Source organism: Cryptomeria japonica, chromosome 10 (assembly GCF_030272615.1).
Source record: "Cryptomeria japonica chromosome 10, Sugi_1.0, whole genome shotgun sequence".
NCBI lineage: Eukaryota > Viridiplantae > Streptophyta > Pinopsida > Cupressales > Cupressaceae > Cryptomeria > Cryptomeria japonica.
The window spans coordinates 608,614,006-608,674,953 of NC_081414.1; the positions used below are offsets into that span (position 1 = coordinate 608,614,006).

A 60,948-nucleotide genomic window follows, 5' to 3' on the forward strand; every position below is an offset into this window, starting at 1 on the left:
TTCAAGACTTGATTGATAATAATACTATATTTGTAGTAGGTGTGAATGATAAAGGGAATAAATCAGTAGCTCCTCCTAATCAAAATCTCAAGATTTTCATTGATCCCTTGCCATCTCATACCTCTAACGTTATTGAGATTGTGCCTAGTTCTCTCTCTTCTAAAGAATTCACCTCTATGGCTCCAAACTTAGTTAATATGGTAGAAACACAAGATACGCCTAAGGATCCTTGTATTACATTTGACCCTAGCGAGACCATTAGAGCACCCAATGGCCCTTTATACATAGTTGCAAAGGTTAACAATATCCCTTTCCGTGGTGCCCTTATTGATCCCTCTTGCATGGTTAATATCACAAATGAAGAGTATCTTTTCACTTTACGATTGCATAAACCACTATATTGTGCTTCTAATGTGGTTGTGAAGTTATTTTATGGCTTCTCTTGTCCTACCATTGGCTCTATCACTCTTCCTATTGAATTTCATACTAAATCCATGGATGTTGATTTTGTTATCATACCCTCTTTTGAGCAATTCCATGTGAAGTTGGGCTATCCTCGGCTATCTTCCATGAAGGCTATTGCTTCTCCAATCCACAAGTGTCTGAAATTTCCTCACTACGGAGAAATAATAATTGTGAACCATAGCTTATTTCGTCCATCCAAAAGAAGCCCCGGTGTTCCTATTGATTTCTTTTATCCTAAACAATTTCAATCTCTTCCATTAAGGAGTGATGCTCTTTTTCAATCTTATCAAAATGGAAGAATTATATGATGTTATCCTTAAGTCAATCTAGATCTCCAACACTTGGCATTCCTATTATTCTTCAAGATGAGGTTCTTCCCCTCATGGATAGAACTAATCTCCCTTTTAAGGAAGATCATTAACCTATACATATGGATGTGACTTTACCTTCTCTTAAGGAGAACAACAATATTCTTCCTATGGTTATACCTATACCTCCTCCTCATTATGGACCCGGTCTCCTTCCTACACCTAATATTCCTCCTTTCTATGGTGTAGTTCCACCTCCTTCCTCTTATCAAGAGAAGAGGTTTGCTTCTCCTCTTGTTCAACCAAAAAGACCTCAGCCTAAACCTTCCACTATCAAGGAGATAAACATTCCTACTTTTTCAAGTGTTCTTCCTCCTTCTCAGCCTTTCACTAAGACTCGACAGAATTGTTGTGTGAGAGAATGTCAACAAAGATGTCGTGTTTGATCTCGTGAAGCTATCCCTCAAAATATTCAATCTCCTCAGACTCCAACAGTTGACATTCTCTTTTCTCCTAAGAAATATGTTCAACCTACATCTCCAAATCATAAGTTGCATAAAACATGTGATGGTCTTACTCTTATTCGTGTTCTTTCTCCTCTTTCTCTAAACTTTGATGAATAAATGGGTGAATATGTTATTTGTAGTGGCAATACAACTCCTAATTCTTTTGATAGTGAGCATGAATATATTTATGTGGACAAGAATTTATCATATGAGTTTTCACAAACCCTAATCCTAGCTCCTAGAATCGAACAAAGTGACTTACAACATGAGCATAGTCCTTGTTTGGATCTTGTGATAGCTCCATCTACAATGCTTGATGTCACTCCTCTGGCATGTTTCTCATCTTCTCGAAATAGTCATCAGCAAGATCAGGAGGTGGATGTCATTCTAGATTAGCAATATTAGCATTACAGATCTTTCTCCCTCTCCTTTCTTTCTCTTTTGTGACTATTCTTCTATATGTATCCCTGTTCTTCTATTTTTCCCTTAATGTCTACTTGGGGATGATGCAAAGCATTGAGATCTTTTTCTCTTTCATGTTGACTCAAAATACATCCTCTCTTCCCTTTATTTTAAGGTAGTATCCTTCTTTGGGGAATGACGATTATTATATGCATATACATACATGATATACATGAGTTATCATACAACATAGTGACCCTGAGGAAAGTGACAGTACCTCGTGTTTTGTGTTCATTATCCTTGGGTTTATTCTTTGATTGGGGGCTAAATCCTTGCGATAACATGCCCCCTCCCTTCTCTCTCTCTTGAGTGTATCCTACCTTAAAGCAATCACTCCCGATAAGGCGTGTGTGATCACTTTAACGTGGGGGCATACACTCCACTCATATTTTCCTTCTTTAATACTTAGTGTAGACACCCAAAATTGTCCAGTCTAATTAAATAAATATTTTATTTATTTAATTATCTAAGCTTAATTCTTCTATTAATTAAATAAATCTTTATTTATTTAATTCATTCATTTATCCTCTTCTAGCCTTATTTCTCATTTAAATAAATACATTTATTTATTTAAATTATCCTTTTCCTAAATTAAATAAATATCTTATTTATTTAATTGATCCCACTCCTTCTATTAATTAAATGAATCTTTATTTATTTAATTAATTCATTAACCTTTTCTACCCATGACACATGTCATTCATCTCTTAATTCCTACACTACCTACCCCTTTCATTATTTTATTATTTCTTTTACCTACCCTCTAATCATAGCCGACCTCCTTTTACACCTCTCAATCTTATCCCTCCATTTCATATAGTGTCTTCTATATAAGGAGATGCTTCCTTCATTATCAAACCCTAATCAATCATCCTAATGACCTAACTACTTGATCAATTGACTACTTGGCATATGCGATCCTACTTGCAACCACATTCCGTTCTTTGTTGAGCTCTTGTGCACATAAAATCTGAGAGCAAATACATCAAACAAGATCAATGGAGATAAGAAGAATGAAGATCCAAACCCTATTGGACATGTGATGGTATAATCTTTGAGATTTCATTTGATTTGCATTGTCTTAGGTAATCTTCATATGTTATGGTGGATCTTTGTTGTTGTTAGGCTAGGGTTTTGTGGTTGAATTCATTTAGCCTTTCAATATCGTTATTGTTGTTAATCCATTTTCACCATATACATTTTGGCATGCCCCGTGGGACATGGATTTTTGTTAGATCTGTGTTTTTTTTGCAGATTTTTCTAACCCTATATTGTTGTTTTGTAAAACAATTTGGAGAATAATCTTGTGATGCTAGGGTTTTGGACACAAAATCAAGATCTTGGAGAGATTCAATCATATCTCACAAACAGCTAGGAAATTTTGCATCAAATTTTTCTGCAGGTTGAAGAAAGTATCAAGAGCTCTCAATCCAAAATTCAGAATTTTTGGAGCACATTTTCATTTTCTATGAATTTTTTATGATTTTTCATAAAAAATTAATTTTGAGAGAAAATGAGAGAATTTTTAATATTTTCTTACATTTTTGGAAATCTCTCATAATTATACATAGGATCTATTCTTTGTGATTTTAATTTTGACACAAAATATTTCCCTAAAAATCGGATCTTTAAAAATTAGGGTTTTTCCTTATTTTGATCAGATCTCACAAACGGATTTGAATTTTGACATCAAATTTTTTTTACAAGTTAGGAAAAGTATTAGAAGGATTCAGTAAAAATTTCAGATTTTTTGGATCACTTTTTCAATTTATATTAATTTTTTCTTATTTTTCATAAAAAATTAATTTTGAGAGAAAATTAGTGAATTTTTTGGATTTTCTTACATTTTTGGAAATATCTCAGAATTATACATAGGATTTGTTCTTTGTGATTTTAAATTTGATGCAAAATTATTCCTCAAAAATTAGATATTTGAAAATTAGGGTTTTGCATTATTTTACTCATATCTCACAAACGGCTTGGATTTGTTGTGGAGATTTTTTTATGTAGGTCTGGAAGACCATCAAAACTCTCTAGTAAAAATTTTAGATTTTTTGGATCAATTTTGCATTTTATATGAATTTTTTATGATTTTTCATAAAAAATTATTTTTTAGAGCAAATTAGCAAATGTTTTGGATTTTCTTACATTTCTGGAAATCTCTTGAAATTTTACAGGTGGTCTTTTTTTATGATGAATCAAATCTTTGAATTGGTCAACAAAATGCATTGTTGAAGGCCCCTATTTCACAAAGTCTTTTGGATCTAAAATTTACCTAACTTGTGTGCTTGCAGGAAGGGGTGATTATTTTAAACAATCCAAACTACTAATAAATCTTTGTTGCAGGTCCTTGGCAAGGGTTTTTGGATTTTTATTGTGTGCCTTGTTTTCATAGACTAGCAAACACTTCAATTGGTGCACTAAAATTGAATCATTGTCTTTTGTGTCTTGAGCAATAGGCTCTTTTTGTTTAATCTTTAGAGGACCTGTCTTCCCGTGTGGTCAATAGGACTACTAGTGAGAAGAGAATGACCCAAGTGGTAGCGAGGAAAATCCACCTCTTCCAAACCACTATAAATAACTGTATTCATGGTGAAAACTATGAATAACGTGTGCTGATTAGTTCATACCGACACTATGTCTCCCCATAAACCCGTTTGATCAAATTTATTTGATCAATTGTAGGGCATAACCCCTATCGGCTGGGAGCCTTCTGTATTTATAGAGCTGAAAGTGCCGCATGTATGGCCACATGAGCAGATGCCCTTACTAGCACTTTTTTGTTTTAGAAGCCAAAATCCTTCTAGTTGTTGAGGCAGGAGGTCGGACCTCTGGTAGCGGCCCACACACATACGATTCTTAGTAGAGATACAAAGTTTGCCACGGGGAGTTTTTGTGGGGACTGATGCTTGGCTGACCCGAGAAGTGAGTGCCGAGGGTGGAGCCAGTGAGGTCAAGCATCTAAGTATCAGCTCTGAATAGCGTAGCCTCGGGGGTAAAACCTCATGTGGGATCAACAACTATTGTCTTGGCCAGCCATAAGAATTGTGCTTGACTTATTTTCAACATTCAAAACATTCAAGACCAAACAACGAAACATTGTCTCTTTTGTGTCTTCAAGTGTATGCAAAACAATTTTACATCAAACAACACACTTTTCTTGGAGTCATTTTGAGTCTAAACACTTGCAAACATTGAGTCCTCATTAACATTGTGTCCTCTTGTCACAAAAAACAGTCAAACATTCAGATTTGGTCACAACCAACAACTTCACAAATTGGAAAAATTTTACAGTCCAACAAACAAGAGCAATCAGTTTCGGAATTCTTGAGCTTCCTAGGTTGTTTCTCCAGGTTTTCATCTAGCATTCAACTTGTCTTTGGGTCTCACAAAGTCCATCATTGCTTTACTTCTTGCATTAAATTTACATTTGTCTAAACTTGAGTCAAAAGGTCACTTGCTTGTCCTCATCATACTTTGTCAACACACTACATACAACAACATTTTGCTAAGTGGTCCCTCATCAAGGTCTATCACCTTTGGGTCTCATTTGGTCTTACTTAGAGTCAAGGTCAACTTACCTCATCAAGAGAAACTATCCTCTCTTTGGAAGTCACACCTACTCTACTACATACATACTTGGTCTTACACTTTGGACATTGCAAGTACACCTCAGATTCATTTACATTCCATCCAACTCTTGGTCTTCCATACTTTTCCTATTTTCATCTAGTCTCACACATCTCAGTCAATACCTAGTTCATGGTTGAAACCCGTTCCCAAAAATCTAGGAGAGAAACTAAAGAGGCTCAAGAGTCTGCAAACATGAGTTCTTATGAGTATGACAATAATATCTTTTTCAATTTTGATCATACTACATTACCTGACATGGATGCCTATAGAAACATTCCAAATGTTGAGAACATGGACACTACAAACAACAATGATACACACAATGATGATATGGACAACTTTTCAGTACATTCAGCAGATGTGGAAGAATCCATTATGGATCCCCGTTTCAATCGATTGGTTGAGGAAATAATGAGGAGGGATAGACAATACTTCTTACAAATGATGGCAGAAAGTGGAGCCAAGATACGTCATGATTTTGACATGTCTCAAATAATGAAAAATCGACCTTTGCAACAACCTCACTCCAACATGGATCAAAGGAGGCCTAATAGTGGAGGCAATAGAAGACCACATCTTGTGCCTGAATCACCATCATCTTTGTTTCAAAAACCAGAGGTCCCAAATACACATGGTCAAGCATATGATACTCACCTTCACAAACCATTATGGAAGTCTTATGCAGAGAAATATGCTCAATCACATATCAATGCTAAGGATCAACCACCAAAGCAATTGGATATTCAAAGGCATGCTCAAAATTTGGACACAAGGAAACCCCGTGTCAAATTTGGGGGCAACACATTAGAACATGACATGCCTGTAGAGTATGGTATACATGGACAAAATAGATATTTTGTTCCTCAACATGAATCTATACAAAGTGGTCCATATATGCAGCATCACTATAGACCTCCTCCATATGAACATGTGTATGATCAATATCATCCATATATGCAACATGCTTCTCCTCCAATTGGTGCCTCAAGCATGGGGTATGGTCCAAGAAGTCGATCTCCACCTAAGAGCAATTTGGAGCAACAAATCAGGGACTTACAAAAGAAAATGGAGGACATAAATACACCGAAGCCAACATACACAATGAGAGACATATGTCCTTATCCATTTGACAAGAGCATTCCAATGCCTCCTTTTCCTACACACTTTGTGATGCCTAAATTTGATAAGTATAGAGGAAAAGGGGATCCTAAGGCACACATAAGACAGTTTTTTAGAGCTTGCATTGAGGTAGTAGCAGAAGAGACATATTTGATGAGATTATTCCCACAAAGCTTAGGTGATCAAGCTATGGAATGGTTCTCCCAACTTCCACCTAGTATTAAGTCATGGGGTGACTTAGCAGAGGCATTTATTCAACATTTCTCCTACAACATAGAGACAGACATATCAGTCACTACTTTGTGCAACACCAAGCAAAAGGATGGAGAGTCTTTTGCATCATTTTTACAAAGATGGAGAAATCTAGCCAGCAGATACTCTTGTGAAATTCCACAAAAACAAATTGTAGAGATGTTCACCCAAAATGTTAACAAAGACATTGGCTATGATCTAAGGAAAGCTTGTTTGTCCACCTTCAAGGATGTCATTGAAAAAGGATTAGCGACAGAAAAGGTCCTAATTGAACGAGGAGTCATTAAGATATTCAAGGAAAACAAAGATGACTTTAAAGGAAAAGACAAGCCAAGAATTTGGAATAAAAACAAGAACACAGTCAATGATGGTGTTGTTGATGCCAATACAATGCAACCCAAATTCATTTTTTCGAGATCAAGTTCTACAAACAATCAAGTGAATACTCAAACAACTTCCAAATCACGAAGGAAGTACACCCCATTGGGAGAACCACTTGAGTCAGTTTTCAAAAAGCTAGTGGCAAACAAAGTAATCACAGTTCCAGATTTTCCTCCATATGAGCCAAAGGTCAAACCAAATTGGTGGAATGATGATGAATATTGTGAATTTCATAAGAGCAAGGGTCATAAAATAGGAAATTGCCATCGACTGAAAAACATCATACAAGATCTTATTGATAGAGGTGACATTGAGATTGAAGGGCACTCATCCAATCAAGAACATGAGATTTTTAAGGAACCATTCCCAAAACATGACAAGGGAAAAGCTAAAGCCACAGATGATCAAACCAACTATACCAGAGCATCCTATAAGTATGATTCAACTATCAATCACATCTCGATGGACAATTATGTCTCTACCATTATCATCAAGGACAAAAACCCTGAGAATTCTACCCAAAGACCTAAGATTGTCCTGAAAGGAATTGGATCCTCTTCCGAACCTACCTCTAAATGTAATGTCACTACTCGTCGAGGTAAATTCACCTTGCCAGGTGCTCTAGCTAAAAATACCACTTCCTCATCAACCAAACCTGAGTATGACCTTGTAGAACAGTTAGGGAAGACACCCACACTCATCTCCATCCTTGAGCTCTTGCGCATATCCCCTGCACATAAAGCCATTCTTGAAAAAATATTGAGAGAAACTGTCGTTCCTACTGATCTGAACGTGGACCAGTTTCAAGCCATGGTGGGATACCTTTCTGTTCCACACTCACTTACATTCACAAAAGCTGATGATGCCTCCATAAGTCAGCCGCATAATGCACCTTTACACATCGAAGCCTTCCTACACAAACATCAAATAAAACGAGTCTTGATAGATGGAGGAGTTGGTCTAAACATTTGTACATTGAGCACTATTAAACAATTGGGATATTCTGATAAAGCTATAAATTCTACAAACAAAATTACCATCAAGGCATATGATGATGAAGAGCGTTCATCCAAAGGTACAGTCACCTTGCCTCTCAGAGTTGGGCCAGTTACTAAGGATGTGGTTTGTCAAGTCCTAGACCTTGATCTCACATACAACATACTTTTGGGACGTCCTTGGATTCATGAGATGAGCGTAGTCCCATCTACATATCATCGATGTATCAAGTTCCCACACAATGGAATTGAAGTGACCGTCAATGTTGACCCAAATCCATTCATATATTGCAACAATCTGCAACCTAGATCAGAAATAACAATTCCAGCCAATCGAGAAGCTATTCCTTCATTAGCATATATGGATCCAAAATCATTGAAAGTTTCTACATCAAAACAAGCAGAGATCAAAGAAAAGTTCAAGATTAAAGACCCGGGATGCGGTGAGTATATCTTTCATGTTGATCAACTCCCACTATCTCCTAAGACATTCAGTCGACAAGAATAATCTATAAACAATTTACAAGGAATTGGGTGTGAACCACCTAGTGTTGTGGCTATTGAGTCTGAATGCAAATCTCCTCCAGTGGTGCAAGCAACTCTTGATATTAATAGTCCTAAGAATGGTTCCAACAAAGAATCTATTGAGCATATCACCAACCCTCTTGAGAACTCACATAGCCTTACCATTTAATCCACTCATTCCATTTCCACTCCACTTCCAGACTTGGATCAACAATAATCACAAAAGCCCTTACTCATTGGGGATAAAACATCAAGCTTTGAAAAGAAAAATCTAAAAGTCAAAAATAAAGAAAAGTCCTTTAGTCCAAATCAAAATCAAAAGCTACTGGAATCCACAAAAATCAAGGTCAAGGATAAAAATCCTATGAAAGAAAAAGAGCAAGAGTTGATCTCCCCTAATATCAAAATAACTGGGGGCAAAAGCTCTAAAATTTCAAGTCAAAAAGCATACTTGTTGATCCTAAGTCTCCATCATGTCATCCTACTTTCACTTCTTTTCGCAATCATAAGCCTTCATCACTCATCCACTTGTTCCGCACATCATTTCCCTTCTGGTGATACATCATGGACCTTTAATGGAGCTTCCTCAAAGGACTTTGTTATCAAGGATGCCCAAACTTCTTTAGGTGGCACACATACGGGCCTACGTAGTCCACACACTAGTAATTCTATCTCAATTCCTTTATCAAGCAAGATAGTCACTCGAGCTACACATCATTCAGTCAAGGAACATTGCAGTTACAATCATAAGGTTAAGCCTCATACACTTGAGGTGGGTGACTTAGTTCTAAGGAAAAATCCTAAAAATCAGCAAGATAGAGAGAAGAAGGGCAAGTTCGAACCAAATTGGCTTGGTCCTTACATCATTACAATAGCATATGGATCTGGGGCATATCAGCTCTCAACTACAGAAGGTGAACCTTTGGAGGATCCTATCAACAACACGCACCTTCATAGGTTCTACACATAGCTCTTTGGAATATCCTAATTCAAAAATACAAAAAAATCAAAAATTTCAAAAATACAAAAAAATCAAAAACTTCAAAAATACAAAAAAATCAAAAAATTCAAAAATACAAAAAAAATTATAAAACAAAAAAAATTGTTACTTGGTGAAAACCTAGCAAACAGGAGCCTTGTGACACAAAAAACATTGAAAAATTGAAAAAAGTAAAGAAAAACATTTCGTCCAACCGTGAAAACCACTTCGGTGGCGCCCTGGGCAAGTACCATGGTGAAAACTGGGTCACCAGTGCCATGTGTAGAGACATTGCTCCTCCCTCCTTCAGGATTCACTTTCATCCTTTCACTTTGCACACACTCACAACCTATTCGTTCATAATAAACTTACCCATTCCCATCATGACTTGTTATTGATCTACCCAAGATTGGTTCGCCATTCATAATAAACCTCCCTTTTCACTCCCTTTCCATCCATAATAAATCAGATCCTATCTGTGGCTAAGGAAAATCCTACGTCTAGTGATGGGTGTGGAACTGAGAACATCACATGTTTCGAGGAGTACAGTTTCTTCCAGCTTCCTTCAGTCTATCCGTGCACAATCCGCAATAAAGCAACATTTGCATCACAGATCCGCAATAAAGTTTCATCTTGTCCACAATAAGGCATTAGTTTCATGGATTCAGTCAATTTCAGATGAGACACAGTAGCAACAATGGGCTTCAACAAATCAAATCTTTCAACAGACTCAGACAACATATGGTTCAGTGCTATCTATCCTTTCTATGAAAGTAAACATTGTGACCACAATCAAATAAGACTTATACAAGTGACAAGAGACACTAAATTTGAGGACTACAATGGATGTGGGTGTCGAGTCTTGGTTTTCTTTTGATTTTATCTTTTGGTGACATGTCTTTTAGCTTTTCCAGGATGTCTTTGACTAGAGATTCTATCTCCAAGATGTCTTTGACTAGAAAGGCGAGGATGGGGTATCGTCACCTATTTGTTTTCTTTGTTGTATGTGGATTGTCTTTTAGTAATGCTTGTGTGTGTATATGTATATGCATGTGTTTTTATGTGTGCATGTGTGTATGTATGTATGTAGGTATATGTGCATGTGTATGTATGCATGTGTGTATGTGTGTGTATGTGTGTATGAGTGTATGTATGTATGTATATATGTATGTCGATGTATGTATGTATGTATATATGTGGGTATGCATGTATGTATGTGTGTGTGTATATGTGTATGTATTCTTATGTGTGTATGTGTGTATGTGTGTATGTGTGTATATATGTGTGTGTATGTGTATGTATGTGTCTTTGTATACACACATACATACATATACACATACATACATACATACATACATACATGTACACACACATACACCCACATACACACATACACCTATACACACATACACACACATGCATGCATACATACATACACACACATATACACACACATACATATACATGTACATACATACATACACATGTACATACACGCATACATACATGCACATACACATGCACACACATGTACATCTATGTATGCATGTGTATGTGTATTTGTATGTATGTGCATGTGAGTCCGAGTGTGGGTGTGGGTGTAGGTGTATGTGTTTGTGTCTTTGTATGAGTACGAGGATTTATTTTTTATGTGTAGTGTATTGATTATATTTTTTTATGGTTTATATGTAAGGGTAATGAGAAAATGAATTTTTTAAAATTATTTAATAGGTATATGTGCATATTTTCTTAATAGTTCATAGTGTCAGTTTTTAAATTTTGCTAGGTTTAATTTTTTTTAACATTTTTCTAATGTTTTCATTCTAATTTTTTTTTTTAAATTGATAAACTATAGAATAAAAATAATTATAATAATTAATATATCATTTTTTTAAATTACAAATACAAAACAAAACAAAAAAAGGAAAAAAATGAACCTACCTAGAAAAACGGGGGCAGGAAATAAGCTCTTTATGTGTCCGGACGAACTCCCAAAGCTCCTTAGGGTGCAAATGAGGGTCAGTGGGAAAAATATCGATTTATATAACCGATAGTCCGGCCAGACTCCCGACACCACGTAGCCCGAGGGTAGTCCCGTCAGACTACCCTTAGTTGGCCCAAAGTGTGACACAGGTCAATGCTTTGGCCCCTCACATCCCTGTACAATGAAACTTAACTCTCAGCTTGCATTAAACTTCAAAAAAGATAGTAGGATTATCTACATTTGATATCACTTGCCAACTAGTAAATTTTAGACTTATAAATGCTTTCTCTAATAGATATCAATTATTGAGGGTCAAACATCTAATTATATGGATGATTATATTTTGAAATATACATAGTTCTTTCTTAGGTTTTTTTCACTAGCATGTTCATTTCATCCAATAGGGGGAGAATACAAGATAAAGTTAAGAGTGCCTTCACATCACTTAACTTATATAAAATGTCAAGAGCTCTATCTACTAAGTCATGATATTCACATAATTTTTGGCATTGGCATCTGATTCAATTAACTCATTCAAATCCTCCCCTAGCATATGCCCTTCATTAATATTTGGTACAACTCTAGATGTTGTGGATCCATTTGATGGATTGTCAATATTGCCAAAGTATGATATTATATATGGTTCTACAATTTAGTGGACTCCCTTCACCACTTTTAGGAGGCTTGTTGCTCAACATCTCTCATGAAATAGAAGGTACAAAAAATTCCTTTCCATTTAAGAAGGCTTCATATAATATAGATCCCTAATTGCCTACGAAATGTGATGCAAAGGTTAGCAGGGGAAGCAAAATTAATCCCTAACTCCAACCTTCTGCAGATGATCAAACCTTTTGTTCACTCTGAACCAGTGAACAATGTCACCTTACTTAGCATGCTAAGGCTAATGGTTGACTAGCCAAATTAACAAAACGTGGAAATACTTGAACCCTTGGGTTTAGGGAGTGGACAAGGTTCCCCTATCTTGTTTCAGACTTGTTTTGATCAACCAAGTTGATCCCCAACAACTCCTAGACCCACAACACCAAGTGCTACTATACTGTCATACCGGACTGAATTCAACTTGTAGCCCTCCAAACACTATTTTCTGCAAAACAGCCTTAGCCCTTCCAAAGGATGAAAAAAAAAAACTTCAGATTTGAGTACCCTTTATTGAGTACTTTTAGATTCCAAAATGGCAGGCTCCAACTCCTCTTGTACACCTCTGAATTCCTCTAGGCCAGACATGCCTAATATAGGTAACTAGGCCTAGTTCTGAAGCAAAAAACTGCAAATGAATTCACAGGGATAAACAAACAATTGGTTCAAGTCTAAGGATGCTCGTGCACACACAATCCAACTATGGATTGGTTCAGTCCACTCCCGGAGTCCTTCTGAACTCCAACTTTCTCAATTGTGAGACCAAGCACATGGGCATGCTTGGCATAGAGTATGGTATGGAACCTAAGTGTTGAGACTTTCCAGGCTGCAACTACCAAAGTCCCAAATGCCTGTTGTGGTCCAATGCAGGAATCTCAAGTTAGAGCCATTGTTGGATGAAACCCTGATTGCACTTTACCTTGGCTGTCAGACTAGAGCAGAAGAACTTATGACTCAGATGTGTCCACCCAGTCCCTAAGCCAATTGAAAACAAATGGAATTACACAATTCTAAACCTTCATGCCATGCCAAGTCCTATCAATGCAACTTACTGATTTTTTCAACACCAAAAGATGTTCTGTGAAACCTGCACCTGTATTTCTATTCGCACCAAAAGATCAATTACATTCATTGAATCAATCTACTATCCCTTGGAAGTGATTCAAACTTGTTCAAATAGGTCTCCATCAATGTCCTCAACTGAAATCCAAATTGGCCTAGCCATTGGGAGGAGTTGGGAGACCGAATTCATGTTTGGTTACATTTTCTGGTAGTTGGCAACTTCCATTGGGTCATCGGCATAGGTCGAAAACATGACCTTCGATGCCTGATGGCCAGTTTTACAATCAAGTTGTTCCATCGGGTCATCAAGTTAACTCAAAAACAAGACTCCCGATGTCCGATCACAAACTCTGCTAGTGGTGCATTTCTATTGGGTTTTCGGAGTAGCTCAAAAACTCTCCATCCAATGTCCGATGAAACATTCCCAAGGTGGTGCTCTTTTCCATCGGCTCTTCAGGATAACTTAAACACCGCTTTGTTCATTCCCGATAACTAGTGGACACAAGTCTACTTTTCCATCAGGTCATTGGGATAACTTCAAAATAGCTTCTCTGATTGTCGACACTAAAACTCCAAGTGTGTTGACTTATCGGGTCATCGAGGTAAGTTAGGATCCTCGACTTTCAATCCCCGATGCCAACTCCTTCAGTTTTCTACTCTATTTGGTCATCGCGAGTGGAGCAAAATAGCTACACCGATACCCGATGAAAACTCCTTCGGAATGTCGCCCCTCCATCAGGTTATTAGGTGGTACTAAAATGGGTTACATTGATACCTGATGACAATTCTTCAAGAAGGCGACTCTATCAGGATAAGTTATGTCGATAGTGCAACTTTTACAACTTTTTGCAACATTTGGTCTATCAACCATTTATGCATTTTCCTGCACTCCAAAGGTTTCCAAATGAACCCTAAGCACACAAGACACACAAAATTGACTTTTCCTAGTCTACCATAGATCCATTGACCAAGTTTAACCAAGTGGTTTATAGGTGTACCAACTTGACAATTGGTCTTACAAAAAATGGAACTTTATTACAACAAACATGAAAAATGGAAAAGGGGCTTCATTGCTGGGGTGCTCCTGCACCATACTCCCCCCGTTGCTTTGAACTCAAGTTCCTACTTGAGAGTAGCTCTTGCAATGTGGTGCCATGCTTGAGGATTGTCTTCTCATCCATCCAAGTGGCATCCAAGTCTGGTAAACCTCTCCACTTGACCAGATATTCCTTGTAGGTGTTCTTCCTGGTTTGTTTTACCACTTTAGTGTCCAGGACTTTCTCCAACTGGAGTGGTTGGCTAGGTGGAAGGTCCTTCAGCCATTCAACCTGTTCATCATCAGCTTCCTGCAAAGTATTGTTATTACCTGCAATACTTCTGAATGGAGTGAGATCACAAATATTAAGAATAGGAGAAATAGCAAGATTAGGTGGTAGAGAGATTTCATATGCATTATCTCCAAACTTATGGATGATTTGGCAAGGACCAATCTTCCTCATCTACAACTTGGTGTACTTGCCTTTAGGCAACTTGGCTTTGTTCAAATAAACCCACACTTGATCTCCTATTTTGAAACTGACATATCTTTTTCTATGATTTGCATGTACCTTATACTTCTCTGTTGTAGATTTCAAAGTCTCCTTCACCTATTCATGCACTTGTTTGATAAACTCTACCAAATCTTCTCCTTGGGCACTTGCTTTGAAATCATTTGGTAGCTCTCTTAACTCCATCACCCCTCTAGGATGAATAACATAGTTGATCTGAAAAGGAGTTTTTCCAGTGCTCCTGTTAATAGTATCATCAAATGCAAATTTTGTCTTGGAAGAATTGAATCCCAAGCTTGTGCATACTGCTTGGTTAGACATCTAAGTAGGTTTCCAAGAGACCTATTTACGACTTCAGTTTGCCTAGCTGTCTGAGGATGGTAGGCAGAACTAAAAGACAAATTTGTGCCTAACTTCTTCCAAAGAGTTCGCCAAAAATGACCTTGAAACTTTACATCTTTGACTGATATGATTGAGAAAGGCAATCAATGGATTCTGACTACTTCCTTAAATAATAAATTTTCAATGTGAGATGCATCATTTGTGGACTTGCAGGGTACAAAATGTGCCATTTTACTGAATCTGTCTACAATGACAAAAATGTTGTTAAACCCTTGTCTTGTCCTAAGCAAACCCATAACAAAGTCCATAGTCATAGTATCCCACGGTTTTGTAGGTATTGGTAATGGTTGGTAAAGGCCTTGATTTGTGCTAACTCCCTTAGCTCTTTGACAGATTGTGCAAGACTGTACAAACTTCCTAATGTCTATCTACATTTTAGGTCAAAAGTCGTGCCTCCTAACCAACTCTAGTGTTTTATCAATACCAAAATGACCTCCCATAGGACCACAATGTTTCTCCTTAATGAGATTTCCTCTCATTGAACACTTTGGAATAAACAACTATCCCCCTTTGAACAATAAGCCATTCTGAATCATGTAATTAGAATACAAAGTGTGATATGCTTCAGAAAAAGTAATGCAAACCTCATATATCTCACCAAAATCTGCAGCGCCTTTGTATAGGTCTTTGAGGGCATCAATCCCAATACTTTGGATCTGAACCTCCTGCACTAAATGGACTCTCCTACTAAGCGCATCTGCCACTTTGTTTTGTGTTCCCTTCTTGTGTTTTATAGTGAATGTATAGGCCTGCAGCTGCTCAACCCACTTCATATTCCTGCAACTTAGTTTCTCTTGTCCATTCAAGAAGCTTAATGCATGGTTGTCAATGAAAACAATAAATTCTTTGCGCAAAATATAATGCCTCCACTTTCTAAGTGCTTGAAACATTGCATACAGTTCCAAGTCATGTGTACTATACTTTTGTTTAGCTTCGTTCAATTTTTCAAAAAAGAATGCAACTGGCCTACCTTCTTGGCTAAGGACTGCTCCAATGGCCAAATTACTTGCATCTGTTTCTACTGTGAACAGTTTATTGAAATCAGGAAGGGTAAGAATAGAAAATTGTGTCACTCTACCTTTCATGTATTCAAATGTGTCCTCTGCTTTGGTTGTCCATTCAAACTTTACATTTTTTCAGATTTATCAACAATTTTTGTTCATGAAGTCTTTTTAAGACTTGGCTGAGATGTTCCAAGTGCTCTGCCTTGGTCTTACTGAAAAAAAATATATCATCAAGATACACAACCACAAACTTTCCATTGAAGTCCTGAAAAACTTCATTCATCAATCTCATGAATGTGTTGGGTGCATTACTAAGGCCAAATGGCATGAGAAGCCATTCATATAATCCCTCAGTGGTTTTAAATGCAATTTTCCACTCATCTCCTGGCCTTATCCAGATCTGGTGATAGCTTGATTTAAGGTCTATCTTTGAAAAGTAACATGCACCTCCTAACTGATCCATTAGATCTTCAATCCTTGTAATTGGGAATCTGTATCTGATTGTGATTTTGTTCACTGCCCTAGAATTGATGCATAGCCTTCATTTTCCATCCTTTTTAGGGGCTAATACACTAGGGACTGCACATGGGCTCTTACTCTTTTGAATCAACCCTTTATCCAGTAGATCCTAGACTTGTCTTAAGACTTCTGCAGTTTGATCAAGGGTAAGCTTATAAGCTACTTTGTTAGGTAGTCAAGCACCATGTATGAAGTCAATGTGATGACATACATCTCTTAAGAGTGGTAGGGCATCTGACATGTCTCCTGCAACTACACCTTTGTTAATGTCGAGAAGTTCTTGCACTTCTTTGGGTACCTCCTTAGGTTTTTCCTGCTCCTTGAGCTTCAAGATTAAGGCATAGACTCCTTTGGCTTCTTTTATGGTTTCTACCATTTCCCTTTCTCCTACCAATAATACCATTAGTTCCTTTTGCTTTTCATTCCTCGAGTCAGGCAGTGGTTTCATGGTGTATACATTTCCATCCTTGTTAATGGTATAAGTGTTTTTCATCCCATCATGTTGTGCCTTGAGGTCATACTACCAAGGGTGACCTAATAGCCAATGACACACATCCATGTCTACAACATCACATAGTACTCTATCCTTATAATCTCCTATAGTGAAATTGACCCAAGCCTATTCATTTATGAGGGTTTGTTGGCCTTTGCTAAGCCAAGATACATGGGATGGGTTGGGATGGGGCATCTTTACAAGTTTGAGTTTGTCTACCATTTCTTTAGACACTAAATTCTCAATTGAACTAGAATAAACAACAAGTTTACAGACCTTACCGTGCCTCTTGCAATGGATCCTGAACAATGTCTTCCTTTGTGGTGGTTCTTGTGGTGCTGGTGTCTTCAACAATGTCCTCTTCATCATTAGGCATACTCCTTCTTCTGGATCCAAATCCTTTGAGGGTGAGTGGGAACTTTGTGCATCCTCCTGAATCAGGTTTGTTCTCCTATCTCCTTGCGTGCTTGATCCCATCTTCTCTAGACATCTATTGGCATGGTGGCATGTTTGGTTGCAATTAAAGCACCTCATAGGACCTCCATTTCTTCCACCAGATCTGCCTCTTCTATTGGATCTCCTTCCTCTGATACCACCTCTAGAACTGCTCTCTCCTTGTGAGTTCTCTTGGTTTGACTCTCCTTGGGGTCTGAAGTTCTATCCCTTTCCACTAGGCATTCCTTTTCCTCTATTATTGAAGTCCTTTTTTCCTCTACCCCTGTTGTTCTGGTCTTGCCTCCTCTTGAGCTTTTTTTCGACCTTAAGTGCCAATTGATAGCACTTTTGCACCGTCTCTAGGTTGCAAAGGTTCAGTTCATCCTGAATGTTTATTCTCAGGTCATTGAGGTATCTAGCTACCTTCTCAGTTTCACCTTCCACTGTCTTGGATTTCAGACATAGCCTTTGGAATTCCTCAATATAGCTACTGACATCCATCTCCTTCTATCTCAAGTTCTGTCTCTTTTTATGAAGTTGTAATTCATAATCTTCAGGTACATAAGCTTCTTTGATCTTGGCAACCATCACCTTCCATGAAGTGATCATGTTCTTTCCTGCCTTCACCCTTTCTCCTTGAGTGAAGTTATACCAAGTCAATGTTGCACCTTTCAATTTTGTCTTTGCTATTTTGACCCTCTGGTTCTCAGGGATCTCACCACATTCAAAGAAACTTTCCAATCCATCTACCCATTCCATGACTAGGTCCGGGTCCAACTTTCCACTGAACATGGGCAAGTCTGACTTAGTGTCTGAAGTCCTTCTAGCCATAGACTTGAGGGCATTCACAAGGTGTCTTTGGTCTGCAGGAATTTCCTCTTCCTCTTCCTCCTGCTCTGGGGTCTCCTCTTCTTCTCCCCTTTCTTCTACTAAACCTTCTTCCCTCCTAGCAAGCTTGCCTTTCAAACTTCGCAGTTCAGTGCTCAATCCTTGCACTATCTTTGCAAGTTCGGCATTGGTCACCTTTGAAGGGATCCTAAGGATCTCCTCTTCTCCTTCTTGGTTTTGGTCAGACATTTTCAACTACTTCTTCCCTTAGGCTTCGCCTAAACTCTAATACCACTTGATGCAGAGGTCAGCAGGGGAAGCACAATGAAGCCCTAACTCCAACCTTCTACAAATGATCAAACCTTTTGTTCACTCTGACCCAGTGAACAATGTCACCTTACTTAGCATGCTAAGGCTAATGGCTGACTAGCCAAATTAGCAAAATGTGGAAATACTCAAACCCTTTGGTTTAGGGAGTGGACAAGGTTCCCCTATCTTGTTTCAGACTTGTTTTGATCAACCAAGTTGATCCCCAACAACTCCTAGACCCACAACACCAAGTGCTACTATACTGTCATACCAGACTGAATTCAGCTTGTAGCCCTCCAAACACTATTTTCTACAGAATAGTCTCAGCCCTCCAAACACTATTTTCTACAGAATAGTCTCAGCCCTTCCAAAGGATGAAGAAAACAAACTTCAGATCTAAGTACCCTTTATTGAGTACTTTCAGATTCCAAAATGGCAAGCTCCAACTCCTCTTGTACACCTCTGAATTCGTCTAGTCCAGAAAAGCCTAATAGAGTTGACTAGGTCTGGTTCTGAAGCAACAAACTGCAAATGAATTCACAGGGCTAAACAAACATTTGTTTTAGGTCTAAGGATGCTCCTGCACACACAATCCAATCTAGGATTGGTTCTGTCCACTCTCAGAGTCCTTTCGCACTCCTACTTTCTCAATTCTGAGACCAAGCACATGGGCATGCTTGGCCTAGGGTATGGTGTGGAACCTAAGTGCTGACACTTCCCAGGATGCAACTATGAGAGTCATAACGTGCATTTCTCTAACTTGAACTCCCCAAATGGTCATTGTGGTCCAATGCAGGAATCTCAAGTTAGAGCCATCGCTAGATGAAACCCTGATTGCACTTTACCTTGGCTGCAGACTAGAGCAGAAGAACTTCTGACTCAGATGTGTCCACCTAGTCCCTAAGCCAATTGAAAACAAATGGAATTACACAATTCTAAACCTTCATGCCATGCCAAGTCCTATCAACGCAACTTATTGATTTTTCAACACCAAAAGATGTTTTGTGAAACCTGCAACTGTATTTTTGTTTGCACCAAAAGATCAATTACATTCGTTGAATCAATCTTCTCTCCCTTGGAAGTGATTCAAACTTGTTCAAATAGGTCTCCACCAATGCCCTCAATCGAAATCCAAACTGGCCTAGCCATTGGGAGGAGTTGGGAGACCAAATTCCAGTTCAGTTATATTTTCTGGTAGTTGGCAACTTCCATCAGGTCATCGACATAGGTCGAAAACATGACCTTTGATGCCTGATGGCCAGTTTTACAATCAAGCGGTTCCATCGGGTCATCGAGTTAACTCAAAAACAGGGCTCCCAATGTCTGATCACAAACTCTGTCAGTGGTGCATTCCTATCGGGTCTTTGGAGTAGCTCAAAAACTCTCCATCTGATGTTCGATGAAACATTCCCAAGGTGGTGCGCTTTTCCATCAGCTCTTCAGGATAACTTAAACACCGCTTTGCTGATGCCCGATAACTAGTGGACACAACCTGCTTTTTCATTGGGTCATCGGGATGACTTCAAAACAGCTTCTCTGATTGCCGATGCCGAAACTCCAAGTGTGCTGACTTATCGGGTCATCGAGGTAAGTTAGGATCCTCGACTTCCGATCCCCGATGCCGACTCCTTCAATTTGCTACTCTATCGGGTCATCGCGAGTGGAGCAAAACAACTACACTGATACCCGATGAAAACTCCTTCAGAATGTTGCCCCTCCATTGGGTTATCGGGTGGTACTCAAACGGGTTACACCGATACCCGATGACAATTCTTCAAGAAGGCGACTCTATCGGGATAAGTTACGCCAATAGTGCAACTTTTACAACTGTTTGCAATATTTGGTCTATCGACCACTTATGCATTTTCCTGCACTCCAAACGTTTCCAAATGAACCCTAAGCACACAAGACACATAGATTTTACTCTTCCTAGTCTACCATAGATCCATTGACCAAGTTTGACCAAGTGGTTTATAGGCGTACCAACTTGACAATTGGTCTTACAAAAAATGGATCTTTATTACAACAAACATGAAAAATGGGAAAGGGGCTTCATTGTTGGGGTACTCTTGCACCACAATGGATGTCTTCATACTAAATCTACAACTATGAACTAAAAATGGCATTTAAGAGATAAATAATCTTATAGCACTATAAAATAAATTGTCATTTATCTTTAGGTTTTTACCAATTCTTTTATTTAACAATGCCTCCAGTTATAACTTGCCTATGATCTATATTGGGAACTCAGAACAATGAATGTGTCAAAAAAATAAACTTTCAATTATATTTATATCAATCCATACTTTGTAAATTCTATGGGATTTCAAAATGGGATATTAAAAAATTAACGAATTTGGTGGCAATTTTTAAGTGGTTTAATGAAAATGTGGTGACTCCCACAAGATATTAAAATGATACATGAAAATGTTCGGTGAATCAAATCTTGACAAAACATGAACATTTTAATATCCAAGGTGATTAGGGACTTATGAAATTAGTATGGACTTATACTTGGATTGATGAAATAGGTCCTCAAGCTATAAAATTATATTGTAATGTCATTAGTGAAATGAGTCCTCCAAGTTATTGAACAATTAATTTTTTCAACAAAATGGGTCATCATACGTATAACATTTTTTATGATATGAATATGTGGGTGAATTAATACATGCATCTAATATTTTAGGCAAAAATATTAATAACAACATTGAAATCACATAATTACTATTGGAAAAAATATTAATTGCATATGATTGATAAAATGAATTAATAGAAAATTTAGATGCACTAAACTAATAATTCATAAAAAATTACTATGATATGGTCAACCCATAGTGACAATAAAATTTACCAAATTTGAATTGCTCAATTCAAATTATTCACCTAATTTGCCACTAAAAAACTATTGGTTGAAAGGAATTATTTTCCTTAGATGGGTTTGATACTATTACTATCCTCAAAAGTTTTATTTAGTTTTTCATGGGTATTACATCGTAGAACATGAAAATATTTAGTGCAAAGTTTTTCTTTGGTGAAAAAACATTTCTAGTAAATTTTATTAAACCTAAATGTAATTCCTCTCTACCGTTTCTTTTCCGAAACTAATTTCTTACCTTAGAGTAGGTAAATGGGTTAGTTTTGGCTTTGTTAACTTATTTTTCTTTATATTATTGCAATGATGGGTATTAAGAACTATATAGAATCTTAGGCACTCCTTACAACTTTAAACAATATATTTAACTTTTTTCATATTTATGAATATTAGTGGATTTTCAAAGTCTTCTTAGAGGTTGACTTCTTATATTAATCTAATTCCTTTCATTTGTGAAATTTTCAATACATTTTCTTTGTTCATATCCCTAAAGAATGGAATGTTATTGTTGATTATTTGGCCAAATAGCTCTTTGATGTAATCATACTAGGAAATCAAAAATTGGATGTTCCATTTTTCTCCTCAATCTTTGTAGTTTATATTGCTTCTTCATAATGATTTAATTTGACATGACTAATATTTTTTATATAAAATTATTTTATTTTATTGATATTCTACTTTTTTTTTCTAATTTATAGAGATGGAAGGTTTATGGTAAACCTCCTTATAAATTTAAATCTTTAGACTTTAGTGATGACTAATTATTTTGAGAAATATTTATAAAATTCTCTAAGATTCCATAATTAATAATAATTAGCTTTTTACAAAAGTAAGAAAATAAGTAGCGCATAAACAAAATTTACAAATATGAAGAGCCATCAGTAAATATTATTTCAAATGATTGTTAGCTTCAACAAATGTATCTTTACAAATAAAATTTCTAAATAATATCCATTTACATTGATCTTATAAACAATTTTGTACTGATAAGTCATATTATAATCTAGCATATTAAACTTATGGATTTTGTTTATTATTTATCTTTTCAACTAGACCAATAAGTAAAAAGATTTAATAGTTATTAATCTTATTGTTCACAAATATATTGCATGAAGAACAATGATTGTATTAGTCTTGTAAGGCACAAGATCATCTAGAATTAAATGGATTAGTGCTCCTTTAAAAAAGGAATTCAAGAGGAGGTCTAATTATTTGATCTATAAATCATTTTTAGCCTAAAGAAATTTAACATGTAAACCTCCTTCTTACTGTTCTTGAGTGTTATATAGCTGAAATCCTACATATATGGCTACCTAACATGGCTTAACTTAGACAAAGTACATGCTTGCATCATCTACACATATTTGCATTCTTGCATTTTCCTATTCGTCCCTCAATTGAAATTAAGAACATGTGTTAGTGTGATTAGGGAATTAACTAACTAGTTTACCTCTAGATCCTATTAACACTTTCTAGTTAAGTTTACTTAGGGTTCACTTAGGATCTTTATCACTTTTTGTGACACATATCATATGATTTTGACATGTTGCATAATTTTGTGTTCACTTATCCTCTCATCTTTCTTAGATAAGAAATGTCTCATATGTATATTATATAGAATCATTGATCTTGACCATCATTGTATCATTGTTACATCTAGAATTAAAAAATCTATTATTTTTATACTCTCTTATGAAAGCCTATTTTTTATTTTGTGGGTGATATTAGGAGTTTGATTCTTTGGGTGATTGTTTTGATGTATAGCTATTGATGAGGTTATGACAATGATTTGAATTGGGAAATGCTATATGATTTGGACTACTTTCAAGAAAGATCTATTACTTTTTAAGAATAACCTTTTTTGGATTGTAAATTCTATTAATAAAGAATTTTTCTAGTTTGATTCATGGGATTCCTATCCCTTAATTCTTACTTCTAATATATGTCTACTCCCTTTCAGTAAAATCATTTTGGATACCAATTGTTCTAGATTATCCCATTTTGAAACTTTTTGTTTAATAGGAAATCTTGCATTTAGTTTTGGAAGGATCCTATTTGTTTGCCTTAAACTACAATCCTAGTTGTTTGACTCAAGGAGAAGATCCAAAAACTTGAGAAATCATAGTTTCTTTTTTTTTCTGGAAATCAATGTTGTTCCTTAGATGTGTTTGAATACTCTTGCTTAGGGATATGATCCTCAAATATTTTATTCAAGTTTTCAAGGGTATTAGATCTTAGACCATGAAAAAAATTAGTATAGATATTGTTTTGAGTGGAAACGAGACTTAGAATAAATATTTTTGGCCTAAATTTAAATTCCTTATTTAGTTTTCCAAATAAATATCTTACTTAAGACAACATAAGAAAAAGGGGAATTTAAGGTTCTTCCAAAAATATTCTTTCAAGCGTTATTGAAGGCCATATAATTAATATTCAATTTTGATGTTCTTTCATTCAGGGTCTTTAGATTTGATGGTGGCATATATATGGAGTCATCCTCTTATTCATTCTACTTCTCTATCTATGTTTTGACTAGTTTGGACATCCTCATACTTTTAGTTTTGTTCTTTAGATGATAGGGGATATTGGTATTATTTTTATTTTTTGGTAAATCTAGTTGGAAAGAAATTTTTGGAGCTTCCAAGGTTAATAGAGTATTATTTAATTATTTTGGTAGAAGATTTTTGACTTATTAAAGAAAAATGTGTTTCCTTAGTGTTTTATGGATGAAGTCTTTGATCCTTCTAAATAAATTTTGAGGCAACCTGATTTGGCTCATTTGATTGGATTTGTTCTGATTGGCTCTACACTAAAATCTTATAATAAGGTAAACAAAGTAAGTAAATTGTCTCCTCCTTTGGGTGTTTTTAAAATTAATACTAGAGAAACTATTTTTGTGGTAACTTGAGTATGTAGGGATAAGTAGAGTTGTATGGCATAGTTTCAATTTCATTCACTTCATTTTTATTTCTATGACAAGTGGTATCAATAATCAAATGAAGGATTTGAAACTCCTTGTAGTTCTAGAGAAAGCTTATGAGATAGGTGGTGCAGGAGCACCTAGCACAAAGTGGCCACCATAAGGCCAAAATTGGTGATAAGTTCATGTTTTTGAGTTTTGTCATGAATAAGGTCTTGAAAGACCACATTTGATGTAATAAAGGTCATTGAGTCCATTAAGAGTTATGTTGAGTCTTATTAGGGTCATATTGTCAAAATTGTCAAAAATTGTCATTATGTGGGAAATGTGTACCAATGGGTCAAATATGATGTTAAATGATGTATAAAGGTATTTTAAAACTATTTGGAACTATTCATATATTTTATTGAGTCATAAAGGTCTTAGGTTGAGTCTAGGGTGCAGTTTTTATAAAATTGTCAAAAGTTGTCAAAGCAACTTTTTAAATTTTGAGGGTAATTAGGTGTTGTTTGTCAAAACAAGTTTAAAAAGTGGTTGTAACCATTGAGGAGGCTTGGTAAACCTTTAAATAATTCCATTTTCAAGTCATGAAGGGTTTAATGCAAGTGGGTATATGAGAAAAAGAAAAATCAATAAAATATCTTTATGTTCCCTGCATTTTCTGGTTTTGTTTTTTCAAAAAAAAAAATAGTCTTCTATTTCGTGTTCTCCATTGCTTTAATCTATTCTTTTGAGGAAAAAATAAATTGTACATGGTAGAGGGGTGAATCCTCTGCACTTTCCTTTTTGTCTCATTGAGTTTCATTTTGATTTGAAAAAGTTATAGCAATTTTACTAAAAATTGCCATAACCTAGTCTAGGGTAACCCGTGGCTGCAATAAATGTCTTTGGGGTCACTTCCACATTGAAGAATCCATGCCAACACATGGAAGGACCCTAGACAACATGTAATTTGATTGTAATTTGTTTTCAGGGTTCCATGAAGTGGTTTGCATGTGTTAGAATGGACAGAAAGTCTGATTTTGTGTCTCTAATCGTGGACAACATCATGTTGATGAAGTTTTGAAAGTGGTTAAAGTGCAAAGAGGGATTGGGAAGGTTGGTGGAGGAATGGAAGGATGTGTGAGAGTGTCCTAGACAAGAACCAAGTGTTGGCAACCAAAAAGACAATCAAATTATCAAATGTTTATGATTGTCCTACAACTTGTACAATGACTATCATAGTTTGACAGTGAAAAGATTCATTGCATTTTGAAAAGTGGAAAGGGTGAGTTGTTGATTGAGTGTAAAGGAAAATGAGAGAGTAAATGAGTCTCCCTACATCCTTATTGGTGATTGAGGTGTCATGAATTAGGAATGAGTCTTGAATCTATGACTATCCCTGCACTTATTGTGACTGTCCAAAAAATAATGAAACTACAATAAACATTGTGATGTCTACTTGGGTGGTTGGGAGGGTAGAGAACCTTGAGGGAATGTGTTGAGAATCCCCCATAGGAGTTTCAAAGGGTAGATTTGTTTGTGAGTAATAATCAAGTTGTTGGTCATGGACATTGAAGTCCTAATAGGAGATTGGTGTTGGGTGAGTGATTGAAAAAAAGGGTGTTGGTAGTGATTAAGTGTTGGAAAGTTGGGATTGGGGTCTAATCATGTTGTATTGCCCTAGTTGAGTGTATGTCAAGGGTTGGAGGTGTGTTGAGAAGCATGAGTGTGTTGTTGGGGTATGGAATCCTTGTGAATGCTCAATAACCTTGTGAGGGGTTTTGTGAGTGAGTGAAGAGTTAGCACCTAATTGGATAGGTGAGTTGGGAGAAAGATCTCCCTTAATTGGTTGAGTGTGTGGATGCTCTACATCAATGGGTTGTAAAAAGATAATTTATTAGATGAATTCTATACTATTACCTATATTTTTAAATAATAGAGGATTTCCTTAGTGGCTAGCTTCTTATTTTGATCAAATTATTTGCCTTCTATGAAATTTTGAATATGTGGCCTTTGCTCACATTTCTAGAGAGTAGAATGTTATCATGGTTTGTTTGACCAAATGAATCTTTGAAGTTAATCACACTTTAAATATAACAATTGAATATCCTTGTCTTTTGCTCAATCTTTATAGTTTCTTTAGCTTCTTTATAATGATTTGGTTTGATTCAGCTAATCTTTTCCACATTAATTTTTTATTTATTTTATTAATTACATAAAAAAAATTATATTAATAACAACTATTGATATTTGGAAATATTAATGTAATTCTCAAAGATTCCTTAATTAACATTAACAATTATTAATAAGAAACTAAAACTCAAGGCACACATAAAATATACAATATGAAGAGCTGGAGTAAAGACTGTTTGACTGTTAGTTTAGCAAATTTGTATGGTCAATTTACATTCATCTTATATTCCATGATCGCCCGATTAGTGGTACTATAGTAATTTTTTAGTTAATTCCCTTTTCAAATAGACTGATAGGCACGAAGATTTTAAAGTGATTAATCTTGTTTCATGTCTTGCACCCTCATCGCTGGCTGTCATTTTCTGGGGTTACTGCACCTCTGTCGCCAACTGTCAGATGCTTCTAGAGAAGGGATATATTCCAATAAATTGTGAGTGTAGGTAGCCTTTTCTTTCATACTAATGGATGGTTTTGGAGGAAACCTTGTCTTCTGGGTAAGATTCACCCTTTACGGCCAACAGACATTCCAAATGTCTTCTGAGTTCAAGACAAGGTCGATTCCACGTTTTAAATGATGATGTACGAAGCTGAGATTTAGAACAAAGCAGATTATGTGCTCGTCAATGTGTTTGAAGAGTAGGAAGGTCCCCCAGGCGTGTGCAGGGGCTCTCGAAAGGCTACCTGCTCTGCCCGTCAGCCCTGTCTCCCGTTCCAACTAAATCCTCTAAAGGTGTTGATACTAGCCTCTGGCAAGAGGACCTGGAATGCCTTAAATGGCTTCAGACTAAAGCACTATCCTTCGTTATGTACTTCTCTTTTGGGAGCATTGTTGTGATGTCGATGGAGCAATTGCAAGAACTTGCTCTAGGGCTGGAGTGGAGGTAAGGGATGCGGCTAAATTGGTTCCAAAATCATGATGTTGTACGATGCAAAAATTTTCGTATTATGTAGACAAAAAAAGTGTTGAATAGGTTCAAAATGGCTGCAGGGTTCGGCAGAAGCGTTGTGGGCGCTGTCCTCCCCTGTGCATAACATGAAGGTTATTTTTTGTGTATGGCAATGTAGTTCGGGTGTTTTTGGAGCCAAAATAGCCAATCTGGTTCTGCCACGTCAGCAGTACCGTACGGACGCATAGTCAGGGGAGTGAAATTTTCTGCGACGACCATCAAATTTAATCGCACAGTTTGCTGACATCATCATTTTTTCAAAAATTTATACAAACTCCTTTTCAGGCGGTGTTTTTTTTGAAAGTGCAGAATTTTTTGTCTACTCTCATAATATGCTATCAATTTGCTAAGATTTTGGGTAGAAATTGTACTTTCAGCATATGGTCTTTTTTTGCCAATTTGGCACTTGTATTGCATAGATCTATCTTGTCAGTCTTTTGCATTGTAGTTCTCAGACTATTGGGGCAATTGTAAAAAAAATCAGAAGTCCACTTTGTCATTTTTTGCAAGTGGCCTATTGTACACACACTACATATAAAGTGCCAAAATCATCATTTTTGGGGGGTACTTTGATTGATTGAATTTAGAGGGGTGTCTCTTGTGCTTTTGTGCTCTTGTGTTCTTTCCTTTTTTTCTGCCATGGGTTCTCCTAATTTTCCTCTCTTAACTCCTCATAATTATGCTACTTGGAAAATTGATGCATGGAGTAAACTTATGAAAAAATAACTAACTCATTATATTGATGGAACTATTGTTGCTCCCGCTGATCCTAAGGCTGATCTTATTGGTCACTTAGATTGGCTCACTAAAAATATCATGGCAATTGGTACCTTAAGAAAGTATGTATCAAAGGATCTCATTTTTCATATTGAGAAATGTACTATAATCAAGGATGTTTGGCAAAAATTTCAAGACTTGTATGGTCAAGTTGATGAGATTAGTGGATATCATATTGATAGTGATCTCACCATGTTAGATCCCAAGAACTTTGATACTATACAATATTGTGTCACTAAGGCAAAAGAGTTGAGGGCACAACTCAAGGATTGTGGCATTGATAAGAAGGATACTCAATTGATCTTCAATTTGATGGGCAAACTTCAACAAGAATGTGCAGTATTTGTTTCTAGTTTCCAAACCCATAGGATGACAATGGGTTCAAGCTACACAATGCCTACATTTGACACTTTCGTCGAAATGTTGATGATGGAACAAACTAAGTTGATAAGCATGGGCATTCTTAAGGATTCTAAGTCTCAAGCATTAGTGGACAATCAAGGGAACAAATGAAATCAAGGAAATGACAACTCAAACAAGAAGAAATGGCAATCAAAGCCTAAGGACAAAGCATCACCTTCTCCACAACAAGGAGATTCATCCTCTTCCAAGAGGGACAATTCACCAAAGAGAGAGAGACCTACTGTGCCTATTGTAAAAAGTTTGGTCATGAGGAGCGTCGTTGCCATTCTAAGAAGATTGATGATCTCACACATATCCTCAAAAAGCACAACATTGATTTGCCTAATGCTTACAAGAAGGATGATTCATCAACTTCTACTTCCTCACAATCAAAAGGGAAAGGGCAAGCATTCATGGCTTCAACAAGTGGGAAGACTCACTCTTTTGGGACAAGAAAAGGAAAAGTTTTTTGTGCTACTACAAGTCATTATTCAAGGAGATGGATTCTAGATTCAAGGGCTTCTCATCATATGGCATCTTCACAGTCTATGTTTTCTGCATTTGAGCCTTGCACCATGCCACAAATTTTGATGGGAAATCATACATACATGAATGTGATTGGGAAAGGATCTATTGCTATTGGGGATAACTCATTCAATGGTGTGTTGTGTGTACCCAATTTGACAAACAATCTCCTTTCCATCTATCAAATCACACATGGCACAACTAAGAGAATTGTGGAGTTTACACCTAAGTTGGTTTTCATTAGAGACTTGGAGACTAGAGCTATCATTGCAACCGAGGTGGTTGATCATGCATCTCGGTTATATTCCTTTTTCACATTTTGTTGATGATGATGATTTCACATATGATGATTCTACACATGATGATCACACTTCTTGTGATGATTCATATTTTGAGGAGAACTTTGGGTACTTGAACTTGGGGATTCTCAAATGTGACCCCGTTCTTGAGCCTTGTGTTTCATCTCCTCCTATTGATATCACATCACCTATTGCACCTGATGATGTGGATAGTGCGACAATTTTGCCTTCATGTGATTCAGTACAGCAAGATTTTTCATGTCTTCCACCTTTAGTTTCTTGGGATGCCTACTTGATAGACATTGCAGATTTGGGAGACATCATTGACAGATTAGCAGTTAATATTAATGTCGGTTGACAGATTAGGAGGGATGGATTGGTATGTAGAGAGAGGGACAAAGAGAGGTATAAAAGGAGAGAGGGTAGAGAGACGTGAGATAGAGATAAATGGCAATGGAAAGAGGGAAGGTACAAAAGAGATGGAGAGGGGAGATACAGATAAGTAGAGAAAGAGAGAGGGAGGTGGGAAGTTCCAGAGGTATACAGAGAGAGGGAGGGGAGATAAGTAGCTAGGGAAGTAGAGTGGGATAGAGGCAGAGATATTTAAAGGGAGGGGGAAAGAAATAGGAGATAGAGAGGAGTATGGAGGGAAGGAAGTAGATAGAGACGAGATATGTAAGTAGATAAATAAAGCGAGAGAAAGGTAAGTAGATAGAGGGAGAGGGGAGATAATGAGAGAGTGAGAGGGGAAATAATGAGAGAGTGGGAGGGAAGATATATGGATAGATACAAGAAAGAGAGAAGGAAGGGGAGAGATAGAGGGGGTATATAGAGAAATAGAGGTAGGGAAGGAGTGATAGGGAGGTATGGAGAGAGAGGGAGAGAGAAGATAAAGATAAATAGAGAGAGAGAGAGAGAGAGAGAGGAGAGTGTGTGTGGTACCAATAAAACAAGGGAGAGGGTAAATAGAGAACGAAGAATGAAGGGTGTGAGAGAGGTATATATATAGGTCTAGATATTTGGGGAGAGAGGATGGAGGAGATAATGTGATAGAGAGAGGGAGAGTGATAAGGAGAGAGATACATTTAGAGCTTCAAAGAGAGAGAGAGGAGCCTTCTAATTACTAAATTTTGATTGTCTAAAAAGTATAAAATTTAGACCTTGGGTGAGAGAGGAGAGTGTGAGATAGAGAGAGGAAGAAAAAGGAAGGGAGAGGGAGAGTTCAATAAGGGGAGATAGGTTAGATCTTAGAGGAGAAAAATGGAGTGAGATAGAGAGAGGGGAGAATGTTGATAGGATCCTACTAATTAGTGAAATTTGACCAAGTCAAAAAATTTATAAGATCTTCTAGAACCTAGAATCTACATTGTAACTCCTAGAAATCTGGAAGGTCACTCTCAAATATTTTTGCCAATGTATTTATGAAATATAACTTAAAGTATAAGAAAGAAAAATATACAAATTTTATATTTCATGTATATATACTAATAAATATATTGAGTATGAGATCATATGGTTGAGGAAAATATGGGAAGTTAGACAAAATTTCTCATTCTTTAAAATGTGCTTGCATTTTAGCCACTTTAGTCCATAATGCTAGTGTGTTATAATGTTCTCACAATTGTCCATTGTTAGGCTCATTAATTACCAATAGATAACATGGGTGTGTTATAACGTGCTCACATTATGGCACAATAATCACTAAGCCATAACATACTCACATTATGGGTGGAATGGGACCAAAAAGTGAATTGGCCACTATTTAGTACCCCATCTTCATTCATATACTTATAAAGCCTTTTTAGATGCTATTTGGTCTAAAATATCCAACTTTTAATCTTCTTTTATTGGTGGGAGACTATCACATTTACTCTTGTAATGTTTCTAGTTTTTTGGCTTAGGAAGGATTCCACTTGTTAGGTAAATGGACTAGCTCTAAAACTTATGCAAACCTATTTTCTATTTTAGTTAAAAGGACATGTTGTTCCTTAGATTTATCTAATACTCTTGCTAAAGGATATGATCCTCAAAGAGTTTGTTTGATTTCTCATGAATGGGTAAGTGCACCAAGTTGTGGTACCAAAAAGGTGTCGCTTTTTATCTTTTCATAAAAATGTGTCATTGGCATGAAAAGGTCATCCAAACCTAGGGGTTGGATGCCCAAGGCAAATCCAACTCAAAGGGTTGGTATTCTCCCAAGCAAACCATTTGGGGAGCACCAAATATGGCACTCACCAAATGCAAAATTTTGAATTTCACATTTGGTGCTCGCCAAATGTGAAAAGTCAATTTGTTGCATTTGGCGAGCGCCAAATTTGGCACGCACCAAATGTTTTGCATTGTCTAATATGAAGGTTTTGTGAGTGTGTAGATTTTCCAATTTGGGCACAAGTTATATCCACCCCCAAAGGAGAATATATACATTAAATATAACATTTAAGTATAGATCTATAGGACTTATAATGTAGATTCTAGTTTTTAGAGGATCATATAAAATTTCAGACAGTCAAATTTTAGTAATCAACATGCTCCTATTAGCATTCTTAAGCTATGTATCTCACTCTCTTTATCTTCCCCAAACTCTAGACCTATCTCTCTCCCTCTCTTGTCTCTCTCACTTCTCTATCCTTGACTCTCTCCCTCTCTCATCTCTCTCACTCTCTTATTGTTTCTCTCCCCTCCCACTCCTTTCTCTTGGTCACTACCTATCCCTTTTATCCTCTCTCTCCCCATATCTAGGGTTGTCCCTCCCTCCCTATATTATTACCCACCTTTCTCTCTCCCTCTAGGTTTCTCAATTATCTAATTTTCCACCCTCTAGTTCTCTCCCTCCTTCTCCACTTTTCTCTCCCTTCTCTTTACCTCTATCTATTTATGCACTCTCTCTCTCTCTCTCTCTCTCTCTCTCTCTCTCTCTCTCTCTCTCTCTCTCTCTCTCTCTCTCTCTCTCTCTCTCTCTCTCCAAACCTATCTATCTCCTCATTCTCTAGGTCTCTCACTTCCTCCATGTCTACCTCTATATCCATCTCCTCTTACACATCTCTTTGTTCTTCTATCTCTTCTATTCTCCCTCTCTCCCCTCTCTAGGTCTCTACCTTCCTTTCTTCCTCTCTCCCTCTCTATGTCCCTCTCCCACTCTCTCGTCTTCTCTATTCCTCTCTTATTCTCTATCTTCATTTTCTAGGTCATTACCTCTCCATCCCACCCTCTCTCTAGTTTTCTCCCTCCCTTCCTCTCCACCTTTCTACCTCTACATAAAGGTCTCGTTACCCACCTCTCTTTATCCCCCTCTATCTATCTCACTCATCTCTATCCATCTAGGTCTCTCACCTATTTATATGCCCCCTCTATAGTTCTCTCTATCCCTCTCCACCTCTCTCTCCCTCCTCCTTAACCCTATCCCTTTATGAACTCCCTCCTTTTCTCTTCCTCCCCTTACCTCTTTATCTCCTCCTTCCATAGGTGTCTCACTCCCTCCATGTCTACCTCTCCATCCATCCCCTCTTACTCCTCTCTTTGTTCTTCTATCTCTTCTCTTCTCCCTCCCTCCCCTTTCTATCTCTCTCCCTTCATTTTTTCCCCTCTCCATCTCTACCTCCCCATCCATACATACCCTCATATATATCTCACTCCCCCACTTTTTTATTCTCTCTTCCTCTTTTATTCTCTCTCTCTACATTCTAGGTCATCAACTCTCTCTCACCTCTCTAGGTTTATCACTTCCTTCCTCTCCACCTATCTACCTTTGCATCATGTCTCATTAATCACCCCTCTCTCCCCCCCTCTATCTATCGCATTCCTCTCTCTTTTCATCTAGGTCTCTCATCTCTTTCCCAATATAGTTCTCTCACCTATTTATTTGTCCCCTCTCTAGTTCTCTCCCTCTCTCTTCCCCTCTATCCCCCCCCCTTACCCCTATTTATTTTTTAACTCTTTCCTCCTCTTCTCTCTTTCCCCCCACCTCTTTATCTTCTCCTTCCCTAGGTCTTGTAGTCCCTCCATGTCTACCTGTCCCTCAATCCCCTCATACTCTTCTCTCTCTTTATTCTTTCATCTCTCCTCTTATCTCTCCCTTCCATTTATAGGAATCTCCATTCTCTTCTTCCCCTCTCCCTCTCCATCTCACTCTCCCTCCTTATACCCTTCTCTCTCTCCCTTCCCTACTAATTCTTATCCTCTCTTTACTGTCTACATCATCAACTTTCTATCACACTCTCTCTACCCCTCTCTAGGTTTCTCCCTCATTCCCTCTCCACCTCTCTACATCTTCATCCATGTCTCATTACCAACCTCTCTCTATCCCCCTCCATTTATCTCAACCCTCTCTCTCTCTCACCCTATCTAGGTCTCTCACGCCTCTCTCCCCCTCTAAGTATCTTATATCTCTATATAACCCATCTAGGTATGTGCATGAGCATGGTGGACCATATTACCCCTTAGGAAACCATTACTATCTATCTTAGGACACCATATGACCTCTTAGGACAACATGTGGTGTGATTACAAGTCATATGGTGTGCTAAGGGGTCATATGGTGTCGTTACGGGTCATATGGTGTCCTAAGGGGTCATATGGTGTCCTATGGGGTTATATGGTGTTCTATGACCCCTTAGGATACCATATGATCTCTTAGAACACCATATGAGCCCTAACGACACCATATGGTGTCTTAAGGGGTCATATAGTGTCCTAAGGGGTCATATAGTGTCCTAAGGGGTCATTTGGTGTTTTATGACCCCTAAGGACATCATATGACCCCTTAGGACACCATATGACCCCTAATGACACCATATAATGTCCTAAGGAACCATATGGTGTTCTATGACCCCTTATGACACTATATGACCCCTTATGACACCATATGACCCCTAATGACACAATATGGATATGGTGTCATTAGGGGTCATATGGTGTTGTTAGGGGTCATATGGTGTCCTAACAGGTCATATGGTGCCCTCATGGGTCATAGAATACCATATGACTCCTTAAGACACCATATGATCCCTGAGGACGCCATATGACCCCTTAGGACACCATATGAACCCTAACGACACCATATTGTGTCTTGAGGGGTCATATGGTGTCACAAGTGGTCATGTTATGTACTAGGATGTTAAAAGGGGTCATATGGTGTCCTAGGGGTCATAAAATACCATATGACCCCTCAAGTACCATATGGTGTCATTAGGGGTCATATGGTGTCCTAAGGGGTCATATGGTATTTTATGACCCATTAGGATGCCATATGACCCCTTAGGACACCATATGACCACTAACAACACCATATGGTGTCGTTAGGGGTCATATGGTGTCCTAAGGGGTCATATGGTGTCATAAGAGGTCATATGGTGTTCTATGACACCTTAGGACACCATATGACTACTAAGACAACCATATGGTGTTATGAGGGGTCATATGGTGTTGTTAGGGGTCATATGGTGTCGTTAGGGGTCATATTGTGTCCTAAGGGGTCATATGATGTTCTATGACCCCTAACGATACCATATGGTGTCCTAAGGGGTCATATGGTGTCCTTAGGGGTCATATGGTGCTCTATGACCCCTTAGGACATTCATATGGTGTCCGAAGGGGTCATATGGTGTCTAAAGGGGTCATATGGTATTCTATGACCCCTTGTGACACTATATGACCCCTAACATCACCATATGGTGTCCTAAGGGGTCATATGATTTTCTAAGAGGTCATATGGTGTCTTAAGGGGTCATATGGTGTTCTATGACCCCTTAGGACATCATATGACCCCTTAGGACATCATATGACCCCTAATGACAACATATGGTGTCCTAAGGGGTCATACGGTGTTATATAACCCCTTGGGACACCATATGAGCCCTCTAGACACCATATCACCCCTAAAAACACCATATGGTGTCCTAAGGGGTCATATGGTGTTCTATGTCCCCTCAGGACACCATATGACCCCATACGACATAATATGACCCCTCACGACACCATATGGTGTCCTAAGGGGTCATATGGTGTCCTAACAAGTCATAGGACACCATAATACTCCTTAGGACACCATATCACCCCTAACAACATCAAATGATCCCTTAGGACACCATATGGTGTCGTTAGGGGTCTTATGGTGTCCTAAGGGGTCATAGAACACAATATGACCCCTTAGGACACCATATAGCGTCCTTAGGGGTCATATGGTGTCCTAAGGGGTCACATGGTGTCCTAAGGGTCATAAACACCATATAACCCCTTAGGACACCATATGATCCCTTAGGAAACCATATGACCTGTAACGACACCATATGGTGTCGTTAGGGGTCATATGGTGTTCTAATGGGTCACAAAATACCATATGACCCTTTAGGACACCATATGACCCCTAAAGACACCATATGACATGTCCTAATGGGTCATATAGTGTATTAAGGGGTCATAGAACATCATATGACCCCTAAGGACACCATATGACCCCTAAGGACATCATATGACCCCTTAGGACACCATATGGTGTTGTTAGGGGTCATATGGTGTACTAAGGGGTCACAGAACACCATATGACCCCTTAGGACACAATATAACCCCTAATGACACCATATGACCCCTAACAACACCATATGATCCCTCAGGACACCTTATGGTGGTCTTAGGGGTTATATGGTGTCCTAAGGGGTCATATGGTATTCTATGACCCATTAGGACACCATATGACCCCTTAGGACACAATATGACCCCTAAGACCACCATATGGTATCTTAAGGGGTCATATAGTGTTGTTAGGGGTCATATTGTGTTATAAGGGGTCATATGGTGTTCTATGACCCCTTAGGAAACTATATGACCCCTAACAACACCATATGGTGTCCTAAGGGGTTATATGGTATTTTATGACCTCTTGAGACACCATATGACTCTTTAGGACATGTCATATGGTGTCCTAATGGGTCATATGGTGTCCTAAGGGGTCGTATGGTGTCCTAAGGGGTCATATGGTATTCTATGACCCCTTAGGACACCATATGACCCCTAACATCACCATATGGTGTCCTAAGGGGTCATATGATTTCCTAAGGGGTCATATGGTGTCCTAGGGGGTCATAAGGCATTCTATGATCCCGTAGGAAGCCATATGACCGCTAAGACCACCATATGGTATATTGAGGGGTCGTATGGCGTATTTAGGGGTCATATGGTGTCGTTAGGGGTCATATTGTGTCCTAAGGGGTCATGTGGTGTTCTATGACCCCTTAAGACACCATATGAGCCCTAATGACACCATATGGTGTCCTAAGGGGTGATATGGTGTCCTTAGGGGTCATATGGTGTCCTTAGGGTTCATATGGTGTTCTATGACCCCTTGAGACACCATATGATCCCTTAGGACATGTCATATGGTGTCCTAGGGGGTCATATGGTATTCTATGACCCCTTAGGACACCATATGAGCCCTAATGACACCATATGGTGTCCTAAGGGGTCATATGGTGTCCTAAGATGTCATATGATTTCCTAAGGGGTCATATGGTGTCCTAAGGGGTCATATGGTGTTCTATGACCCCTTAGGACACCATATGACCCCTAATGAAAACATATGGTGTCATGAGGGGTCATATGGTGTTCTCTAACCCCTTAGGACACCATATGAGCCCTCAGGACACCATATGACCCCTAAAAACACCATATGGTGTTTTAAGGGGTCATATGGTGTTCTGTGTCCCCTTAGGATACCATATGACCCCATATGATACCATATGACCCGTCACGAAACCATATGGTGTCCTAAGGGGTCATAGACCATCATATGACCCCTAACGACATTGGATGACCCCTTAGGACACCATATGGTGTCGTTCAGGGTCATATGGTGTCCTAAAGGGTCATAAAACACCATATGACCCCTTAGGACACCATATAACCCCTAACAATTCCATATGACCCCTTAGGACACCATATAGTGTCCTTAGGGGTCATATGGTGTCCTAACGGGTCAGATGGTGTCCTAAGGGGTCATAGAACACCATATAACCCCTTAGGACACTGTATGATCCCTTACGAAACCATATGACCCTTAATGACACCATATGGTTTAGTTAGGGGTCATATGGTGTCCTAATGGGTCATAGAATACCATATGACCCCTTGGGACACCATATGACCCATAACGACACCATATGACATGTCTTAAGGAGTCATATGGTGTCTTAAATGTTCATAGAGCACCATATGGGCCCTAAGGACACCATATGACCCCTAAGGAAACCATATGACTCCTTAGGACACCATATGGTGTTGTTAGGGGTCATATGTTGTCCTAAGGGGTCATAGAACACCATATGACCCCTTATGACACAATATGACCCCTAACGACACCACATGACCCCTACGACACCATATGACCCCTCAGGACACCATATGGTGGTCTTAGGGGTCATATGATGTCCTAAGGGGTCATAGAACACCATATGACCCCTTAGGACACCTTATAACCCCCTAACGACACTATATGGTGTCATCAGGGGTTATATGGTGTCCTAAGGGGTCATATGGCATCCTAATGGGTCATCGAATATCATATGACCCCTTAGGACACCATATGACCCCTAATGACACCATACGACCCCTTGGGATATCATATGACCCCTAACGATACCATATGGTGTCCTAAGGGGTCATACGGTGTCTTGAGGAGTCATATGGTGTTCTATGACCCCCTAGGACACCATATGACCCTTTTAACATCCTAGTACATGACATGACCACTTGTGATACCATATGACCTCTCAAGACACAATATGGTGTCGTTAGGGGTCATATGGTGTCCTAAGGGGTCATATGGTGTCATTAGGGATCATATGGTGTCCTAAGGGGTCATATGGTAGTCTATGACCTATTAGGACACAATATAACCTCTTATGACACCATATGACCCCTAACGACACCATATGGTGTGATTAGGGGTCATATGGTGTCGTAAGGGGTCATATGGTGTCGTTAGGGGTCATATGGCATCATTAGGGGTCATATGATGTTCTATGACCCCTTAGGACACCATATGACCCCTAACAACACTATATGATGTCTTAAGGGGTCATTTGATGTCGTTAGGGGTCGTATGGTGTCCTAAGGAGTCATTTGGTGTTCTATGACCCTATAGGACACCATATGACCCCTTAGGACACCATATGGTGTTGTGAGGGGTCATATGGTGTTTGAAGGGGTCATAGAACACCATATGACCCCTTAGGACACCATATTTTGTCATTAGCGGTCATATGGTGTCCTAAGGGGTCATAGAACACCATATGACCCCTTATGACACCATATGGTGTTGTTAGGGATTATATGGTGTTGTATGGGGTCATATAGTGTCCTAAGGGGTCATGGAATACCATATTACCCCTTAGGACACCATATGACCCCTTAGGAAATCATATGACCTCTTAGGACACCATATGGTGATTTTAGGGGTCATATGGTGTCATAAGGGGTCATAGAACACCATATGACCCCTTAGGACACCATCTGACCCCTTAGGACACCATTTGGTGTCGTTATGGGTCATATAGTATCCTAAGGGGTTATAGAACACCATATGACCCCATAGGACACCATATAACCTCAAATGAAACCATAATGACCCCTTAGGACACCATATGGTGTCATTGGATGTCATATGGTGTTGTCTAGGGTCATATGGTGTCCTAAGGGATCATAAAACACCATATGACCCCTTAGTACATCATATGATCCCTTAGGAAACCATATGACCCCTTTGGACACCATATGGTGTTGTTAGAGGTCATATGGTGTTCTAAGGGGTCATAAAACACCATATGACCCCTTAGGACACCATATGGTGTCATTAGGGGTCATATGGTGTCCCAAGGGGTCATAGGAGACCATATTTCCCCTTAGGACACCATATGACCCCTTAGGATACCATATAGTGTCCTTAGGGGTCATATGGTGTCTTAAAGGGTCATAGAGTACCATATGACACCATATGACCCCTAATGACACCATATAACCCCTTAGGACACCATATGACCCTTAAGGACACCATATGACCCCTTAGGACACCATATGACCCTTAGCGACACCATAGGACCCCTTAGGACATGATATGGTGTTGTTAGGGGTCATATGGTGTCCTAAGGGGTCATATGGTATTGTAAGGGGTCATATGGTGTCTTAAGGGGTCAAATGGTGTCTTGAGTATCAATACGACCACTACCCTCAACCCTATCTACCCTAAACAATGTTCCATCAATATTGTACCCCATACCATTAACTTTATATCCTACAACCTATTATCTAAATCCTATACAGGGGAGGGAGGAAAAAGAGGGGAGAAGGAATAATAAAGAGGAAGAGAGATCTATGAAGAAAGGGAGAGGTGGGTAGGGAGTGGCTGAGAGACCTAGAGAGGGAAGAGTAGATAGGTGAGGGAGAGAGAGAATAAAATAAGAGAGATAAGTGCACAAAGAGAGAAAGAGGGGTAAGGAGGTGGAAAGGAAATAATTAGAGAGGAGAGAGATATAGAGGTGAGAGATCTAGAGCCTAGGAAGAGAGAGGTGAGAGACCTAGGGTGGAAAGATAGAGGTGAAGGAGATACAAAGGGATTAAGAGACAAAGAGGGAGATGCAGATATGTAAAGATGGAGGCAAGGAGAAAAATAGGTGTGGAAAGAGAGGTTATGAGGGAGAGACCACAGAGAGATTAGAGAGAAATAATATGAAGATAATAGAGATGGAGGGAAGGTGAGAGAGAGAGGGAGAGAGTATATGAGAGACCTAGAGAGGGGAGATAGAAGAAATAGAGAGAAGAAAGGGGGAGTAATAGGTCTATATTTTTTGGTAGATAAAGAGGTGATGAGAGAGATATGAGAAGGAGAGAGTTGATAAAGGGGGATGGGTAAGAGATGATGGAGAGAGAGAGGTGGAGAGGAAGGGAGAGAACTAGAGAGGGGATAAATAAAGAGATGAGATATGTAGAGAATGAGAGAGAGTTTAAATACCTAGATGGGAGAGATAGAGGAGAGATAGATATAGGGGCTTAAAGATAGGTTCCTAATGAGACATTAATGGATAAGTATAGAGGTGGATAGGGAATGAGGGAGAAACCTAGAAATTTGAGAGAGGGAGCTAGATAGATTAGGAGGGAGAGGTGACAACCTAGACAATGGAGAGAGGGAATAGATAGAAGAGAAAATATATGACTAAAAGGGGATGGATGGAGAGGTAGACATGGAGGGATTCAAAGACCTAAGTAATGAGGATATAGATAGGTTTGGAGAGAGACAATAGAGGGAGAGAGTTCATAAATGGATAGGGGTAAGGGAGAGGGAGATAAATATGGAGATGGGTGAGAGAAATAGAGGGTGGACAATTAATTAGGTCAGATACCTAGAGGGGGAGAGAGAGGTGGGTAATAATATAGGGATGGAGAGGTAGTGACTTGAATATGGAGGGAGGAAGAGACCTAGATATGGGGATAGAGAAGATAGAAGGGATAGGTAGTGACCAAAAGAATGGAAAGGGGAGGAGAGTGAAATAATAAGAGAATGGGAGAGAAGAAGAGAGAGGGAGGGATTCAAGGATAGATATGGGGTTAAGGAAGGAATGAAAGGTAGAGAAGTTGGGTTTACCTAGAGAGGGGAGAGAGAAGTGAGAGAGACAAGAGAGGGATAGAGATAGGTCTAGAGTTTCTCATGTAGAGCCCTGGTATAGGTATAGGATAGGTTCCCCTAATCCAAGAGCACACCAAGGACCCTATAAATCACAAAACACTACAAGGGGTTAAGGAATATCAGTTTTACAAGTCCCACATCCCTTTCTTTCAAAAATACTTCCTCATAAGGTCTCTTTCATTGAGCATCTCATAAGGTCTTCTAGAGGCTCCTAAGGACCCTATGGACAACAATGGTTTGGTCCCTTCTCCAATGAAACAATGGCTATTTAAGGTTTAATTTGAAGTCCCTTAGGGCAGAGAGACCCCTTTCAATCATTAATTTAGGTTCCCTCTATCGGTTTGGGGTAACTGCTGCAACAAGGCCTACTAATCCTAGTAGCCCTGTCATACCGATTTTCCACACTTAACTCCTTATTTGTCCAAAATACCTAGACAAAAAATTCCAGAGATGGATACCCTTTTGAGAGTTACCAAACATATCCTAAGGGTTATAACCAGTTGGGAACACAAGAATCCAAACCCTATTTTGATTAGGAGACTTAATAGCCCCAATTAGGCCTATTTTACAAAGGAGTGTGTAGACACAAACCTTAACTCACCAAACCAACTCAAGAAAAAATCTTAGGACATGGAAAATACACCAATTCCTAAGTCTTATGTCATGATCAAACCTTTAACCCCTGATATGAGACCTCTTTGCTTACACTTACACGGTGGCCACATGGAGTTTCCCACCTTAATGCATCAAACCCTCGCCTCCAATTGTTTCTAACCTGAAAAAGGCCTTCAAAATCCTAAAATTCATTGGCCATACTTGCATCCCCACCCAAGCCGTGAACCACCAATGAAGGATCACCAAGATGAGGCCATTTCTTTGCAAAACCCTAGGCAAAACTATCAAATCTAGACCACTTCCAAAAAATTGCAAGTTTCTTCCTTGTCTTGGTGAATTAGGACCTCAGACTTGATGCATTTAAAATTTGATTGGCCACTCTAACACATCCCACTAGTTTCCTAATTCCAAAATGTCCGTATAGTATTGTACACCGTGTAGAATAATAGAAGTGCCAGAAATTCTCAGAATTGTATTACTTCAATGATGCCAAATATTTACAAAGTCTTCCTCTATCCCCAATGATGATTGGGAATGACATTTTATACCTTCCTCAATGGTTATCAACCACCTTTTGAACTAAGGTGGCCGTTGGAGGGAAGTTGCAATTTGTAACTAAAGTTGTCATGTTGAGTAGCTTTTGACACATGTTAAATCCGCTTGCCTAGAGATGTTTCAACATGTCCTAAACCTTCCTAAGACATCTCCAACACATAAATACCTATAAAATACTCAAATAAATACCCCTAGGCCCATATGCCCATGGTGGCTTATCAACTTGCCAAATCCATGTCATTGGGTAAGAAGGTGGGGTTTATTACAAAAATCAAACAAACAAGACTACCCTATTACATAGATTGAAAGGTCACATTCCAATGTGTGACCTTTAGCCTTTATTTCTCTTATCATCTTAGTCATGAGGTGCCCCTGTACCATACTCCCGGGGTGAATGAATCTCAATTCCACTTGAGATGAGGTCATGTAATGTAGTGCCATGCTTCTTGATTTGATCTTCATCCAACCAAATGGCTTCAGAGTCTGGTTTTCCTTTCCATTTGACCAAGTATTGTTTGTACTCATTTCTCCTGGTCTTCTTTACAATCTTGGTGTCCAACACTTTCTCAATCTTAGATGGCTCATGTTTGGGAATGTCTATATTTGCTACATCTTCTAGGACCTATTGTGAGTTACCTGCATTAGAGTCACCTTTAAAAGGAGTTAAATCACAAACATTAAAAATAGGAGATATGCCAAGGTTTGATGGTAATTGAATTTCATAAGCATTGGTTCCAAACTTCTTCAATATTTGACATGGTCCTACTTTCCTCTGCATGAGCTTAGTGTGTTTGCCCTTGGGAAACCTTTCCTTCTTCAAATTTGCATCACTAGTGGACTTACATGGCAAGAAATGTGCCATTTTACTAAACCTATCCACTACCACAAATACACTGTCAAACCCCTTTTGGGTCCTAGGTAAACCCATTACAAAGTCCATTTTCACAATTTCCCAAGGTCTTGAGGGAATGGGTAAGGTTCGATAGAGACTAGCATTGGTGCTTCTTCCTTTGGCATTTTGGCAAATGATGCATGCATCTACAAACTTTCTTACATCAACCTGCAATTTGGGCCAAAAGTAGTGCCTCCTTACCAATTCAAGTGTCTTGTCCAAGCCAAAATGATCTGCCATAGCCCCACTATGCTTTTCTTTGATGATATTAGTCCTCATTGAGCACTTTGGTATGCACAATTGCCCACCTTTGAAAAGAAGTCCATCTTGGATCAGAAAATCAGAAAACTCCACATGATACCTTTCATCAAATTCAATACATACCTTGTAAATATCCTTAAAGTCCTTATTTGTAACATACATATCTTTCAATGCATTAATCCCAATGCTTTCTAATTGGATTTTAGATATAGTTAGCACTCTTCTACTTAGTGCATTAGCTACTTTGTTGGCTACTCCTTTCTTGTGTTTTATGGAGAAGGTATAGGCTTGGATAGATTCTACCCATTTCATATGCCTATGGTTTAACTTTTCTTGGATATTAATAAAACTCAAGGCTTGGTTGTTACTATAGACCATAAATTCCTTTGGTAGTAGATAGTGCCTCCATTTTTTCAAAGCTTGAACTAGTGCATACATTTCTAGGTCATAAGAAGAATATTTTCTCTTTGTCTCATTGAGCTTTTCACTAAAGAATTCTATAGGTTTGCCTTCTTGGCTTACGACTGCTCCTATGGCCACATGACTAGCATCACATTCAATTTGAAACACTTTGTTAAAATCAGGTAAAGCAAGTACTGGTTGTCGAGCTACCTTTTTATTGAGAGTTTCAAATGCCTCATCCACCTCCTTTGTCCAAGAGAATCTGCACTTTTGACCACCTTTTATGGTTTCCAACATTGGAGCACATATCTGACTGAATCCTCTTATGAACTTTCTATAAAATGTGGCTAATCCATGGAAACTTCTAACTTCACCAATAGTCTTAGGAGTAGGCCAAGAAAGAATTGCATTTACCTTATCCTGATCCATCTTCAAGTGACCTTTGGAGATCACAAATCCAAGGTAGATGAGTTCTTCCTGCATGAACAAACACTTCTCCATATTGATCATCAATTCCTCTTCACTCAACTTTTTCAAAACCATGTCTAGATGCCTCAAGTGTTCTTCCTTTGTCCTGCTAAATACTAGGATGTCATCCAAATACACTATTACAAACTACCCTATGAATTCTTTTGAAACTTCATTCATGAGTCTCATGAATGTACTTGGGTCATTAGACAAACCAAATGGCATAACCTTCCACTCATACAACCCTTCATTTGTTTTGAAGGCTTTTTTCCACTCATCACCAGGCCTAATTATAATTTGGTGGTATCTACTCTTTAAATCAATTTTAGAAAAATATTTTGCACCCCCCAAACAATCAAGAAAATCCTCTATCCCAACCATTGGAAATCTATACCTTATGGTGATCTTATTGAGAGCTCTTGAGTCAGTACAAAGCCTCCATGTTCCATCCTTTTTGGGTGCCAAAACTACAAGTACTGCACATGGGCTAAGGCTCTTTCCAATCAGGTCAGAATCTAGAAACTCTTGAATCTGCCTTGCCATCTCCTCATTTTGTTGTGGTGTGAGTTTGTATGTAGCCTTGTTAGGCAATGTAGGCCCTGTGATCAAGTCAATACACTGACTGATCTCTCTCATTGGCGGCAAACTCCTTGGCACTCCATCTGCAACTATGCCTTGGTATCTACCAATGATCTTCTTCACTTCCAGACTGTGACCCTTGTCCTTTCCTTCTGCCCTGTCATCTACATCAAACTTCTCTTTTGAGGTTGGTATTAGAAGCAATGCAAAACATATTCCTTCTTCCAACTTTATCTCCTTGAGGAATGGTTTTCCCTCAATCATCATCACTTTGGACTCAGTTTCTTTCTTCTCTTAATTGTTTTCAATCAAGGGCAGTAGCTCTATGACCTTGCCATTCTCTATGATGGAATAGGTATTCCTAAAGCCATCATGGTGTGCTTTGAGGTCATACTGCCATCGTATTCCAAACAAGAGGTGACAAACATCCATGTTAACAACATCAAACAAAATCTTATCTTTATATGCACCTATCTGGAATTCCACCCATGACTGCTCTTCTACAAGTGTTTGTTGCCCCTTTGTGAGCCAAGACACCTTATAGGGGTATGGATGGGGTATCCTCCTCAATTTCAACTTCTTTACATTTCTATTGACACAAAATTCTCAGTAGACCCTGAGTCAATCAAAACTTTACATACCTTTCCTCCTGATTGGAAAGTGGTGTGGAAGATAGACTTCCTCTGAGGCGGCTCCATAGGTGTTGGTACCTTCAAGAGGGTTCTTCTCAGCATTATTGCCTCTCCTATCTCTCGATAACCACATGAATTAGGTTTACTACTGCCTTGGTAATTTGACTCTTGGGTTAGGTTGGCTCTCCTTTCTCCTTGGGAACTAGACCCCATCTTCTCTGAGCATCTGCTGGCAATGTGTCCGTCTTGGTTGCAGTTAAAACATTTTATTGGTCCTGCTCCTCTTCTTGATGATCTACCTCTGAAATTAGGCCTTTTCCCTCTGAAGTTGCCTTTGTTGTTGCTATCATTCCTTGAGGAGTCTTGACTGCTCTCTCCTTGAAACTCAAAATATGATCCTCTTCCTTTGAAGTTTCTCCTTCCTCTTGGCTACTTACCCCTTCATCTACTGCTCTGCTCTTGTATTCTTTTGAGCTTCTCCTCTGCCTTTAATGCTAATTGATAGCATTTATGAATAGTGTCAGGGAACAAGAGGTTCAACTCTTCTTGTATGTTCCACCTTAGGCTGTTTAGATACCTTGCCACTCTTTCACTTTCATCTTCAACCTTCTTAGACTTTATACTCAATTTCTGAAATTCTTTAGTATAGGCACACAAATCCATCTCTTTCTGTCTGAGATTATGCCTTCTCTTGTGTAATTGGACTTCATAGTCCTCATGTACATATACTATTCCCTCTTTCACTCTTTCTCCTTGCACAAAATTCCACCATGTTAGGGCTGCTCCCTACATTTTTGACCTGGCAATCTTCATCTTTTGGTTGTCAGCAATGTCTTCACATTCAAAGAAGTTGTTCAAGGACTCTATCCAGTCCATCACTCCATCGACATTCATATTCCCACTGAAAATAGGAAGGTTTGATTTCTGGTCCATGGTTCTCCTCTCCACATACTTCAAGGCATTGACCGAGTACCTATGCTCTGTAGGAACTTCCTCTTCTTCCTTCCCTTATGGGTTCTCCTCTTCTTCTCCCACTTCCTCCGAGCCATTAGGTCCTCCTCTCTATAGTTTGCCTTCCGAGTTCTCAATCAACTTTCTAAGATGATCATTCACTTGTCTGTTCTCTTGCACCATCGTGGCAAGTTCCACATTTGTCATCTTTGGAGGAATTCTTCTAGCCTCACCCTCTGATTCTTTTCCTAACATGTACTATTCTTCTTCCCAAAAGGATTCCTCCTATGCTCTGATACCAATCTAATGTAGAGCCTTGGTATAGGTATAGGATAGGTTCCCCTAATCCAAGAGCATACCAAGGACCTTAGCAATCACACAACACTACAAGGGGTTAAGGAATATTGGTTTGACAAGTCCCACATCCCTTTCTTCCAAAAAGATTTCCTCACAAGGTCTCTTTCATTGAGCATCTCATAAGGTCTTCTAGAGGCTCCTAAGGACCCTATGACCAACAATGGTTTGGTCCCTTCTCCAATGAAAAAATGGCTATTTAAGGCTTGGTTTGAAGTCCCTCAGGTCAGAGAGACCCCTTTCAATCATTAATTTAGGTTCCATCTACTGGTTTGGGGTAACTGCTGCAACAAGGCCTGCTAATCCTAGTAGCCCTGTCAGACCGGTTTTCCACACTTTACTCCTTATTTCTCCAAAAGACCTAGACAAAAAATTCTAGATATGGATACCTTTTTGAGAGTTACAAAACATATCCTAAGGGTTCTGACTAGTTGGGAACACAAGAATCCAAACCCTATTTTGATTAGGAGACCTAATAGCCCCAATTAGGCCTATTTTACAAAGGAGTGTGTAGACACAAACCTTAAGTCACCAAACCAACTCAAGGAACACTCTTAGGACATGGAAAATACACCAATTCCTAAGTCTTAGGCCATGGTCAGACCTTTAACCCCTTATATGAGACCTGTTTTCTTAAACTTACACGGTGGCCACATGGAGTTGCCCAGCTTAATGCATCAAACCCTTGCCTCCAACTAGTCCTAACCTGCAAAAGGCCTTCAAAATCCTAAAATAAATTGGCCATACTTGCATCCCCTCCCAAGCCATCCATCCACCAATGAAGGATCAACAAGATGAGGCGATTTCTTTGCAAAACCCTAGGCAAAACTGTCAAGTCTAGACCACTTCCAGACAATTGTAGGTTTCTTCCTTGTCTTGGTGAATTAGGACCACAAACTTGATGCATCTGAAAGGTTATTGGCCACTCTAACACATCCCATTGGTTTCCTAATTCCAAAATGTCTGTACAGTATCGTACACCGTGCAGAATAACATAAGTGTAGGAAATTCTCAGAATTGTATTACTTCAATGATGCCAAATTTTTACAAAGTCTTCCTCTCTCCCCAATGATGATTGGGAATGAAATTTTATACCTTCCTCAACGGTTATCAACCACCTTTTGAACTGAGGTGACCATTGGAAGGAAGTTACAATTTGTAACTAAAGTTGTCAACAAAAGTTGTCATGTTGAGCAACTTTTGACACATGTTAAATCCACCTACCTAGAGATGTTTCAACATGTCCTAAACCTTCCTAAGACATCTCCAACACATAAAAACCTATAAAATACTCAACTAAATACCCATAGGCTCATATGCCCATGGTGGCTTATCAACTTGCCAAATCCATGTCATTGGGTAACAAGGTGGGGTTTATTACAAAAATCAAACAAACAAGACTACCCTATTACATAGATTGAAAGGTCACATTCCCATGTGTGACCTTTAGCCTTTATTTCTCTTATCATCTTAGTCATGAGGTGCCCCTGCACCAGTTTGGGGACGATAAAGAGAGTGAGATACATAGCTAAAGAATGCTAATAGGAGCATGTTGATTACTGAAATTTGACTAAGTTTGAAATTTTATATGATCCTCTTAAAACTAGAATCTCCATTTATAAGTTCTATAGAGCTAAAACCACTCTCAAACATCCTACCAATATATACATGAAATATAACTTAAAGTATAAGAAAGAAAAAAGACATATTGAAATGTGACTTATACTTAAATGTTATATTTTATGTATATATTATCCTTTGAGGGTGGATATAAATTGTGCCCAGATTGGAAAATATACACACACAAAACCTTCACATTGGACAATGCAAAACATTTGGTGCTCGCCAAATGCAAAAAATTGACTTTTCACATTTGGCGAGCGCCAAAATGTGAAAATTCAAAATTTTGCATTTGGTAAGCGCCATATTTGGTAGTCGCCAAATGGTTTGGATTGGAAACCACCAACCCTTTGGGTTGGATTGTACTTGGGAATGCAACCCAGGGTTGGGTGACCATTTGAGGTCTGAGATGTGTTTTTATCAAAAGATTAAAAAATTTCATATATTTTTGGCCGTGCTCTCCATCAGGTTATGCACATGTTTTAATGAAACTAAAAAAAACACCATAGCAACCTCAATCTCTCTCTTAGCTATCCAAGCATGTAATTTTTTTTGCATTTTGATTTCATTAAGGCTTTCATCTATAATTTATTTTGTTAGTGTATCCATTTTTGGTCAAAAATCAACATGCACTATTTTGGGTATAGTTTTTTACACATTCATTGGATTTTGAAGAAACTTATATTTTTAGAAACTAGAATCCATTCTACACAATTTAATTTTTTTTTTATTAGTTATCAAAGATTATAGGGGGGAGCACACTCAATTTTTGTTTTTCAGGATGTGTCCACTTCGAAAATTAGTTAAAAAACATATACTCATTAAAAAAATTAGCTGAAAAATCTGGCATAAACTACAAGGTGTTAGCTAATTTTTGGAAACATAAATGAAAAATGAAGATGTCAATTGCTCATTGAAATAATGAATAATATTGATTCTGGATCCATAAAAAATGTCTTAGCCTAAGAACATTAGATACTAATAATGAAAAATCTATTGTAAAAAAATATGGTCAATGAATATAAAAGATTGGGTTTGACCTCAAGCATCAATGGTAGCAATATTACATAGTGTGTAATTACATCAACTATAACAAGCAATCAAATAAATAAATCGTGGCTAATAAAGAAGAAAATTCAAGTAAAAATAAGTAGAAAAACACCAATAAAAAGCCAATGTGAAGTGTGAAAGAGTGGACCCAAATAGAAATGAACAATTAAATTAACATGACAAGAATGAGATATTTCTATAATATTCAATAAAATTTAATTAACCAATGACAATTTATCTAAAATTATATCTCTTACAACTAAATGACACTTTGAAGAGATGACCCCCTAGACCAAGAGTCACCATCATGCCACTTAAGTCAATATTTTTATCTAGGGATATTATTTAGTGCGAGTCCTAAATAAGAATATGTCTAATATGAACATAGATCATTGCAGTCTAGTGTAGAGGTATCTTATAGAGACATCAAAGTGTTTTATTTTCTACCAAGGGGAACTAAGCTACATGACAATGGATATATATAGATTCATGTATTATGATAGGACTAGTAGATAACATGAGGTCTATCAATGGGTATGTGTGGACATTCTCTAGTAAACTCTCATCAAAATATAAAATCACGATTGAAATCTTAAAATCTTGAAGCTTTCTAAAAAAATAACACAACAATTTCAACTGATCAAAGATATGTAAAAAATAATATTGATCATGATAATCATGAGCCACATATAAAATTTTTTTGAATATGAAATAAAAATTAGTGAATGGTATTTTGAAATGGAAAAACCTTTTTATGTTAAAGAAAATCACACATGTAGAACTTGCTCTAGACTCCACATTAAATTTTCTAATCATTATGAAGTTTTTTAGCATCCATGTGTATTTCTATATATTAATTAGATTTTCTAAGATTATATTATAGAAGGTCCATCTAGATTGGTAAACTATTTTATTTCAAGGATTTTATGTGAAATAATGGATAGATAAATATTTTACAAAAAATCATGCTTTGATGGAAAATGTGATAGTTGTGGTTGTTTGTAACATTTGAAAAACATTCATTAGCCTAAATGTAGCTTATTTCTCTAATTACTTTTCTAAAATGAATGTCTTACCTAGGAGAGCATAAGAAAGATGATTTTATCATATCGTCCCAAAACAAGAAATTATTATGTTAATGAATACTACGTCACTCATGTATACTGTCAATATTCCTTCATTGAAGGTTAGTGGAGGCAATGGTGGTATATATATGAAATATTCCCCTTGCTTTTATAATTCTTTTTCTAAGTTTTATGCTAGTTTAGGATGTCCTCCTACTTATACTTTTTTTCTTTTGGTGGCATGGAATATTGGTCTAGTTTTTATTCTTTGGTAATTATAGTTGGAAAGAAAATTTCAAAACTTCTAAGGTCATTAGATTATTATTTGGCAAAAGCTTTTGGATTCATGAAAGGAGACTTTGTTGTCTAATTGTTCTATAGATATTTTTTTTTATCATTGTGAAGTTCAAATTTTGAGGCAATTTGATTTATGTCATTTGATTGGATATATTCCTTCTAACTTTATTATCAAATCTTCTAATAAGGTAAATATAGTAGGTAAATGGTTTCCTCCTCTGTCTATTTTCAAAAATCAATATTGATAGTTCCTTTTTTTTTCTGTTACTATGAGGATTGGTGTTAATAATTAGATGGAGGCATGGGCATTCCTTGCAGTTTTAGAGAAATCTTGTGAGATAGGTTGGAAAAAGTTAATTTGTGAGATGGATTTGATGATATTAGCCATCAAGACTGTGATTTTCTTGGAGGTTATCTTCTTATGTTGATTAAATTCTTTGCCTTTTATTAATTTTTGAGTATATTTTCTTTGTTCATATCTCTACAGAATGGAATGCCATCGTGTATTATTTGGCCAAAGGATTCTTTGATGTTAATTGCACTTGGAAGATCACAAATTGAATGTTCTTGTTTTATACTCTATGTTTGCAATTTCTTCAACTTCTTCATAGTGATTTGGTTTGATGCAGGTAATGTGTTTTTTATCAAATTGATTTATTTTATTGATTTCATGATTCTTTTTTAATTTATAATGATGAATGATTTGTTGTAAACCTCCCTACATTTTAACAGTTTCGACTTTAATGACAACAAATAATATTTAGAAATCATTATTCAATTTTATAAGATTCTATAATTAATAATAGTTAATTTTAAAAAAATAATAATAATAAATTTAAAAAATCAATGCAAAATAAAATATACAAATACGAAGAGCAACAAGCAAAGTTGTTTTGACTGTTAGTTTCAACAAATTTATAGATTTAAAAACAAAATTCCTAGGTAGATAATCTTCACTTTACGTTAATCTTATAGGGGTGAGGATCGAGTAGTTGAGTACTCTTCACTTTATGCTTCTCAAAATCCTACGTGGAAATTTTGAACCACTCCCATTTTTTTACAGCAGCTTATTCGACAAGTCCACTACTTATAATAAGGTTTCAGGGTCACATCATCAAATGGGATGCCTCATTAGCATGCTTTTTACCAAGGTGTCTCAAACAACCCCCCCAAAAAAGTGAGACGGATACTTGTGCACTAAATCATGTTTTTAGTGTAGTGATGTAGTACCACATGATTATGGGTAGTCATAATAAGCAATAACAACTTTTGAGTCACAACTATTGATACAATATTGTCAAAAAAAATAGACATTAAATCAACAAATGTGGATATTAAATGGACAAATGAAATCAACTATTATAACCTTCTCAATTACTAGATCTTCTCTCCTATTCTATAATCCACAACTAGTCTTACTATAACCTAAGTGGTTAAACTTATGGATTTTGGTGATTCAATCTTGTTTTTCATGAAGAAATTGCACGAATCACGCTACTGGATTAGACATGCGAGGGTACAGGTTCACATCATTCAATGCATCTGTGCTCCTCTGACGAAAGAATTCAAGATAAGGTTTGATTTATTTATCCTAAATGTGAGTACCAGAGTCAAAAGTTGAAAGGTAGAAAAGAAGTTGAATGGTTGGAATAATTTTATTTCATCGTTGTGAGAAGCTGCCAGAGATCTTATAATGGCCTTGATTTGTAGCGCTCTACCATTTGTGGGCGACTGCCGCGGCTCTGTTCGGCAACGATGACCTCGATCCCACGCCCTCCACATGCAGTAGTGGTGCCCTTTCCTAGTCAAGGCCATGTCAATCCGCTCATGCACTTTGCCAAGCTCTTGGCCGCCAGGGGATTCTTCGTAACTTTCATCAACACAGACTGGATGGAACAGAGGATCTTCAAAACGCCCAACGATTCCGCGGCCGTTTCCAATCAGTTGCAGGAGCAAGGCCTTCAGATTCGCTTTCTGGCTCTTCCCGATGGCCTCCCTCCCGACCATGGACGAGTACAAGCGATTTATGAGTATTTCCAGGCCACGCAAAAGTTAGGCCCTGCCATGGTTCGACTCCTGCAGAGCACCGCCAATGAAGCCCCGCCGATCACTTGTATTGTCAGCTCTTGCTTCATGTCTTGCACCCACCAACTAGCCACATCGCTGGTTCTGCCTCGCGTTGTTTTCTGGACCTTCTGCACCTCTGCCGCCATCGTATTTGCCAATTGTCGGATGCTTCTGGAGAAGGGATACATTCCAATAAATGGTGAGTTGCTATAACCTTTTATTTCATACTGATGGGTGATTTTGGAGGCATGCTGCACTGTTTATTGTAGTGTTAATACTTGTGGTATGCAGTGAAGGAGGCACGGCGGGCGGAAAACCTTATCACTTGTCTTCCGGGTATGATTCCCCCTTTGCGGCAAACGGACCTTCCGACTGCTTTCAGAGTTGAAGACACGGCCGATTCAACGTTTCAATTGATGATGTACGAATCCGAGATTCAGAACAAGGCGGATTATGTGCTTATCAATGCGTTTGAAGAGCTGGAAGGCCCCGAGGCTGCAGAGGGGCTCTCCAAAGGCTACCCTGCTCTGCCCATCGGCCCTGTCTTCCTTCCCGACTTCCTCCAAGCGACTAAATCCTCTGTAAGTGTTGCTACCAGCCTGTGGGAAGAGGACCTGGATTGCCTTCAATGGCTTCAGACTAAAGCACCTTCCTCTGTTCTGTACGTCTCTTTTGGGAGCATCGTGGTGATGTCGATGGAGCAGTTGCATGAACTGGCCCTAGGGCTGGAGGCCAGCGAGCAGCCTTTTCTGTGGGTATTACGGCCTGACATAAGCGAGGGAAAAGCCACGGTGTTGCCCGAGGGATTCAGAGAACGAATTGGGGAGCGCGGAAGGATTGTGCAGTGGGCGCCTCAATTGAAGGTGCTTTCCCATCCCTCTGTTGGCGGATTCTTGACCCACAATGGATGGAACTCCACTTTAGAAAGTATTAGCTTGGGAGTGCCCATGATTGGATGGCCTCTCTGGGCAGAACAGTTTCTCAACGGCAGATTTTGCAAGGAGATATGGAGGATTGGCATGGATTTCGAGTCTCGAGTTGAAGATGAGAATGCTTTGGTATCGAGGGAGGAGGTGGAGAAGGTGGTTCGGGCAATGATGGAAGGCCCCCAAGGAAAGGAATTAAGAAAGAATGTGGCAAGGTTAAAAGAGGCTGCAACGAAAGCAGTGATGCCGGGGGGTTCATCTTATCGAAATTTGGATAAATTTACCAGCGACATGACTGCAAGAGCCAACTCCCAGTTTGAGTAGATCGAGGTTTTCATGGTTTTACTTTTGAAGTGCTAATCTGTAATAAGGGAGAGACAGAAAATCTGTTTGTACCTTATGTAATCTCATGTGATGTACATGGTATTATGATTATGTTTGTAAGTTTACCCACTCTGAAGATTATGAGCTGTTCTGGACTGTTTTCTTTGAGTTCCCCTTGACAGTGTTGACTGTCTATTTATAGGAATCAATTTTTTTATTGTAATTAATTTAATTTTTTAAATTGAAAAAAATTGAGTGACACTCATTTTTATATCTATTAGTTTTTTTCTACATTAATCTTTTAAAATTGAAGTTGCCTTCGATAAACATGAATATGAATTTTTACACTCTTACAGCTTAAAAAGAACGCATTAAAGAATGTTGTTTTTGTATGTATCAAGTTTCGTTTAAGTTAGATATAGTAGTATTTTTCGGTGGAATAGTTGATAATTGCAATTAGATTAGTGGAAATATAGAGGATTCATGTAGATCGTTAGTCATGTAGATCGTTGCTTTTTGTTTCTAGTTTCTTTTTTTTGTGATGTGTAGGAAGACAAATATTAGTAGCAATAAGGAACTTGAACATAGAATTTTTGTCCATCTTATTTTCAATCAATTTGGTCCACTTGAATATGTGAAAATTATTAAACATGAACCATTGGAATTTTTTGTAGCATCTTGCACCCCATCTTCGATACACAAATAATAATTAAAATAAATTAAATATAATTAGTAAAAAATTGTTATTATTTGGAGTTAATATACATATAAAGATTTTAAATATTTATGTCTATTTATTTTTATACAATAATAATGTACTGTATATTACACAAATAATAGATAATTTTTTTAAAAAAAATGAATAAAGTATTTAAAAACAATCAAAATATTAAATATGATTAATTGTTAAATAGGCAATACGTAAAGTAGGTAAGTATTTTTAAAATTATATAGTGTCTAATATTTTTAATAAATTATCTATTCATCAATTGGCTAGATATGAATAACATCACAAATATCATTCAAGGAGACAACATAATGTTAAAGTCAACATGTGCATTTAATATGATTTTGCAATGACTATTCCCAGCATGAATCAATAGAGAAAGATTAATGACATTTTTAAAATTTAAAATTAAAAAAAAATTTATAAACTATAAAAGTGTTGCTCAAAATTTTTAATTTTAAAACAATGATTAGCTGAACTAATAAAAAAGTTGGATTGAATGAATGTATTAGTATTCTACGATAGACAAGAACTAATTTAGTTTTGAAATGAATCAATTTTATATATATATATTTTTAATTATTAATAAAAATATAGATAAACAAAATATAATTTTACTTATATTAAAATTTAATTAAATGATTATAAAATAAGTAATAATCAAATTTATTAAATAAAGTAGAGATAAAATTATATAAATGATAAATTTTTTTAATATAAGTATTCACTTCTACGATAGTTTGTTGTCTTTAATAATGAAGATTTTATTATTTAGTGTGATCAATGATTAGAACTATGAATCTTACAATAGATTTGTATTGTAGAGTTAATGATAGAATTGAAACAAATATTAGACTAGTATGTCAAATGATTATTTGTTCTAAGAAAAAAATGTTGTGTGATAGTAGATTCATCTACTTCAAGGAAAAAAATGTTATGTGATTTCATCTTCTTATGATAGATTCATCCACATTTAGTGAAAAAATTGTTGTGTGATTTCATCTTCTTGTGATAGATTCGCCCAGATTTTGTTTTCAGATTTAATGTTATGTGTGTTTCTTTCATATTTATTTTTTATCTAAAATTTGTGTTAAAAATAACAAAATAAATTTCAAAATTTTAAACTGGTAATTTTTTAAATAAAATACTTATTTTAAACTTTTAGTTTGTGAATTAAAACAAAAATATTAAGAAATGCAGGTGCAAAATTGCATTTCAAGCCGAACCCTGAAATACAAAGGGTTAAAGATTTTTCAGAATATGAAAAACGCACAGGAACTTGGACGCTTGAGGACTTTCAAGCTCTCGAACAGGGCATGAACAGCTCTTAACATAATTGAAGTAAACTTTTATCAAACGCCGCAGTTGCAGATGTTTATGCTAAACGTGGAAGCACACACATGGCATGCGATCTGTTTGATAGAATTCCTGAAAAGAATCAAATCTTTTGAAGCATAAAAAAAGCACATAACTCATGTGACAAACTGAATCAAAGAAATGTGGTGTAAGCATTACAGGTTAAATAGACAAGGCATATGAACTGTTTTATAGAATATTTCAAAACAAATGTGGCTGCGACCAGCTGAGACAAGTTCTGCAAACCGTTTGACGAAATGACTCGAAGAAATTTGATGTCATCCGACACCCAGATTGGATGATCGAGGAAGAGATTACCAGACGGGTTTAGATTAAGAGGAGATATTTTATGTTTTGCTATTGCTACTAAGATGCAGGTTTTTAAATTTGTTGCGAAGACAGCTCTGATATCTATCTACACTTCTGTGAAAGGATTATTAACTGCTAGTTTAATAGCTTCTGTCATTCGTGCAGAAAACTATTAAGGAGAGGCAATGGTTTTGGCAGATGGAGTGGTTATTTGTGTGAATTCGATGAGATGAGGATAAAGTACAGAGTTAATTTTCATGGGGTAATGGAACAACAAACAATATCCATAACAAAGGTAAGCATTACAGTTGTTCTTTACAGAAAACAGTTCTTTCTTGATTTGATATTATTCTCATTTTGAAGGATGTTCGTATCTCTTGTCAAGATAAGCTTATTGCGAATCATGTTATAAAAGTACATACGAATACAGGGCAAAACACTAAGGATTCACATACCCTTGGTAGAGAAAACTAGCTTAAAAGATTCATTGTGTACTTCTGAGTAAACTGCAAACCTAGATTATCAAATGTTGTTGCTACCATGCAACAAGATAACTATGTTAGAATTAAACAGCAAATGCGCCAACAGGACACGGAATCTTGGTAGTTGCTCCCATACTAATTGCTATGAGGCAAATAGAAACTATTATTTGGATAAGTGATTCTATTGCAAAGATGTGCTAGTCACATCTGAAAACAGAGGGACATGTAACAACATCCTAGAGCCAGTCCTGCTAACAGCAGTGTCTGCAGCACACAATTCAAATATTAGCCAAGAAAAGCAGCAAAACTCAAAACTAAAGACAACTGTATGGTAGTATACAATAGAAAATACAAACTCCAAGTGTTTATTATCTACCTCGAGCCCTAGCTCTAAAGGAATCTCTGTCACGAACCGTATTTTCAATAATATGTTAATAGTAAAAAGTGGCGGGTTGAAAGAGTAAGTCGACTGTTAGAAGCCGATGGTCGAGCCATTTTGGTCGGCTTGGCAGTTAACTTCCTCCATCACGGTAGCCGAAGTCGACTGAACTCCCACGATCTTTGGGGGGCGACTTGGCACGTAGTGTCCACAACATAGAAAAGTCTGCAGTTAACTCCCTCTTCCCACGGTGAATTAGCTGTGAAGTCGGCAGATAACTAAAACTTCTCCACGATCCATGGTGAGAGGTGGTCGACTCAGCTCTCCACAACTGCAGAGAACAGCAGTCAAAGGCCAAGGAACCCGTAGACGTGTCGACAAGGGAGGTAACTGAGAGGTAGGAAGATCGGTGACTGATTATCATGCATAGTTGGTTAAACCGAACTCTTGCTAAGTCTAGGAAAGGAGTAGACGGGGAGGATAGGTGTTAGAGACCTGTCAACCTTAGAAGCCAATCTAATTGACAAATATGCAACAAGTAGAGTTCTAAAACAAGGGAACTTTTAGTGTTTAGCAAAGGTGTCGAAGTCATGGCTAGGTCAAAGCCAAAGTTTTAGCAGCTAATGTAGAGGGAAAATAGTATAAGTAGTAGCAAAGGCTCGAGAGAAGAGACATAGGAAGATAGGAAGAAGATCAGGGAAAGGTAGAACATAGAAGAACGACAGAAGATCGTTTAGAGAGGAAATTTTAGAAGAATTGATAGAGGATTTGTGACCCAGCATCCAAGAGAGGAGTTGGCAAATTTGAGGAGGAAAGCAAGACCTTCACCTTAAGCCAGTAACAAAGCATAAGGAGGTACGATCCACTTCTATTCTTGGTCAATATGCATTTAGAAAGGATAGTGAGAAAGTTGCAAAATAGTATAATGTTTACTAGAATGGAATTTGATTGAGACATTCCATGTTCAAATTAAATTTGCTTTAATGTTCTTTTGAATAGTCATATAGGGAAATACATTATGAGGTAACATTGGATGAAATAATTATGAACATGCATGTTAAATGTTAAAGAATGGTATTTAGTGCTTTATGGGTTACAATAGTTAATCTTTTAAATAACGTGTACTCAAGATAACTCATTTATACGAAAAGATTCATACTTGCGCTACACTTTCTTTTAAAAAAAAAACTTATTTGATATACTTTTGGTTTAGAAATGAATTCATGTATGTTTATCAAATTTGCGTGATAGTTAATCAATGAAAGATTGTTTTCATATATGTGTGAATGTACTTCCATGAAAGAGTGTTTTATTTATGAACAAAAGTAATAGGAATGTTGTTATTTCTATTAGACAAAATGATTGTTTTCTTTATGAAATTGTATTCTTGATTTATATGAACCAAGCTAGATAGGCTTGTGTATGGGGAAAGTTACCTTCTGGGATGAGTGTCGGATATAGAATCCTAGAGAGAATAGTTTGCTTTTCCAAACTATCTATTTTTGCTATGCATGGCATTATACTCAGTCGAGTAATCCAATTGAATAAACCATTGAAATAGATGGAGTTCTTTTATTTATGCTCTCTACCATATCCTTGATTGATCTTGCTTGTTTCTTAATGGAATTAGAAAAATGAAAATGCATGTATCATCTAGGCGCGCACCAGATTCCATCTTGTCTTTCAAATTCGTTTTGCTAAACAATTCGTGCAGGGTCGGGTATTCTTGATTGACTAAGAATTTTGGGGAAGCGTGAGCTTCAAGGTTGGGCAGAAAAAGCGACTAATTCTTGTTCTCGTCTTCATTCGAAGGACTCAATTGAAGCGACTCAGATTGGAGATCAATGGACACATCTCTCTTTCTTTTATGTTTGATTATACTTATGGGAATAGAAATCCTAAGCATGGTATAAAAATATGTAATGAGATATTTATACATTCCATTGTTTATGAAAATTTCTTTATCTCCTATTGATATCTGTTATTCTTATTTTCAATTTATCAAGCTTGGGTTATTTTTTTGTATGGAATAGACTTATTAACTGCTTTATGAGTTTATTTATGAATAAAGAGTATATTATGTCTTATAGAATAATTTACGTCTTTACATTTTGGTATCAGAGCATAGGTTGTATAACAATAGGACCTATGAGTCACTTCGCAAGTTGAACATTGAGAATAATAACATTTTGTTGAAACTTACAGAAATGGTGTGAACGAAACAAACAACTCGCAAATCAGTAGCTGGGTATGCTCAATACCTAAGGGTCAAGAAGGATCATATATCTCCTGTTAGGCCTATTGTTGATAATCATCCAAGTGGACGATGGATAAGTGAGGAAGAGGATGTTCCTTCCGTAGAGAAACAAGTTTTTGTTGAACCAAAAGAAAAAGAAATTGTTGAGATAGGAATAGTCCCTATTGAGTCCCTTGAGGATAAGACTGTCCCTATAGAGGAGGAGGAGGTTGAGTTATAATATTCTCCTATTAGGCCAATTGTGATTAGCGTTGACAAGTCAGAGGGATATGCCCCGCCCAGTGCTAATGAGTCAGAGGAATATACCCCACTCGGTGTTGATGAGTCAGAGAGTTATACCCCACTAAGTTCTAGTGAGTCTGAAGGATATACTCCCTTGACTCCAATAGAAGAGTGATGTATTTATGTAATGTCACTTATATTTATCAACAAATAAAGATGCTATTTTATAATAAATTTGAGTTGAATATTTTTTTTGTATGATTCCTATGATAGTAAAATATGTACTTTGAACCTTAGTTCATTTAACCATGTCAGATATCATAAAACTTAGATGCTATAGATGTGCAAATTATCTAACTATGTCCTATATTAGTATTATATTGGCTTTTCCTGGTAATAAATATGGATATTATTCTCTATGGCTATATTGTAAAGGTAGATTTATAGGGATTTTTGATTAAGTAGAAGCTATGGATATCATAACCCTTGTAGATATTTCTTTCTTTTTTGCTAAGAAATATTAACATTCCCTGATGTAGGAATTTTTGAATTACAATGGGTTCAAGGACCACAAGGGATGGGTTTAGTAATGGAAATGAAAGACTCGATCAAATCCTTGATCTACTGAACCATCAGACTGCAAGAATGGATGGAGTCGAACAAGAGGTTTGAAGGGTCGGTGAAGTCCGAAATGAAGCTCCTAGGG

At 37.6% G+C, this 60,948-nt stretch overlaps 1 protein-coding gene across 1 annotated transcript; it reads left to right on the forward strand.

Moving 5' to 3' along the window:
* Positions 1-52,850: 52,850 nt before the first annotated feature.
* On the forward strand, positions 52,851-54,678 carry LOC131064340 (7-deoxyloganetin glucosyltransferase). Its single transcript, XM_057998448.2, has 2 exons — positions 52,851-53,459; positions 53,552-54,678. The coding sequence occupies exons 1-2, from the start codon at positions 52,949-52,951 to the stop codon at positions 54,508-54,510; spliced, it is 1,470 nt and encodes a 489-aa protein (XP_057854431.2). The 5' UTR covers positions 52,851-52,948; the 3' UTR covers positions 54,511-54,678.
* The last annotated feature ends 6,270 nt before the right edge of the window (positions 54,679-60,948 follow it).

Excerpts from the sequence above, each read along its gene's own strand:
- LOC131064340 (XM_057998448.2), top strand. The coding sequence starts at position 52,949 with ATGACCTCGATCCCACGCCCTCCACATGCAGTAGTGGTGCCCTTTCCT. Across the intron at positions 53,460-53,551 it reads GGGATACATTCCAATAAATG|TGAAGGAGGCACGGCGGGCG; the intron begins GTGAGTTGCTAT and ends TGTGGTATGCAG.